The sequence below is a fragment of the Eleutherodactylus coqui genome, chromosome 7 (genome assembly GCF_035609145.1).
Source record: "Eleutherodactylus coqui strain aEleCoq1 chromosome 7, aEleCoq1.hap1, whole genome shotgun sequence".
Taxonomy (NCBI): Eukaryota; Metazoa; Chordata; class Amphibia; order Anura; family Eleutherodactylidae; genus Eleutherodactylus; species Eleutherodactylus coqui.
This window is the reverse complement of record NC_089843.1, coordinates 226,126,587-226,197,653: the sequence shown is the minus strand read 5'-3', so window position 1 is coordinate 226,197,653 and position 71,067 is coordinate 226,126,587. Positions and strand designations below refer to the sequence as shown.

Genomic DNA, 71,067 nt, shown 5'->3' with positions numbered 1-71,067 from the left:
CTATACCCTTGGTTTTGTACAGTAGAACATGGCACTGAAGATGCAAAGACTTAGTGGAAAATCAAAGATGTGCTCAATAAAGACATTTACACGCCTGAACAGGGACTTGAACCCTGGACCCTCAGATTAAAAGTCTGATGCTCTACCGACTGAGCTATCCAGACTCAGAAAAATGCTATTTTTAGCTCCTCTAAGCATCTCAACATAAAATATGGAGGTAAAGAAACAAAGCTTTGGTGGTAAATCAAAAATGTGCTCAGAATCTGCTAAACAGACATAGAAGGGTTGTTTCTGCAAAAAACAAAGATTTTCTTAAGTTGCTTCTGTACCCTCAGTTTTGCACAGTAGAACACGACAATAAAGAAGCAAAGACTCAGTGGAAAATCAAAGATGTGCTCAATAAAGACATTTGACAGCTTGCTATAGCTAGTACGCCTGAACAGTGACTTGAACCCTGGACCCTCAGATTAAAAATCTGATGCTCTGCCAACTGAGCTATCCAGGTTCGGAAACCTGTAGTTTTAGCTCTTCTAAGCGTCTCTACAAACAATATGGAGGTAAAGAAATAAAAGCTTTGGTGGAAAATCAAAAATGTGCTCAAAATGTGCTAAACAGACATAGAAGGGTTGTTTCCACGAAAACCAAACATGTTCTCAAGCTGCTTCTAAAGCCTCAGTTTTGCACAGTTGAAAACGGCACTGAAGAAGCAATGACTCAGTGGAAAATCAAAGATGTGCTCAATAAAGATATTTGACAGCTTGCTTTTGCAAGTACGCCTGAACCCTGGACCCTCAGATTAAAAGTCTGATGCTCTACGGACTGAGCTATCCAGGCTCTGAAAAATGCTCTTTTTAGCTCCTCTAAGCATCTCAACATAAAATATGGAGGTAAAGAAACAAAGCTTTGGTGGAAAATCAAAAATGGGCCCAAAATCTGTTAAACAGACATAGAAGGGTTGTTTCCACAAAAACCAAAGATGTTCTCAAGCTGCTTCTAAACCCTCAGTTTTGCACAGTAGAATACTACAATAAAGAAGCAAAGACTCAGTGGAAAATCAAAGATGTGCTCAATAAAAACATTTGACAGCTTGCTTTAGCAAGTACGCCTGAAGAGGGATTTGAACCCTGGACCCTCAGATTAAAAGTCTGATGCTCTACTGACTGAGCTATCCAGGCTCTGAAAAAAAAAAGCTCTATTTAGCTCCTCTAAGTGTCTTAACATAAAATATGGAGGTAAAGAAACAAAGCTTTGGTGGAAAATCAAAAATGTGCCCAAAATCTGTTAAACAGACATAGAAGGGTTGTTTCTGCAATAACCAAAGATGTTCTCAAGCTGCTTCTCTACCCTCAGTTTTGCACAGTAGAACACGACAATAAAGAAGCAGAGACTCAGTGGAAAATCAAAGATGTGCTCAATAAAGACATTTGACAGCTTGCTTTAGCAAGTATGCCTGAACAGTGACTTGAACCCTGGACCCTCAGATTAAAAGTCTGATGTTCTACCGACTGAGCTAACCATGCTCGGAAACCTGTAGTTTTAGCTCTTCTAAGGGTCTCTACAAACAATATGGAGGTAAAGAAATAAAAGCTTTGGTAGAAAATCAAAAATGTGCTCAAAATGTGCTAAACAGACATAGAAGGGTTGTTTCCACAAAAACCAAAGACGTTCTCAAGCTGCTTCTAAAGCTTCAGATTTGCACAGTAGAAAACGGCACTGAAGAAGCAATGACTCAGTGGAAAATCAAAGATGTGCTCAATAAACATATTTGACAGCTTGCTTTAGCAACTACGCCTGAACCCTGGACCCTCAGATTAAAAGTCTGATGCTCTACCGACTGAGCTATCCAGGCTCTGAAAAATGCTCTTTTTAGCTCCTCTAAGCATCTCAACATAAAATATGGAGGTAAAGAAACAAAGCTTTGGTGGAAAATAAAAAAATGGGCCCAAAATCTGTTAAACAGACATAGAAGGGTTGTTTCCACAAAAACCAAAGATGTTCTCAAGCTGCTTCTATACCCTTGGTTTTGTACAGTAGAACATGGCACTGAAGATGCAAAGACTCAGTGGAAAATCAAAGATGTGCTCAATAAAGACATTTGACAGCTTGCTTTAGCAAGTACGCCTGAACAGTGACTTGAACCCTGGACCCTCAGATTAAAAGTCTGATGCTCTACCAACTGAGCTATCCAGGCTCGGAAACCTGTAGCTTTAGCTCTTCTAAGCGCCTCTACAAACAATATGGAGGTAAAGAAATAAAAGCTTTGGTGGAAAATCAAAAATGTGCCCAAAATCTGTTAAACAAACATAGAAGGGTTGTTTCCACAAAAACCAAAGATGTTCTCAAGCTGCTTCTATACCCTCAGTTTTGCACAGTAGAATACGACAATAAAGAAGCAAAGACTCAGTGGAAAATCAAAGATGTGCTCAATAAAGACATTTGACAGCTTGCTTTAGCAAGTACGCCTGAACAGTGACTTGAACTCTGGACCCTCAGATTAAAAGTCTGATGTTCTACCGACTGAGCTATCCAGGCTCGGAAACCTGTAGTTTTAGCTCTTCTAATGGTCTCTACAAACAATATGGAGGTAAAGAAATAAAAGCTTTTTGTGGAAAATCAATAATGTGCTCAAACTGTGCTAAACAGACATAGAAGGGTTGTTTCCACAAAAACCAAAGATGTTCTCAAGCTGCTTCTAAAGCCTCAGTTTTGCACAGTAGAAAACGGCACTGAAGAAGCAATGACTCAGTGGAAAATCAAAGATGTGCTCAATAAAGATATTTGACAGCTTGCTTTAGCAAGTACGCCTGAACCCTGGACCCTCAGATTAAAAGTCTGATGCTCTACGGACTGAGCTATCCAGGCTCGGAAAAATGCTCTTTTTAGCTCCTCTAAGGATCTCAACATAAAATATGGAGGTAAAGAAACAAAGCTTTGGTGGAAAATCAAAAATGGGCCCAAAATCTGTTAAACAGACATAGAAGGGTTGTTTACACAAAAACCAAAGATGTTCTCAAGCTGCTTCTATACCCTCAGTTTTGCACAGTAGAATACGACAATAAAGAAGCAAAGACCCAGTGGAAAATCAAAGATGTGCTCAGAATCTGCTAAACAGACATAGAAGGGTTGTTTCCACAAAAACCAAAGATTTTCTCAAGCTGCTTCTAAACCCTCAGTTTTGCACAGTAGAAAACGGCACTGAAGAAGCAAAGACTCAGTGGAAAATCAAAGATGTGCTCAATAAAGACATTTGACAGCTTGCTTTAGCAAGTACACCTGAACAGTGACTTGAACCCTGGACCCTCAGATTAAAAGTCTGATGCTCTACCGACTGAGGTATCCAGGCTCTGAAAAATGCTCTTTTTAGCTCCTCTAAGCGTCTTTACATAAAATATGGAGGTAAAGAAACAAAGCTTTGGTGGAAAATCAAAAATGTGCCCAAAATCTGTTAAACAAACATAGAAGGGTTGTTTCCACAAAAACCAAAGATGTTCTCAAGCTGCCTCTATACCCTCAGTTTTGCACAGTAGAAAACGGCACTGAAGAAGCAATGACTCATTGGAAAATCAAAGATGTGCTCAATAAAGATATTTGACAGCTTCCTTTAGCAAGTACGCCTGAACCCTGGACCCTCAGATTAAAAGTCTGATGCTCTACCGACTGAGCTATCCAGGCTCTGAAAAACGCTCTTTTTAGCTCCTCTAAGCATCTCAACATAAAATATGGAGGTAAAGAAACAAAACTTTGGTGGAAAATCAAAAATGTGCTCAAAATCGGCTAAACAGACATAGAAGGGTTGTTTCTGCAATAACCAAAGATGTTCTTAAGCTGCTTCTATACCCTTGGTTTTGTACAGTAGAACATGGCACTGAAGATGCAGAGACTCAGTGGAAAATCAAAGATGTGCTCAATAAAGACATTTGACAGCTTGCTTTAGCAAGTACGCCTGAACAGTGACTTGAACCCTGGACCCTCAGATTAAAAGTCTGATGCTCTACCAACTGAGCTATCCAGGCTCGGAAACCTGTAGTTTTAGCTCTTCTAAGCGTCTCTACAAAGACTATGGAGGTAAAGAAATAAAAGCTTTGGTGGAAAATCAAAAATGTGCCCAAAATCTGTTAAACAAACATAGAAGGGTTGTTTCCACAAAAACCAAAGATGTTCTCAAGCTGCTTCTAAACCCTCAGTTTTGCACAGTAGAATACTACAATAAAGAAGCAAAGACTCAGTGGAAAATCAAAGATGTGCTCAATAAAGACATTTGACAGCTTGCTTTAGCAAGCACGCCTGAACAGGGACTTGAACCCTGATGCTCTACCGACTGAACTATCCAGGCTCTGAACAATGCTCTTCTTAGCTCCTCTAAGCGTCTTAACATAAAATATGGAGGTAAAGAAACAAAGCTTTGGTGGAAAATCAAAAATGTGCTCAAAATCTGCTAAACAGACATAGAAGGGTTGTTTCTGCAATAAGCAAAGATGTTCTCAAGCTGCTTCTCTACCCTCAGTTTTGCACAGTAGAACACGACAATAAAGAAGCAGAGACTCAGTGGAAAATCAAAGATGTGCTCAATAAAGACATTTGACAGCTTGCTTTAGCAAGTATGCCTGAACAGTGACTTGAACCCTGGACCCTCAGATTAAAAGTCTGATGTTCTACCGACTGAGCTAACCATGCTCGGAAACCTGTAGTTTTAGCTCTTCTAAGGGTCTCTACAAACAATATGGAGGTAAAGAAATAAAAGCTTTGGTAGAAAATCAAAAATGTGCTCAAAATGTGCTAAACAGACATAGAAGGGTTGTTTCCACAAAAACCAAAGACGTTCTCAAGCTGCTTCTAAAGCTTCAGATTTGCACAGTAGAAAACGGCACTGAAGAAGCAATGACTCAGTGGAAAATCAAAGATGTGCTCAATAAACATATTTGACAGCTTGCTTTAGCAACTACGCCTGAACCCTGGACCCTCAGATTAAAAGTCTGATGCTCTACCGACTGAGCTATCCAGGCTCTGAAAAATGCTCTTTTTAGCTCCTCTAAGCATCTCAACATAAAATATGGAGGTAAAGAAACAAAGCTTTGGTGGAAAATAAAAAAATGGGCCCAAAATCTGTTAAACAGACATAGAAGGGTTGTTTCCACAAAAACCAAAGATGTTCTCAAGCTGCTTCTATACCCTTGGTTTTGTACAGTAGAACATGGCACTGAAGATGCAAAGACTCAGTGGAAAATCAAAGATGTGCTCAATAAAGACATTTGACAGCTTGCTTTAGCAAGTACGCCTGAACAGTGACTTGAACCCTGGACCCTCAGATAAAAAGTCTGATGCTCTACCAACTGAGCTATCCAGGCTCGGAAACCTGTAGCTTTAGCTCTTCTAAGCGCCTCTACAAACAATATGGAGGTAAAGAAATAAAAGCTTTGGTGGAAAATCAAAAATGTGCCCAAAATCTGTTAAACAAACATAGAAGGGTTGTTTCCACAAAAACCAAAGATGTTCTCAAGCTGCTTCTATACCCTCAGTTTTGCACAGTAGAATACGACAATAAAGAAGCAAAGACTCAGTGGAAAATCAAAGATGTGCTCAATAAAGACATTTGACAGCTTGCTTTAGCAAGTACACCTGAACAGTGACTTGAACTCTGGACCCTCAGATTAAAAGTCTGTTGTTCTACCGACTGAGCTATCCAGGCTCGGAAACCTGTAGTTTTAGCTCTTCTAATGGTCTCTACAAACAATATGGAGGTAAAGAAATAAAAGCTTTGGTGGAAAATCAAAAATGTGCTCAAACTGTGCTAAACAGACATGGAAGGGTTGTTTCCACGAAAACCAAAGATGTTCTCAAGCTGCTTCTAAAGCCTCAGTTTTGCACAGTAGAAAACGGCACTGAAGAAGCAATGACTCAGTGGAAAATCAAAGATGTGCTCAATAAAGATATTTGACAGCTTGCTTTTGCAAGTACGCCTGAACCCTGGACCCTCAGATTAAAAGTCTGATGCTCTACGGACTGAGCTATCCAGGCTCTGAAAAATGCTCTTTTTAGCTCCTCTAAGCATCTCAACATAAAATATGGAGGTAAAGAAACAAAGCTTTGGTGGAAAATCAAAAATGGGCCCAAAATCTGTTAAACAGACATAGAAGGGTTGTTTCCACAAAAACCAAAGATGTTCTCAAGCTGCTTCTATACCCTCAGTTTTGCACAGTAGAACACGACGATAAAGAAGAAAAGACTCAGTGGAAAATCAAAGATGTGCTCAATAAAGACATTTGACAGCTTGCTTTAGCAAGTATGCCTGAACAGTGACTTGAACCCTGGACCCTCAGATTAAAAGTCTGATGTTCTACCGACTGAGCTAACCATGCTCGGAAACCTGTAGTTTTAGCTCTTCTAAGGGTCTCTACAAACAATATGGAGGTAAAGAAATAAAAGCTTTGGTAGAAAATCAAAAATGTGCTCAAAATGTGCTAAACAGACATAGAAGGGTTGTTTCCACAAAAACCAAAGACGTTCTCAAGCTGCTTCTAAAGCTTCAGATTTGCACAGTAGAAAACGGCACTGAAGAAGCAATGACTCAGTGGAAAATCAAAGATGTGCTCAATAAACATATTTGACAGCTTGCTTTAGCAACTACGCCTGAACCCTGGACCCTCAGATTAAAAGTCTGATGCTCTACCGACTGAGCTATCCAGGCTCTGAAAAATGCTCTTTTTAGCTCCTCTAAGCATCTCAACATAAAATATGGAGGTAAAGAAACAAAGCTTGGTGGAAAATAAAAAATGGGCCCAAAATCTGTTAAACAGACATAGAAGGGTTGTTTCCACAAAAACCAAAGATGTTCTCAAGCTGCTTCTATACCCTTGGTTTTGTACAGTAGAACATGGCACTGAAGATGCAAAGACTCAGTGGAAAATCAAAGATGTGCTCAATAAAGACATTTGACAGCTTGCTTTAGCAAGTACGCCTGAACAGTGACTTGAACCCTGGACCCTCAGATTAAAAGTCTGATGCTCTACCAACTGAGCTATCCAGGCTCGGAAACCTGTAGCTTTAGCTCCTCTAAGCGCCTCTACAAACAATATGGAGGTAAAGAAATAAAAGCTTTGGTGGAAAATCAAAAATGTGCCCAAAATCTGTTAAACAAACATAGAAGGGTTGTTTCCACAAAAACCAAAGATGTTCTCAAGCTGCTTCTATACCCTCAGTTTTGCACAGTAGAATACGACAATAAAGAAGCAAAGACTCAGTGGAAAATCAAAGATGTGCTCAATAAAGACATTTGACAGCTTGCTTTAGCAAGTACGCCTGAACAGTGACTTGAACTCTGGACCCTCAGATTAAAAGTCTGATGTTCTACCGACTGAGCTATCCAGGCTCGGAAACCTGTAGTTTTAGCTCTTCTAATGGTCTCTACAAACAATATGGAGGTAAAGAAATAAAAGCTTTGGTGGAAAATCAAAAATGTGCTCAAACTGTGCTAAACAGACATAGAAGGGTTGTTTCCACAAAAACCAAAGATGTTCTCAAGCTGCTTCTAAAGCCTCAGTTTTGCACAGTAGAAAACGGCACTGAAGAAGCAATGACTCAGTGGAAAATCAAAGATGTGTTCAGTAAAGATATTTGACAGCTTGCTTTAGCAAGTACGCCTGAACCCTGGACCCTCAGATTAAAAGTCTGATGCTCTACGGACTGAGCTATCCAGGCTCGGAAAAATGCTCTTTTTAGCTCCTCTAAGGATCTCAACATAAAATATGGAGGTAAAGAAACAAAGCTTTGGTGGAAAATCAAAAATGGGCCCAAAATCTGTTAAACAGACATAGAAGGGTTGTTTACACAAAAACCAAAGATGTTCTCAAGCTGCTTCTATACCCTCAGTTTTGCACAGTAGAATACGACAATAAAGAAGCAAAGACCCAGTGGAAAATCAAAGATGTGCTCAGAATCTGCTAAACAGACATAGAAGGGTTGTTTCCACAAAAACCAAAGATTTTCTCAAGCTGCTTCTAAACCCTCAGTTTTGCACAGTAGAAAACGGCACTGAAGAAGCAAAGACTCAGTGGAAAATCAAAGATGTGCTCAATAAAGACATTTGACAGCTTGCTTTAGCAAGTACGCCTGAACAGTGACTTGAACCCTGGACCCTCAGATTAAAAGTCTGATGCTCTACCGACTGAGTTATCCAGGCTCTGAAAAATGCTCTTTTTAGCTCCTCTAAGCATCTCAACATAAAATATGGAGGTAAAGAAACAAAGCTTTGGTGGAAAATAAAAAATGGGCCCAAAATCTGTTAAACAGACATAGAAGGGTTGTTTCCACAAAAACCAAAGATGTTCTCAAGCTGCTTCTATACCCTTGGTTTTGTACAGTAGAACATGGCACTGAAGATGCAAAGACTCAGTGGAAAATCAAAGATGTGCTCAATAAAGACATTTGACAGCTTGCTTTAGCAAGTACGCCTGAACAGTGACTTGAACCCTGGACCCTCAGATTAAAAGTCTGATGCTCTACCAACTGAGCTATCCAGGCTCGGAAACCTGTAGCTTTAGCTCCTCTAAGCGCCTCTACAAACAATATGGAGGTAAAGAAATAAAAGCTTTGGTGGAAAATCAAAAATGTGCCCAAAATCTGTTAAACAAACATAGAAGGGTTGTTTCCACAAAAACCAAAGATGTTCTCAAGCTGCTTCTATACCCTCAGTTTTGCACAGTAGAATACGACAATAAAGAAGCAAAGACTCAGTGGAAAATCAAAGATGTGCTCAATAAAGACATTTGACAGCTTGCTTTAGCAAGTACGCCTGAACAGTGACTTGAACTCTGGACCCTCAGATTAAAAGTCTGATGTTCTACCGACTGAGCTATCCAGGCTCGGAAACCTGCAGTTTTAGCTCTTCTAATGGTCTCTACAAACAATATGGAGGTAAAGAAATAAAAGCTTTGGTGGAAAATCAAAAATGTGCTCAAACTGTGCTAAACAGACATAGAAGGGTTGTTTCCACAAAAACCAAAGATGTTCTCAAGCTGCTTCTAAAGCCTCAGTTTTGCACAGTAGAAAACGGCACTGAAGAAGCAATGACTCAGTGGAAAATCAAAGATGTGCTCAGTAAAGATATTTGACAGCTTGCTTTAGCAAGTACGCCTGAACCCTGGACCCTCAGATTAAAAGTCTGATGCTCTACGGACTGAGCTATCCAGGCTCGGAAAAATGCTCTTTTTAGCTCCTCTAAGGATCTCAACATAAAATATGGAGGTAAAGAAACAAAGCTTTGGTGGAAAATCAAAAATGGGCCCAAAATCTGTTAAACAGACATAGAAGGGTTGTTTACACAAAAACCAAAGATGTTCTCAAGCTGCTTCTATACCCTCAGTTTTGCACAGTAGAATACGACAATAAAGAAGCAAAGACCCAGTGGAAAATCAAAGATGTGCTCGGAATCTGCTAAACAGACATAGAAGGGTTGTTTCCACAAAAACCAAAGATTTTCTCAAGCTGCTTCTAAACCCTCAGTTTTGCACAGTAGAAAACGGCACTGAAGAAGCAAAGACTCAGTGGAAAATCAAAGATGTGCTCAATAAAGACATTTGACAGCTTGCTTTAGCAAGTACGCCTGAACAGTGACTTGAACCCTGGACCCTCAGATTAAAAGTCTGATGCTCTACTGACTGAGCTGTCCAGGCTGTGAAAAATGCTCTTTTTAGCTCCTCTAAGCATCTCAACATAAAATATGGAGGTAAAGAAACAAAGCTTTGGTGGAAAATCAAAAATGTGCTCAAAATCGGCTAAACAGACATAGAAGGGTTGTTTCTGCAATAACCAAAGATGTTCTTAAGCTGCTTCTATACCCTTGGTTTTGTACAGTAGAACATGGCACTGAAGATGCAAAGACTCAGTGGAAAATCAAAGATGTGCTCAATAAAGACATTTGACAGCTTGCTTTAGCAAGCACACCTGAACGGGGACTTGAACCCTGGACCCTCAGATTAAAAGACTGATGCTCTACCAACTGAGGTATCCAAGCTCGGAAAAATGCTATTTTTAGCTCCTCTAAGCATCTCAACCTAAAAAATGGCGGTAAAGAAACAAAGCTTTGGTGGAAAATCAAAAATGTGCCCAAAATCTGTTAAACAGACATAGAAGTGTTGTTTCCACAACAACCAAAGATGTTCTCAAGCTGCTTCTAAACCCTCAGTTTTGCACAGTAGAAAACGGCACTGAAGAAGCAAAGACTCAGTGGAAAATCAAAGATGTGCTCAATAAAGACATTTGACAGCTTGCTTTAGCAAGTACGCCTGAACAGTGACTTGAACTCTGGACCCTCAGATTAAAAGTCTGATGCTCTACCAACTGAGCTATCCAGGCTCGGAAACCTGTAGTTTTAGCTCTTCTAAGCGTCTCTACAAAGAATATGGAGGTAAAGAAATAAAAGCTTTGGTGGAAAATCAAAAATGTGCCCAAAATCTGTTAAACAAACATAGAAGGGTTGTTTCCACAAAAACCAAAGATGTTCTCAAGCTGCTTCTAAACCCTCAGTTTTGCACAGTAGAATACTACAATAAAGAAGCAAAGACTCAGTGGAAAATCAAAGATGTGCTCAATAAAGACATTTGACAGCTTGCTTTAGCAAGTATGCCTGAACAGGGATTTGAACCCTGGACCCTCAGCTTAAAAGTCTGATGCTCTACTGACTGAGCTATCCAGGCTCTGAAAAAAAAAGCTCTATTTAGCTCCTCTAAGTGTCTTAACATAAAATATGGAGGTAAAGAAACAAAGCTTTGGTGGAAAATCAAAAATGTGCCCAAAATCTGTTAAACAGACATAGAAGGGTTGTTTCTGCAATAACCAAAGATGTTCTCAAGCTGCTTCTCTACCCTCAGTTTTGCACAGTAGAACACGACAATAAAGAAGCAGAGACTCAGTGGAAAATCAAAGATGTGCTCAATAAAGACATTTGACAGCTTGCTTTAGCAAGTATGCCTGAACAGTGACTTGAACCCTGGACCCTCAGATTAAAAGTCTGATGTTCTACCGACTGAGCTAACCATGCTCGGAAACCTGTAGTTTTAGCTCTTCTAAGGGTCTCTACAAACAATATGGAGGTAAAGAAATAAAAGCTTTGGTAGAAAATCAAAAATGTGCTCAAAATGTGCTAAACAGACATAGAAGGGTTGTTTCCACAAAAACCAAAGACGTTCTCAAGCTGCTTCTAAAGCTTCAGATTTGCACAGTAGAAAACGGCACTGAAGAAGCAATGACTCAGTGGAAAATCAAAGATGTGCTCAATAAACATATTTGACAGCTTGCTTTAGCAACTACGCCTGAACCCTGGACCCTCAGATTAAAAGTCTGATGCTCTACCGACTGAGCTATCCAGGCTCTGAAAAATGCTCTTTTTAGCTCCTCTAAGCATCTCAACATAAAATATGGAGGTAAAGAAACAAAGCTTTGGTGGAAAATCAAAAATGGGCCCAAAATCTGTTAAACAGACATAGAAGGGTTGTTTACACAAAAACCAAAGATGTTCTCAAGCTGCTTCTATACCCTCAGTTTTGCACAGTAGAATACGACAATAAAGAAGCAAAGACCCAGTGGAAAATCAAAGATGTGCTCAGAATCTGCTAAACAGACATAGAAGGGTTGTTTCCACAAAAACCAAAGATTTTCTCAAGCTGCTTCTAAACCCTCAGTTTTGCACAGTAGAAAACGGCACTGAAGAAGCAAAGACTCAGTGGAAAATCAAAGATGTGCTCAATAAAGACATTTGACAGCTTGCTTTAGCAAGTACGCCTGAACAGTGACTTGAACCCTGGACCCTCAGATTAAAAGTCTGATGCTCTACCGACTGAGTTATCCAGGCTCTGAAAAATGCTCTTTTTAGCTCCTCTAAGCATCTCAACATAAAATATGGAGGTAAAGAAACAAAGCTTTGGTGGAAAATAAAAAATGGGCCCAAAATCTGTTAAACAGACATAGAAGGGTTGTTTCCACAAAAACCAAAGATGTTCTCAAGCTGCTTCTATACCCTTGGTTTTGTACAGTAGAACATGGCACTGAAGATGCAAAGACTCAGTGGAAAATCAAAGATGTGCTCAATAAAGACATTTGACAGCTTGCTTTAGCAAGTACGCCTGAACAGTGACTTGAACCCTGGACCCTCAGATTAAAAGTCTGATGCTCTACCAACTGAGCTATCCAGGCTCGGAAACCTGTAGCTTTAGCTCCTCTAAGCGCCTCTACAAACAATATGGAGGTAAAGAAATAAAAGCTTTGGTGGAAAATCAAAAATGTGCCCAAAATCTGTTAAACAAACATAGAAGGGTTGTTTCCACAAAAACCAAAGATGTTCTCAAGCTGCTTCTATACCCTCAGTTTTGCACAGTAGAATACGACAATAAAGAAGCAAAGACTCAGTGGAAAATCAAAGATGTGCTCAATAAAGACATTTGACAGCTTGCTTTAGCAAGTACGCCTGAACAGTGACTTGAACTCTGGACCCTCAGATTAAAAGTCTGATGTTCTACCGACTGAGCTATCCAGGCTCGGAAACCTGCAGTTTTAGCTCTTCTAATGGTCTCTACAAACAATATGGAGGTAAAGAAATAAAAGCTTTGGTGGAAAATCAAAAATGTGCTCAAACTGTGCTAAACAGACATAGAAGGGTTGTTTCCACAAAAACCAAAGATGTTCTCAAGCTGCTTCTAAAGCCTCAGTTTTGCACAGTAGAAAACGGCACTGAAGAAGCAATGACTCAGTGGAAAATCAAAGATGTGCTCAGTAAAGATATTTGACAGCTTGCTTTAGCAAGTACGCCTGAACCCTGGACCCTCAGATTAAAAGTCTGATGCTCTACGGACTGAGCTATCCAGGCTCGGAAAAATGCTCTTTTTAGCTCCTCTAAGGATCTCAACATAAAATATGGAGGTAAAGAAACAAAGCTTTGGTGGAAAATCAAAAATGGGCCCAAAATCTGTTAAACAGACATAGAAGGGTTGTTTACACAAAAACCAAAGATGTTCTCAAGCTGCTTCTATACCCTCAGTTTTGCACAGTAGAATACGACAATAAAGAAGCAAAGACCCAGTGGAAAATCAAAGATGTGCTCGGAATCTGCTAAACAGACATAGAAGGGTTGTTTCCACAAAAACCAAAGATTTTCTCAAGCTGCTTCTAAACCCTCAGTTTTGCACAGTAGAAAACGGCACTGAAGAAGCAAAGACTCAGTGGAAAATCAAAGATGTGCTCAATAAAGACATTTGACAGCTTGCTTTAGCAAGTACGCCTGAACAGTGACTTGAACCCTGGACCCTCAGATTAAAAGTCTGATGCTCTACTGACTGAGCTGTCCAGGCTGTGAAAAATGCTCTTTTTAGCTCCTCTAAGCATCTCAACATAAAATATGGAGGTAAAGAAACAAAGCTTTGGTGGAAAATCAAAAATGTGCTCAAAATCGGCTAAACAGACATAGAAGGGTTGTTTCTGCAATAACCAAAGATGTTCTTAAGCTGCTTCTATACCCTTGGTTTTGTACAGTAGAACATGGCACTGAAGATGCAAAGACTCAGTGGAAAATCAAAGATGTGCTCAATAAAGACATTTGACAGCTTGCTTTAGCAAGCACACCTGAACGGGGACTTGAACCCTGGACCCTCAGATTAAAAGACTGATGCTCTACCAACTGAGGTATCCAAGCTCGGAAAAATGCTATTTTTAGCTCCTCTAAGCATCTCAACCTAAAAAATGGCGGTAAAGAAACAAAGCTTTGGTGGAAAATCAAAAATGTGCCCAAAATCTGTTAAACAGACATAGAAGTGTTGTTTCCACAACAACCAAAGATGTTCTCAAGCTGCTTCTAAACCCTCAGTTTTGCACAGTAGAAAACGGCACTGAAGAAGCAAAGACTCAGTGGAAAATCAAAGATGTGCTCAATAAAGACATTTGACAGCTTGCTTTAGCAAGTACGCCTGAACAGTGACTTGAACTCTGGACCCTCAGATTAAAAGTCTGATGCTCTACCAACTGAGCTATCCAGGCTCGGAAACCTGTAGTTTTAGCTCTTCTAAGCGTCTCTACAAAGAATATGGAGGTAAAGAAATAAAAGCTTTGGTGGAAAATCAAAAATGTGCCCAAAATCTGTTAAACAAACATAGAAGGGTTGTTTCCACAAAAACCAAAGATGTTCTCAAGCTGCTTCTAAACCCTCAGTTTTGCACAGTAGAATACTACAATAAAGAAGCAAAGACTCAGTGGAAAATCAAAGATGTGCTCAATAAAGACATTTGACAGCTTGCTTTAGCAAGTATGCCTGAACAGGGATTTGAACCCTGGACCCTCAGCTTAAAAGTCTGATGCTCTACTGACTGAGCTATCCAGGCTCTGAAAAAAAAAGCTCTATTTAGCTCCTCTAAGTGTCTTAACATAAAATATGGAGGTAAAGAAACAAAGCTTTGGTGGAAAATCAAAAATGTGCCCAAAATCTGTTAAACAGACATAGAAGGGTTGTTTCTGCAATAACCAAAGATGTTCTCAAGCTGCTTCTCTACCCTCAGTTTTGCACAGTAGAACACGACAATAAAGAAGCAGAGACTCAGTGGAAAATCAAAGATGTGCTCAATAAAGACATTTGACAGCTTGCTTTAGCAAGTATGCCTGAACAGTGACTTGAACCCTGGACCCTCAGATTAAAAGTCTGATGTTCTACCGACTGAGCTAACCATGCTCGGAAACCTGTAGTTTTAGCTCTTCTAAGGGTCTCTACAAACAATATGGAGGTAAAGAAATAAAAGCTTTGGTAGAAAATCAAAAATGTGCTCAAAATGTGCTAAACAGACATAGAAGGGTTGTTTCCACAAAAACCAAAGACGTTCTCAAGCTGCTTCTAAAGCTTCAGATTTGCACAGTAGAAAACGGCACTGAAGAAGCAATGACTCAGTGGAAAATCAAAGATGTGCTCAATAAACATATTTGACAGCTTGCTTTAGCAACTACGCCTGAACCCTGGACCCTCAGATTAAAAGTCTGATGCTCTACCGACTGAGCTATCCAGGCTCTGAAAAATGCTCTTTTTAGCTCCTCTAAGCATCTCAACATAAAATATGGAGGTAAAGAAACAAAGCTTTGGTGGAAAATAAAAAATGGGCCCAAAATCTGTTAAACAGACATAGAAGGGTTGTTTCCACAAAAACCAAAGATGTTCTCAAGCTGCTTCTATACCCTTGGTTTTGTACAGTAGAACATGGCACTGAAGATGCAAAGACTCAGTGGAAAATCAAAGATGTGCTCAATAAAGAGATTTGACAGCTTGCTTTAGCAAGTACGCCTGAACAGTGACTTGAACCCTGGACCCTCAGATTAAAAGTCTGATGCTCTAACAACTGAGCTATCCAGGCTTGGAAACCCGTAGCTTTAGCTCTTCTAAGCGCCTCTACAAACAATATGGAGGTAAAGAAATAAAAGCTTTGGTGGAAAATCAAAAATGTGCCCAAAATCTGTTAAACAAACATAGAAGGGTTGTTTCCACAAAAACCAAAGATGTTCTCAAGCTGCTTCTATACCCTCAGTTTTGCACAGTAGAATACGACAATAAAGAAGCAAAGACTCAGTGGAAAATCAAAGATGTGCTCAATAAAGACATTTGACAGCTTGCTTTAGCAAGTACGCCTGAACAGTGACTTGAACTCTGGACCCTCAGATTAAAAGTCTGATGTTCTACCGACTGAGCTATCCAGGCTCGGAAACCTGTAGTTTTAGCTCTTCTAATGGTCTCTACAAACAATATGGAGGTAAAGAAATAAAAGCTTTGGTGGAAAATCAAAAATGTGCTCAAACTGTGCTAAACAGACATAGAAGGGTTGTTTCCACAAAAACCAAAGATGTTCTCAAGCTGCTTCTAAAGCCTCAGTTTTGCACAGTAGAAAACGGCACTGAAGAAGCAATGACTCAGTGGAAAATCAAAGATGTGCTCAATAAAGATATTTGACAGCTTGCTTTAGCAAGTACGCCTGAACCCTGGACCCTCAGATTAAAAGTCTGATGCTCTACGGACTGAGCTATCCAGGCTCGGAAAAATGCTCTTTTTAGCTCCTCTAAGGATCTCAACATAAAATATGGAGGTAAAGAAACAAAGCTTTGGTGGAAAATCAAAAATGGGCCCAAAATCTGTTAAACAGACATAGAAGGGTTGTTTACACAAAAACCAAAGATGTTCTCAAGCTGCTTCTATACCCTCAGTTTTGCACAGTAGAATACGACAATAAAGAAGCAAAGACCCAGTGGAAAATCAAAGATGTGCTCAGAATCTGCTAAACAGACATAGAAGGGTTGTTTCCACAAAAACCAAAGATTTTCTCAAGCTGCTTCTAAACCCTCAGTTTTGCACAGTAGAAAACGGCACTGAAGAAGCAAAGACTCAGTGGAAAATCAAAGATGTGCTCAATAAAGACATTTGACAGCTTGCTTTAGCAAGTACGCCTGAACAGTGACTTGAACCCTGGACCCTCAGATTAAAAGTCTGATGCTCTACCGACTGAGGTATCCAGGCTCTGAAAAATGCTCTTTTTAGCTCCTCTAAGCGTCTTTACATAAAATATGGAGGTAAAGAAACAAAGCTTTGGTGGAAAATCAAAAATGTGCCCAAAATCTGTTAAACAAACATAGAAGGGTTGTTTCCACAAAAACCAAAGATGTTCTCAAGCTGCCTCTCTACCCTCAGTTTTGCACAGTAGAAAACGGCACTGAAGAAGCAATGACTCATTGGAAAATCAAAGATGTGCTCAATAAAGATATTTGACAGCTTCCTTTAGCAAGTACGCCTGAACCCTGGACCCTCAGATTAAAAGTCTGATGCTCTACCGACTGAGCTATCCAGGCTCTGAAAAATGCTCTTTTTAGCTCCTCTAAGCATCTCAACATAAAATATGGAGGTAAAGAAACAAAGCTTTGGTGGAAAATCAAAAATGTGCTCAAAATCGGCTAAACAGACATAGAAGGGTTGTTTCTGCAATAACCAAAGATGTTCTTAAGCTGCTTCTATACCCTTGGTTTTGTACAGTAGAACATGGCACTGAAGATGCAAAGACTCAGTGGAAAATCAAAGATGTGCTCAATAAAGACATTTGACAGCTTGCTTTAGCAAGCACACCTGAACGGGGACTTGAACCCTGGACCCTCAGATTAAAAGACTGATGCTCTACCAACTGAGCTATCCAGGCTCGGAAAAATGCTATTTTTAGCTCCTCTAAGCATCTCAACATAAAAAATGGAGGTAAAGAAACAAAGCTTTGGTGGAAAATCAAAAATGTGCCCAAAATCTGTTAAACAGACATAGAAGGGTTGTTTCCACAAAAACCAAAGATGTTCTCAAGCTGCTTCTAAACCCTCAGTTTTGCACAGTAGAAAACGGCACTGAAGAAGCAAAGACTCAGTGGAAAATCAAAGATGTGCTCAATAAAGACATTTGACAGCTTGCTTTAGCAAGTACGCCTGAACAGTGACTTGAACTCTGGACCCTCAGATTAAAAGTCTGATGCTCTACCAACTGAGCTATCCAGGCTCAGAAACCTGTAGTTTTAGCTCTTCTAAGCGTCTCTACAAAGAATATGGAGGTAAAGAAATAAAAGCTTTGGTGGAAAATCAAAAATGTGCCCAAAATCTGTTAAACAAACATAGAAGGGTTGTTTCCACAAAAACCAAAGATGTTCTCAAGCTGCTTCTAAACCCTCAGTTTTGCACAGTAGAATACTACAATAAAGAAGCAAAGACTCAGTGGAAAATCAAAGATGTGCTCAATAAAGACATTTGACAGCTTGCTTTAGCAAGTACGCCTGAACAGGGATTTGAACCCTGGACCCTCAGATTAAAAGTCTGATGCTCTACCGACTGAGCTATCCAGGCTCTGAAAAAAAAAAAGCTCTATTTAGCTCCTCTAAGTGTCTTAACATAAAATATGGAGGTAAAGAAACAAAGCTTTGGTGGAAAATCAAAAATGTGCCCAAAATCTGTTAAACAGACATAGAAGGGTTGTTTCTGCAATAAGCAAAGATGTTCTCAAGCTGCTTCTCTACCCTCAGTTTTGCACAGTAGAACACGACAATAAAGAAGCAGAGACTCAGTGGAAAATCAAAGATGTGCTCAATAAAGACATTTGACAGCTTGCTTTAGCAAGTATGCCTGAACAGTGACTTGAACCCTGGACCCTCAGATTAAAAGTCTGATGTTCTACCGACTGAGCTAACCATGCTCGGAAACCTGTAGTTTTAGCTCTTCTAAGGGTCTCTACAAACAATATGGAGGTAAAGAAATAAAAGCTTTGGTAGAAAATCAAAAATGTGCTCAAAATGTGCTAAACAGACATAGAAGGGTTGTTTCCACAAAAACCAAAGACGTTCTCAAGCTGCTTCTAAAGCTTCAGATTTGCACAGTAGAAAACGGCACTGAAGAAGCAATGACTCAGTGGAAAATCAAAGATGTGCTCAATAAACATATTTGACAGCTTGCTTTAGCAACTACGCCTGAACCCTGGACCCTCAGATTAAAAGTCTGATGCTCTACCGACTGAGCTATCCAGGCTCTGAAAAATGCTCTTTTTAGCTCCTCTAAGCATCTCAACATAAAATATGGAGGTAAAGAAACAAAGCTTTGGTGGAAAATAAAAAATGGGCCCAAAATCTGTTAAACAGACATAGAAGGGTTGTTTCCACAAAAACCAAAGATGTTCTCAAGCTGCTTCTATACCCTTGGTTTTGTACAGTAGAACATGGCACTGAAGATGCAAAGACTCAGTGGAAAATCAAAGATGTGCTCAATAAAGACATTTGACAGCTTGCTTTAGCAAGTACGCCTGAACAGTGACTTGAACCCTGGACCCTCAGATTAAAAGTCTGATACTCTACCAACTGAGCTATCCAGGCTCGGAAACCTGTAGCTTTAGCTCTTCTAAGCGCCTCTACAAACAATATGGAGGTAAAGAAATAAAAGCTTTGGTGGAAAATCAAAAATGTGCCCAAAATCTGTTAAACAAACATAGAAGGGTTGTTTCCACAAAAACCAAATATGTTCTCAAGCTGCTTCTATACCCTCAGTTTTGCACAGTAGAATACGACAATAAAGAAGCAAAGACTCAGTGGAAAATCAAAGATGTGCTCAATAAAGACATTTGACAGCTTGCTTTAGCAAGTACGCCTGAACAGTGACTTGAACTCTGGACCCTCAGATTAAAAGTCTGTTGTTCTACCGACTGAGCTATCCAGGCTCGGAAACCTGTAGTTTTAGCTCTTCTAATGGTCTCTACAAACAATATGGAGGTAAAGAAATAAAAGCTTTGGTGGAAAATCAAAAATGTGCTCAAACTGTGCTAAACAGACATAGAAGGGTTGTTTCCACGAAAACCAAAGATGTTCTCAAGCTGCTTCTAAAGCCTCAGTTTTGCACAGTAGAAAACGGCACTGAAGAAGCAATGACTCAGTGGAAAATCAAAGATGTGCTCAATAAAGATATTTGACAGCTTGCTTTTGCAAGTACGCCTGAACCCTGGACCCTCAGATTAAAAGTCTGATGCTCTACGGACTGAGCTATCCAGGCTCTGAAAAATGCTCTTTTTAGCTCCTCTAAGCATCTCAACATAAAATATGGAGGTAAAGAAACAAAGCTTTGGTGGAAAATCAAAAATGGGCCCAAAATCTGTTAAACAGACATAGAAGGGTTGTTTCCACAAAAACCAAAGATGTTCTCAAGCTGCTTCTATACCCTCAGTTTTGCACAGTAGAACACGACAATAAAGAAGCAAAGACTCAGTGGAAAATCAAAGATGTGCTCAATAAAGACATTTGACAGCTTGCTTTAGCAAGTATGCCTGAACAGTGACTTGAACCCTGGACCCTCAGATTAAAAGTCTGATGTTCTACCGACTGAGCTAACCATGCTCAGAAACCTGTAGTTTTAGCTCTTCTAAGGGTCTCTACAAACAATATAGAGGTAAAGAAATAAAAGCTTTGGTAGAAAATCAAAAATGTGCTCAAAATGTGCTAAACAGACATAGAAGGGTTGTTTCCACAAAAACCAAAGACGTTCTCAAGCTGCTTCTAAACCCTCAGTTTTGCACAGTAGAAAACGGCACTGAAGAAGCAAAGACTCAGTGGAAAATCAAAGATGTGCTCAATAAAGACATTTGACAGCTTGCTTTAGCAAGTACGCCTGAACAGTGACTTGAACTCTGGACCCTCAGATTAAAAGTCTGATGCTCTACCAACTGAGCTATCCAGGCTCGGAAACCTGTAGTTTTAGCTCTTCTAAGCGTCTCTACAAAGAATATGGAGGTAAAGAAATAAAAGCTTTGGTGGAAAATCAAAAATGTGCCCAAAATCTGTTAAACAAACATAGAAGGGTTGTTTCCACAAAAACCAAAGATGTTCTCAAGCTGCTTCTAAACCCTCAGTTTTGCACAGTAGAATACTACAATAAAGAAGCAAAGACTCAGTGGAAAATCAAAGATGTGCTCAATAAAGACATTTGACAGCTTGCTTTAGCAAGTACGCCTGAACAGGGATTTGAACCCTGGACCCTCAGATTAAAAGTCTGATGCTCTACCGACTGAGCTATCCAGGCTCTGAAAAAAAAAAGCTCTATTTAGCTCCTCTAAGTGTCTTAACATAAAATATGGAGGTAAAGAAACAAAAGCTTTGGTGGAAAATCAAAAATGTGCCCAAAATCTGTTAAACAGACATAGAAGGGTTGTTTCTGCAATAACCAAAGATGTTCTCAAGCTGCTTCTCTACCCTCAGTTTTGCACAGTAGAACACGACAATAAAGAAGCAGAGACTCAGTGGAAAATCAAAGATGTGCTCAATAAAGACATTTGACAGCTTGCTTTAGCAAGTATGCCTGAACAGTGACTTGAACCCTGGACCCTCAGATTAAAAGTCTGATGTTCTACCGACTGAGCTAACCATGCTCGGAAACCTGTAGTTTTAGCTCTTCTAAGGGTCTCTACAAACAATATGGAGGTAAAGAAATAAAAGCTTTGGTAGAAAATCAAAAATGTGCTCAAAATGTGCTAAACAGACATAGAAGGGTTGTTTCCACAAAAACCAAAGACGTTCTCAAGCTGCTTCTAAAGCTTCAGATTTGCACAGTAGAAAACGGCACTGAAGAAGCAATGACTCAGTGGAAAATCAAAGATGTGCTCAATAAAGATATTTGACAGCTTGCTTTTGCAAGTACGCCTGAACCCTGGACCCTCAGATTAAAAGTCTGATGCTCTACGGACTGAGCTATCCAGGCTCTGAAAAATGCTCTTTTTAGCTCCTCTAAGCATCTCAACATAAAATATGGAGGTAAAGAAACAAAGCTTTGGTGGAAAATCAAAAATGGGCCCAAAATCTGTTAAACAGACATAGAAGGGTTGTTTCCACAAAAACCAAAGATGTTCTCAAGCTGCTTCTATACCCTCAGTTTTGCACAGTAGAACACGACAATAAAGAAGCAAAGACTCAGTGGAAAATCAAAGATGTGCTCAATAAAGACATTTGACAGCTTGCTTTAGCAAGTATGCCTGAACAGTGACTTGAACCCTGGACCCTCAGATTAAAAGTCTGATGTTCTACCGACTGAGCTAACCATGCTCAGAAACCTGTAGTTTTAGCTCTTCTAAGGGTCTCTACAAACAATATAGAGGTAAAGAAATAAAAGCTTTGGTAGAAAATCAAAAATGTGCTCAAAATGTGCTAAACAGACATAGAAGGGTTGTTTCCACAAAAACCAAAGACGTTCTCAAGCTGCTTCTAAACCCTCAGTTTTGCACAGTAGAAAACGGCACTGAAGAAGCAAAGACTCAGTGGAAAATCAAAGATGTGCTCAATAAAGACATTTGACAGCTTGCTTTAGCAAGTACGCCTGAACAGTGACTTGAACTCTGGACCCTCAGATTAAAAGTCTGATGCTCTACCAACTGAGCTATCCAGGCTCGGAAACCTGTAGTTTTAGCTCTTCTAAGCGTCTCTACAAAGAATATGGAGGTAAAGAAATAAAAGCTTTGGTGGAAAATCAAAAATGTGCCCAAAATCTGTTAAACAAACATAGAAGGGTTGTTTCCACAAAAACCAAAGATGTTCTCAAGCTGCTTCTAAACCCTCAGTTTTGCACAGTAGAATACTACAATAAAGAAGCAAAGACTCAGTGGAAAATCAAAGATGTGCTCAATAAAGACATTTGACAGCTTGCTTTAGCAAGTACGCCTGAACAGGGATTTGAACCCTGGACCCTCAGATTAAAAGTCTGATGCTCTACCGACTGAGCTATCCAGGCTCTGAAAAAAAAAAGCTCTATTTAGCTCCTCTAAGTGTCTTAACATAAAATATGGAGGTAAAGAAACAAAAGCTTTGGTGGAAAATCAAAAATGTGCCCAAAATCTGTTAAACAGACATAGAAGGGTTGTTTCTGCAATAACCAAAGATGTTCTCAAGCTGCTTCTCTACCCTCAGTTTTGCACAGTAGAACACGACAATAAAGAAGCAGAGACTCAGTGGAAAATCAAAGATGTGCTCAATAAAGACATTTGACAGCTTGCTTTAGCAAGTATGCCTGAACAGTGACTTGAACCCTGGACCCTCAGATTAAAAGTCTGATGTTCTACCGACTGAGCTAACCATGCTCGGAAACCTGTAGTTTTAGCTCTTCTAAGGGTCTCTACAAACAATATGGAGGTAAAGAAATAAAAGCTTTGGTAGAAAATCAAAAATGTGCTCAAAATGTGCTAAACAGACATAGAAGGGTTGTTTCCACAAAAACCAAAGACGTTCTCAAGCTGCTTCTAAAGCTTCAGATTTGCACAGTAGAAAACGGCACTGAAGAAGCAATGACTCAGTGGAAAATCAAAGATGTGCTCAATAAACATATTTGACAGCTTGCTTTAGCAACTACGCCTGAACCCTGGACCCTCAGATTAAAAGTCTGATGCTCTACCGACTGAGCTATCCAGGCTCTGAAAAATGCTCTTTTTAGCTCCTCTAAGCATCTCAACATAAAATATGGAGGTAAAGAAACAAAGCTTTGGTGGAAAATAAAAAATGGGCCCAAAATCTGTTAAACAGACATAGAAGGGTTGTTTCCACAAAAACCAAAGATGTTCTCAAGCTGCTTCTATACCCTTGGTTTTGTACAGTAGAACATGGCACTGAAGATGCAAAGACTCAGTGGAAAATCAAAGATGTGCTCAATAAAGACATTTGACAGCTTGCTTTAGCAAGTACGCCTGAACAGTGACTTGAACCCTGGACCCTCAGATTAAAAGTCTGATGCTCTACCAACTGAGCTATCCAGGCTCGGAAACCTGTAGCTTTAGCTCTTCTAAGCGCCTCTACAAACAATATGGAGGTAAAGAAATAAAAGCTTTGGTGGAAAATCAAAAATGTGCCCAAAATCTGTTAAACAAACATAGAAGGGTTGTTTCCACAAAAACCAAAGATGTTCTCAAGCTGCTTCTATACCCTCAGTTTTGCACAGTAGAATACGACAATAAAGAAGCAAAGACTCAGTGGAAAATCAAAGATGTGCTCAATAAAGACATTTGACAGCTTGCTTTAGCAAGTACGCCTGAACAGTGACTTGAACTCTGGACCCTCAGATTAAAAGTCTGTTGTTCTACCGACTGAGCTATCCAGGCTCGGAAACCTGTAGTTTTAGCTCTTCTAATGGTCTCTACAAACAATATGGAGGTAAAGAAATAAAAGCTTTGGTGGAAAATCAAAAATGTGCTCAAACTGTGCTAAACAGACATAGAAGGGTTGTTTCCACAAAAACCAAAGATGTTCTCAAGCTGCTTCTAAAGCCTCAGTTTTGCACAGTAGAAAACGGCACTGAAGAAGCAATGACTCAGTGGAAAATCAAAGATGTGCTCAATAAAGATATTTGACAGCTTGCTTTAGCAAGTACGCCTGAACCCTGGACCCTCAGATTAAAAGTCTGATGCTCTACGGACTGAGCTATCCAGGCTCGGAAAAATGCTCTTTTTAGCTCCTCTAAGGATCTCAACATAAAATATGGAGGTAAAGAAACAAAGCTTTGGTGGAAAATCAAAAATGGGCCCAAAATCTGTTAAACAGACATAGAAGGGTTGTTTACACAAAAACCAAAGATGTTCTCAAGCTGCTTCTATACCCTCAGTTTTGCACAGTAGAATACGACAATAAAGAAGCAAAGACCCAGTGGAAAATCAAAGATGTGCTCAGAATCTGCTAAACAGACATAGAAGGGTTGTTTCCACAAAAACCAAAGATTTTCTCAAGCTGCTTCTAAACCCTCAGTTTTGCACAGTAGAAAACGGCACTGAAGAAGCAAAGACTCAGTGGAAAATCAAAGATGTGCTCAATAAAGACATTTGACAGCTTGCTTTAGCAAGTACGCCTGAACAGTGACTTGAACCCTGGACCCTCAGATTAAAAGTCTGATGCTCTACCGACTGAGGTATCCAGGCTCTGAAAAATGCTCTTTTTAGCTCCTCTAAGCGTCTTTACATAAAATATGGAGGTAAAGAAACAAAGCTTTGGTGGAAAATCAAAAATGTGCCCAAAATCTGTTAAACAAACATAGAAGGGTTGTTTCCACAAAAACCAAAGATGTTCTCAAGCTGCCTCTATACCCTCAGTTTTGCACAGTAGAAAACGGCACTGAAGAAGCAATGACTCATTGGAAAATCAAAGATGTGCTCAATAAAGATATTTGACAGCTTCCTTTAGCAAGTACGCCTGAACCCTGGACCCTCAGATTAAAAGTCTGATGCTCTACCGACTGAGCTATCCAGGCTCTGAAAAATGCTCTTTTTAGCTCCTCTAAGCATCTCAACATAAAATATGGAGGTAAAGAAACAAAGCTTTGGTGGAAAATCAAAAATGTGCTCAAAATCGGCTAAACAGACATAGAAGGGTTGTTTCTGCAATAACCAAAGATGTTCTTAAGCTGCTTCTATACCCTTGGTTTTGTACAGTAGAACATGGCACTGAAGATGCAAAGACTCAGTGGAAAATCAAAGATGTGCTCAATAAAGACATTTGACTGCTTGCTTTAGCAAGTACGCCTGAACAGTGACTTGAACTCTGGACCCTCAGATTAAAAGTCTGTTGTTCTACCGACTGAGCTATCCAGGCTCGGAAACCTGTAGTTTTAGCTCTTCTAATGGTCTCTACAAACAATATGGAGGTAAAGAAATAAAAGCTTTGGTGGAAAATCAAAAATGTGCTCAAACTGTGCTAAACAGACATAGAAGGGTTGTTTCCACGAAAACCAAAGATGTTCTCAAGCTGCTTCTAAAGCCTCAGTTTTGCACAGTAGAAAACGGCACTGAAGAAGCAATGACTCAGTGGAAAATCAAAGATGTGCTCAATAAAGATATTTGACAGCTTGCTTTTGCAAGTACGCCTGAACCCTGGACCCTCAGATTAAAAGTCTGATGCTCTACGGACTGAGCTATCCAGGCTCTGAAAAATGCTCTTTTTAGCTCCTCTAAGCATCTCAACATAAAATATGGAGGTAAAGAAACAAAGCTTTGGTGGAAAATCAAAAATGGGCCCAAAATCTGTTAAACAGACATAGAAGGGTTGTTTCCACAAAAACCAAAGATGTTCTCAAGCTGCTTCTATACCCTCAGTTTTGCACAGTAGAACACGACAATAAAGAAGCAAAGACTCAGTGGAAAATCAAAGATGTGCTCAATAAAGACATTTGACAGCTTGCTTTAGCAAGTATGCCTGAACAGTGACTTGAACCCTGGACCCTCAGATTAAAAGTCTGATGTTCTACCGACTGAGCTAACCATGCTCAGAAACCTGTAGTTTTAGCTCTTCTAAGGGTCTCTACAAACAATATAGAGGTAAAGAAATAAAAGCTTTGGTAGAAAATCAAAAATGTGCTCAAAATGTGCTAAACAGACATAGAAGGGTTGTTTCCACAAAAACCAAAGACGTTCTCAAGCTGCTTCTAAACCCTCAGTTTTGCACAGTAGAAAACGGCACTGAAGAAGCAAAGACTCAGTGGAAAATCAAAGATGTGCTCAATAAAGACATTTGACAGCTTGCTTTAGCAAGTACGCCTGAACAGTGACTTGAACTCTGGACCCTCAGATTAAAAGTCTGATGCTCTACCAACTGAGCTATCCAGGCTCGGAAACCTGTAGTTTTAGCTCTTCTAAGCGTCTCTACAAAGAATATGGAGGTAAAGAAATAAAAGCTTTGGTGGAAAATCAAAAATGTGCCCAAAATCTGTTAAACAAACATAGAAGGGTTGTTTCCACAAAAACCAAAGATGTTCTCAAGCTGCTTCTAAACCCTCAGTTTTGCACAGTAGAATACTACAATAAAGAAGCAAAGACTCAGTGGAAAATCAAAGATGTGCTCAATAAAGACATTTGACAGCTTGCTTTAGCAAGTACGCCTGAACAGGGATTTGAACCCTGGACCCTCAGATTAAAAGTCTGATGCTCTACCGACTGAGCTATCCAGGCTCTGAAAAAAAAAAGCTCTATTTAGCTCCTCTAAGTGTCTTAACATAAAATATGGAGGTAAAGAAACAAAAGCTTTGGTGGAAAATCAAAAATGTGCCCAAAATCTGTTAAACAGACATAGAAGGGTTGTTTCTGCAATAACCAAAGATGTTCTCAAGCTGCTTCTCTACCCTCAGTTTTGCACAGTAGAACACGACAATAAAGAAGCAGAGACTCAGTGGAAAATCAAAGATGTGCTCAATAAAGACATTTGACAGCTTGCTTTAGCAAGTATGCCTGAACAGTGACTTGAACCCTGGACCCTCAGATTAAAAGTCTGATGTTCTACCGACTGAGCTAACCATGCTCGGAAACCTGTAGTTTTAGCTCTTCTAAGGGTCTCTACAAACAATATGGAGGTAAAGAAATAAAAGCTTTGGTAGAAAATCAAAAATGTGCTCAAAATGTGCTAAACAGACATAGAAGGGTTGTTTCCACAAAAACCAAAGACGTTCTCAAGCTGCTTCTAAAGCTTCAGATTTGCACAGTAGAAAACGGCACTGAAGAAGCAATGACTCAGTGGAAAATCAAAGATGTGCTCAATAAAGATATTTGACAGCTTGCTTTTGCAAGTACGCCTGAACCCTGGACCCTCAGATTAAAAGTCTGATGCTCTACGGACTGAGCTATCCAGGCTCTGAAAAATGCTCTTTTTAGCTCCTCTAAGCATCTCAACATAAAATATGGAGGTAAAGAAACAAAGCTTTGGTGGAAAATCAAAAATGGGCCCAAAATCTGTTAAACAGACATAGAAGGGTTGTTTCCACAAAAACCAAAGATGTTCTCAAGCTGCTTCTATACCCTCAGTTTTGCACAGTAGAACACGACAATAAAGAAGCAAAGACTCAGTGGAAAATCAAAGATGTGCTCAATAAAGACATTTGACAGCTTGCTTTAGCAAGTATGCCTGAACAGTGACTTGAACCCTGGACCCTCAGATTAAAAGTCTGATGTTCTACCGACTGAGCTAACCATGCTCAGAAACCTGTAGTTTTAGCTCTTCTAAGGGTCTCTACAAACAATATAGAGGTAAAGAAATAAAAGCTTTGGTAGAAAATCAAAAATGTGCTCAAAATGTGCTAAACAGACATAGAAGGGTTGTTTCCACAAAAACCAAAGACGTTCTCAAGCTGCTTCTAAACCCTCAGTTTTGCACAGTAGAAAACGGCACTGAAGAAGCAAAGACTCAGTGGAAAATCAAAGATGTGCTCAATAAAGACATTTGACAGCTTGCTTTAGCAAGTACGCCTGAACAGTGACTTGAACTCTGGACCCTCAGATTAAAAGTCTGATGCTCTACCAACTGAGCTATCCAGGCTCGGAAACCTGTAGTTTTAGCTCTTCTAAGCGTCTCTACAAAGAATATGGAGGTAAAGAAATAAAAGCTTTGGTGGAAAATCAAAAATGTGCCCAAAATCTGTTAAACAAACATAGAAGGGTTGTTTCCACAAAAACCAAAGATGTTCTCAAGCTGCTTCTAAACCCTCAGTTTTGCACAGTAGAATACTACAATAAAGAAGCAAAGACTCAGTGGAAAATCAAAGATGTGCTCAATAAAGACATTTGACAGCTTGCTTTAGCAAGTACGCCTGAACAGGGATTTGAACCCTGGACCCTCAGATTAAAAGTCTGATGCTCTACCGACTGAGCTATCCAGGCTCTGAAAAAAAAAAGCTCTATTTAGCTCCTCTAAGTGTCTTAACATAAAATATGGAGGTAAAGAAACAAAAGCTTTGGTGGAAAATCAAAAATGTGCCCAAAATCTGTTAAACAGACATAGAAGGGTTGTTTCTGCAATAACCAAAGATGTTCTCAAGCTGCTTCTCTACCCTCAGTTTTGCACAGTAGAACACGACAATAAAGAAGCAGAGACTCAGTGGAAAATCAAAGATGTGCTCAATAAAGACATTTGACAGCTTGCTTTAGCAAGTATGCCTGAACAGTGACTTGAACCCTGGACCCTCAGATTAAAAGTCTGATGTTCTACCGACTGAGCTAACCATGCTCGGAAACCTGTAGTTTTAGCTCTTCTAAGGGTCTCTACAAACAATATGGAGGTAAAGAAATAAAAGCTTTGGTAGAAAATCAAAAATGTGCTCAAAATGTGCTAAACAGACATAGAAGGGTTGTTTCCACAAAAACCAAAGACGTTCTCAAGCTGCTTCTAAAGCTTCAGATTTGCACAGTAGAAAACGGCACTGAAGAAGCAATGACTCAGTGGAAAATCAAAGATGTGCTCAATAAACATATTTGACAGCTTGCTTTAGCAACTACGCCTGAACCCTGGACCCTCAGATTAAAAGTCTGATGCTCTACCGACTGAGCTATCCAGGCTCTGAAAAATGCTCTTTTTAGCTCCTCTAAGCATCTCAACATAAAATATGGAGGTAAAGAAACAAAGCTTTGGTGGAAAATAAAAAATGGGCCCAAAATCTGTTAAACAGACATAGAAGGGTTGTTTCCACAAAAACCAAAGATGTTCTCAAGCTGCTTCTATACCCTTGGTTTTGTACAGTAGAACATGGCACTGAAGATGCAAAGACTCAGTGGAAAATCAAAGATGTGCTCAATAAAGACATTTGACAGCTTGCTTTAGCAAGTACGCCTGAACAGTGACTTGAACCCTGGACCCTCAGATTAAAAGTCTGATGCTCTACCAACTGAGCTATCCAGGCTCGGAAACCTGTAGCTTTAGCTCTTCTAAGCGCCTCTACAAACAATATGGAGGTAAAGAAATAAAAGCTTTGGTGGAAAATCAAAAATGTGCCCAAAATCTGTTAAACAAACATAGAAGGGTTGTTTCCACAAAAACCAAAGATGTTCTCAAGCTGCTTCTATACCCTCAGTTTTGCACAGTAGAATACGACAATAAAGAAGCAAAGACTCAGTGGAAAATCAAAGATGTGCTCAATAAAGACATTTGACAGCTTGCTTTAGCAAGTACGCCTGAACAGTGACTTGAACTCTGGACCCTCAGATTAAAAGTCTGTTGTTCTACCGACTGAGCTATCCAGGCTCGGAAACCTGTAGTTTTAGCTCTTCTAATGGTCTCTACAAACAATATGGAGGTAAAGAAATAAAAGCTTTGGTGGAAAATCAAAAATGTGCTCAAACTGTGCTAAACAGACATAGAAGGGTTGTTTCCACAAAAACCAAAGATGTTCTCAAGCTGCTTCTAAAGCCTCAGTTTTGCACAGTAGAAAACGGCACTGAAGAAGCAATGACTCAGTGGAAAATCAAAGATGTGCTCAATAAAGATATTTGACAGCTTGCTTTAGCAAGTACGCCTGAACCCTGGACCCTCAGATTAAAAGTCTGATGCTCTACGGACTGAGCTATCCAGGCTCGGAAAAATGCTCTTTTTAGCTCCTCTAAGGATCTCAACATAAAATATGGAGGTAAAGAAACAAAGCTTTGGTGGAAAATCAAAAATGGGCCCAAAATCTGTTAAACAGACATAGAAGGGTTGTTTACACAAAAACCAAAGATGTTCTCAAGCTGCTTCTATACCCTCAGTTTTGCACAGTAGAATACGACAATAAAGAAGCAAAGACCCAGTGGAAAATCAAAGATGTGCTCAGAATCTGCTAAACAGACATAGAAGGGTTGTTTCCACAAAAACCAAAGATTTTCTCAAGCTGCTTCTAAACCCTCAGTTTTGCACAGTAGAAAACGGCACTGAAGAAGCAAAGACTCAGTGGAAAATCAAAGATGTGCTCAATAAAGACATTTGACAGCTTGCTTTAGCAAGTACGCCTGAACAGTGACTTGAACCCTGGACCCTCAGATTAAAAGTCTGATGCTCTACCGACTGAGGTATCCAGGCTCTGAAAAATGCTCTTTTTAGCTCCTCTAAGCGTCTTTACATAAAATATGGAGGTAAAGAAACAAAGCTTTGGTGGAAAATCAAAAATGTGCCCAAAATCTGTTAAACAAACATAGAAGGGTTGTTTCCACAAAAACCAAAGATGTTCTCAAGCTGCCTCTATACCCTCAGTTTTGCACAGTAGAAAACGGCACTGAAGAAGCAATGACTCATTGGAAAATCAAAGATGTGCTCAATAAAGATATTTGACAGCTTCCTTTAGCAAGTACGCCTGAACCCTGGACCCTCAGATTAAAAGTCTGATGCTCTACCGACTGAGCTATCCAGGCTCTGAAAAATGCTCTTTTTAGCTCCTCTAAGCATCTCAACATAAAATATGGAGGTAAAGAAACAAAGCTTTGGTGGAAAATCAAAAATGTGCTCAAAATCGGCTAAACAGACATAGAAGGGTTGTTTCTGCAATAACCAAAGATGTTCTTAAGCTGCTTCTATACCCTTGGTTTTGTACAGTAGAACATGGCACTGAAGATGCAAAGACTCAGTGGAAAATCAAAGATGTGCTCAATAAAGACATTTGACAGCTTGCTTTAGCAAGCACACCTGAACGGGGACTTGAACCCTGGACCCTCAGATTAAAAGACTGATGCTCTACCAACTGAGCTATCCAGGCTCGGAAAAATGCTATTTTTAGCTCCTCTAAGCATCTCAACATAAAAAATGGAGGTAAAGAAACAAAGCTTTGGTGGAAAATCAAAAATGTGCCCAAAATCTGTTAAACAGACATAGAAGGGTTGTTTCCACAAAAACCAAAGATGTTCTCAAGCTGCTTCTAAACCCTCAGTTTTGCACAGTAGAAAACGGCACTGAAGAAGCAAAGACTCATTGGAAAATCAAAGATGTGCTCAATAAAGATATTTGACAGCTTCCTTTAGCAAGTACGCCTGAACCCTGGACCCTCAGATTAAAAGTCTGATGCTCTACCGACTGAGCTATCCAGGCTCTGAAAAATGCTCTTTTTAGCTCCTCTAAGCATCTCAACATAAAATATGGAGGTAAAGAAACAAAGCTTTGGTGGAAAATCAAAAATGTGCTCAAAATCGGCTAAACAGACATAGAAGGGTTGTTTCTGCAATAACCAAAGATGTTCTTAAGCTGCTTCTATACCCTTGGTTTTGTACAGTAGAACATGGCACTGAAGATGCAAAGACTCAGTGGAAAATCAAAGATGTGCTCAATAAAGACATTTGACAGCTTGCTTTAGCAAGTACGCCTGAACAGTGACTTGAACTCTGGACCCTCAGATTAAAAGTCTGATGCTCTACCAACTGAGCTATCCAGGCTCGGAAACCTGTAGTTTTAGCTCTTCTAAGCGTCTCTACAAAGAATATGGAGGTAAAGAAATAAAAGCTTTGGTGGAAAATCAAAAATGTGCCCAAAATCTGTTAAACAAACATAGAAGGGTTGTTTCCACAAAAACCAAAGATGTTCTCAAGCTGCTTCTAAACCCTCAGTTTTGCACAGTAGAATACTACAATAAAGAAGCAAAGACTCAGTGGAAAATCAAAGATGTGCTCAATAAAGACATTTGACAGCTTGCTTTAGCAAGTACGCCTGAACAGGGATTTGAACCCTGGACCCTCAGATTAAAAGTCTGATGCTCTACCGACTGAGCTATCCAGGCTCTGAAAAAAAAAAGCTCTATTTAGCTCCTCTAAGTGTCTTAACATAAAATATGGAGGTAAAGAAACAAAGCTTTGGTGGAAAATCAAAAATGTGCCCAAAATCTGTTCAGGCGTAGTTGCTAAAGCAAGCTGTCAAATATGTTTATTGAGCACATCTTTGATTTTCCACTGAGTCATTGCTTCTTCAGTGCCGTTTTCTACTGTGCAAATCTGAAGCTTTAGAAGCAGCTTGAGAACGTCTTTGGTTTTTGTGGAAACAACCCTTCTATGTCTGTTTAGCACATTTTGAGCACATTTTTGATTTTCTACCAAAGCTTTTATTTCTTTACCTCCATATTGTTTGTAGAGACCCTTAGAAGAGCTAAAACTACAGGTTTCCGAGCATGGTTAGCTCAGTCGGTAGAACATCAGACTTTTAATCTGAGGGTCCAGGGTTCAAGTCACTGTTCAGGCATACTTGCTAAAGCAAGCTGTCAAATGTCTTTATTGAGCACATCTTTGATTTTCCACTGAGTCTCTGCTTCTTTATTGTCGTGTTCTACTGTGCAAAACTGAGGGTAGAGAAGCAGCTTGAGAACATCTTTGTTTTTTGCAGAAACAACCCTTCTGTGTCTGTTTAGCAAATTTTGGGCACATTGTTGATTTTCCAGCAAAGCTTTGTTTCTTTACCTCCATATTTTATGTTAAGACGCTTAGAGGAGCTAAGACTCAGTGGAAAATCAAAGATTTGCTCAATAAAGACATTTGACAGCTTGCTTTAGCAAGTACGCCTGAACAGGGACTTGAACCCTGGACCCTCAGATTAAAAGTCTGATGCTCTACCGACTGAGCTATCCAGGCTCTGAAAAATGATTTTCTTAGCTCCTCTAAGCGTCTTAACATAAAATATGGAGGTAAAGAAACAAAGCTTTGCTGGAAAATCAACAATGTGCCCAAAATTTGCTAAACAGACACAGAAGGGTTGTTTCTGCAAAAAACAAAGATTTTCTCAAGCTGCTTCTATACCCTTGGTTTTGCACAGTAGAACACGACAATAAAGAAGCAAAGACTCAGTGGAAAATCAAAGATTTGCTCAATAAAGACATTTGACAGCTTGCTTTAGCAAGTACGCCTGAACAGGGACTTGAACCCTGGACCCTCAGATTAAAAGTCTGATGCTCTACCGACTGAGCTATCCAGGCTCTGAAAAATGCTCTTCTTAGCTCCTCTAAGCGTCTTAACATAAAATATGGAGGTAAAGAAACAAAGCTTTGCTGGAAAATCAAAAATGTGCTCAAAATCTGCTAAACAGACATAGAAGGGTTGTTTCTGCAATAAGCAAAGATGTTCTCAAGCTGCTTCTATACCCTTGGTTTTGCACAGTAGAACACGGCACTGAAGATGCAGAGACTCAGTGGAAAATCAAAGATGTGCTCAATAAAGACATTTGACAGCTTGCTTTAGCAAGTACGCCTGAACAGGGACTTGAACCCTGGACCCTCAGATTAAAAGTCTGATGCTCTACCGACTGAGCTATCCAGGCTCTGAAAAATGATTTTCTTAGCTCCTCTAAGCGTCTTAACATAAAATATGGAGGTAAAGAAACAAAGCTTTGCTGGAAAATCAACAATGTGCCCAAAATTTGCTAAACAGACACAGAAGGGTTGTTTCTGCAAAAAACAAAGATTTTCTCAAGCTGCTTCTATACCCTTGGTTTTGCACAGTAGAACACGACAATAAAGAAGCAAAGACTCAGTGGAAAATCAAAGATTTGCTCAATAAAGACATTTGACAGCTTGCTTTAGCAAGTACGCCTGAACAGGGACTTGAACCCTGGACCCTCAGATTAAAAGTCTGATGCTCTACCGACTGAGCTATCCAGGCTCTGAAAAATGCTCTTCTTAGCTCCTCTAAGCGTCTTAACATAAAATATGGAGGTAAAGAAACAAAGCTTTGGTGGAAAATCAAAAATGTGCTCAAAATCTGCTAAACAGACATAGAAGGGTTGTTTCTGCAATAAGCAAAGATGCTCTTCTTAGCTCCTCTAAGCGTCTTAACATAAAATATGGAGGTAAAGAAACAAAGCTTTGGTGGAAAATCAAAAATGTGCTCAAAATCTGCTAAACAGACATAGAAGGGTTGTTTCTGCAATAAGCAAAGATGTTCTCAAGCTGCTTCTATACCCTTGGTTTTGCACAGTAGAACACGGCACTGAAGATGCAGAGACTCAGTGGAAAATCAAAGATGTGCTCAATAAAGACATTTGACAGCTTGCTTTAGCAAGTACGCCTGAACAGGGACTTGAACCCTGGACCCTCCGATTAAAAGTCTGATGCTCTACCGACTGAGCTATCCAGGCTCTGAAAAATGATTTTCTTAGCTCCTCTAAGCGTCTTAACATAAAATATGGAGGTAAAGAAACAAAGCTTTGCTGGAAAATCAACAATGTGCCCAAAATTTGCTAAACAGACACAGAAGGGTTGTTTCTGCAAAAAACAAAGATTTTCTCAAGCTGCTTCTATACCCTTGGTTTTACACAGTAGAATACTACAATAAAGAAGCAAAGACTCAGTGGAAAATCAAAGATGTGCTCAATAAAGACATTTGACAGCTTGCTTTAGCAAGTACGCCTGAACAGGGATTTGAACCCTGGACCCTCAGATTAAAAGTCTGATGCTCTACCGACTGAGCTATCCAGGCTCTGAAAAAAAAAAGCTCTATTTAGCTCCTCTAAGTGTCTTAACATAAAATATGGAGGTAAAGAAACAAAAGCTTTGGTGGAAAATCAAAAATGTGCCCAAAATCTGTTAAACAGACATAGAAGGGTTGTTTCTGCAATAACCAAAGATGTTCTCAAGCTGCTTCTCTACCCTCAGTTTTGCACAGTAGAACACGACAATAAAGAAGCAGAGACTCAGTGGAAAATCAAAGATGTGCTCAATAAAGACATTTGACAGCTTGCTTTAGCAAGTATGCCTGAACAGTGACTTGAACCCTGGACCCTCAGATTAAAAGTCTGATGTTCTACCGACTGAGCTAACCATGCTCGGAAACCTGTAGTTTTAGCTCTTCTAAGGGTCTCTACAAACAATATGGAGGTAAAGAAATAAAAGCTTTGGTAGAAAATCAAAAATGTGCTCAAAATGTGCTAAACAGACATAGAAGGGTTGTTTCCACAAAAACCAAAGACGTTCTCAAGCTGCTTCTAAAGCTTCAGATTTGCACAGTAGAAAACGGCACTGAAGAAGCAATGACTCAGTGGAAAATCAAAGATGTGCTCAATAAACATATTTGACAGCTTGCTTTAGCAACTACGCCTGAACCCTGGACCCTCAGATTAAAAGTCTGATGCTCTACCGACTGAGCTATCCAGGCTCTGAAAAATGCTCTTTTTAGCTCCTCTAAGCATCTCAACATAAAATATGGAGGTAAAGAAACAAAGCTTTGGTGGAAAATAAAAAATGGGCCCAAAATCTGTTAAACAGACATAGAAGGGTTGTTTCCACAAAAACCAAAGATGTTCTCAAGCTGCTTCTATACCCTTGGTTTTGTACAGTAGAACATGGCACTGAAGATGCAAAGACTCAGTGGAAAATCAAAGATGTGCTCAATAAAGACATTTGACAGCTTGCTTTAGCAAGTACGCCTGAACAGTGACTTGAACCCTGGACCCTCAGATTAAAAGTCTGATGCTCTACCAACTGAGCTATCCAGGCTCGGAAACCTGTAGCTTTAGCTCTTCTAAGCGCCTCTACAAACAATATGGAGGTAAAGAAATAAAAGCTTTGGTGGAAAATCAAAAATGTGCCCAAAATCTGTTAAACAAACATAGAAGGGTTGTTTCCACAAAAACCAAAGATGTTCTCAAGCTGCTTCTATACCCTCAGTTTTGCACAGTAGAATACGACAATAAAGAAGCAAAGACTCAGTGGAAAATCAAAGATGTGCTCAATAAAGACATTTGACAGCTTGCTTTAGCAAGTACGCCTGAACAGTGACTTGAACTCTGGACCCTCAGATTAAAAGTCTGTTGTTCTACCGACTGAGCTATCCAGGCTCGGAAACCTGTAGTTTTAGCTCTTCTAATGGTCTCTACAAACAATATGGAGGTAAAGAAATAAAAGCTTTGGTGGAAAATCAAAAATGTGCTCAAACTGTGCTAAACAGACATAGAAGGGTTGTTTCCACAAAAACCAAAGATGTTCTCAAGCTGCTTCTAAAGCCTCAGTTTTGCACAGTAGAAAACGGCACTGAAGAAGCAATGACTCAGTGGAAAATCAAAGATGTGCTCAATAAAGATATTTGACAGCTTGCTTTAGCAAGTACGCCTGAACCCTGGACCCTCAGATTAAAAGTCTGATGCTCTACGGACTGAGCTATCCAGGCTCGGAAAAATGCTCTTTTTAGCTCCTCTAAGGATCTCAACATAAAATATGGAGGTAAAGAAACAAAGCTTTGGTGGAAAATCAAAAATGGGCCCAAAATCTGTTAAACAGACATAGAAGGGTTGTTTACACAAAAACCAAAGATGTTCTCAAGCTGCTTCTATACCCTCAGTTTTGCACAGTAGAATACGACAATAAAGAAGCAAAGACCCAGTGGAAAATCAAAGATGTGCTCAGAATCTGCTAAACAGACATAGAAGGGTTGTTTCCACAAAAACCAAAGATTTTCTCAAGCTGCTTCTAAACCCTCAGTTTTGCACAGTAGAAAACGGCACTGAAGAAGCAAAGACTCAGTGGAAAATCAAAGATGTGCTCAATAAAGACATTTGACAGCTTGCTTTAGCAAGTACGCCTGAACAGTGACTTGAACCCTGGACCCTCAGATTAAAAGTCTGATGCTCTACCGACTGAGGTATCCAGGCTCTGAAAAATGCTCTTTTTAGCTCCTCTAAGCGTCTTTACATAAAATATGGAGGTAAAGAAACAAAGCTTTGGTGGAAAATCAAAAATGTGCCCAAAATCTGTTAAACAAACATAGAAGGGTTGTTTCCACAAAAACCAAAGATGTTCTCAAGCTGCCTCTATACCCTCAGTTTTGCACAGTAGAAAACGGCACTGAAGAAGCAATGACTCATTGGAAAATCAAAGATGTGCTCAATAAAGATATTTGACAGCTTCCTTTAGCAAGTACGCCTGAACCCTGGACCCTCAGATTAAAAGTCTGATGCTCTACCGACTGAGCTATCCAGGCTCTGAAAAATGCTCTTTTTAGCTCCTCTAAGCATCTCAACATAAAATATGGAGGTAAAGAAACAAAGCTTTGGTGGAAAATCAAAAATGTGCTCAAAATCGGCTAAACAGACATAGAAGGGTTGTTTCTGCAATAACCAAAGATGTTCTTAAGCTGCTTCTATACCCTTGGTTTTGTACAGTAGAACATGGCACTGAAGATGCAAAGACTCAGTGGAAAATCAAAGATGTGCTCAATAAAGACATTTGACAGCTTGCTTTAGCAAGCACACCTGAACGGGGACTTGAACCCTGGACCCTCAGATTAAAAGACTGATGCTCTACCAACTGAGCTATCCAGGCTCGGAAAAATGCTATTTTTAGCTCCTCTAAGCATCTCAACATAAAAAATGGAGGTAAAGAAACAAAGCTTTGGTGGAAAATCAAAAATGTGCCCAAAATCTGTTAAACAGACATAGAAGGGTTGTTTCCACAAAAACCAAAGATGTTCTCAAGCTGCTTCTAAACCCTCAGTTTTGCACAGTAGAAAACGGCACTGAAGAAGCAAAGACTCATTGGAAAATCAAAGATGTGCTCAATAAAGATATTTGACAGCTTCCTTTAGCAAGTACGCCTGAACCCTGGACCCTCAGATTAAAAGTCTGATGCTCTACCGACTGAGCTATCCAGGCTCTGAAAAATGCTCTTTTTAGCTCCTCTAAGCATCTCAACATAAAATATGGAGGTAAAGAAACAAAGCTTTGGTGGAAAATCAAAAATGTGCTCAAAATCGGCTAAACAGACATAGAAGGGTTGTTTCTGCAATAACCAAAGATGTTCTTAAGCTGCTTCTATACCCTTGGTTTTGTACAGTAGAACATGGCACTGAAGATGCAAAGACTCAGTGGAAAATCAAAGATGTGCTCAATAAAGACATTTGACAGCTTGCTTTAGCAAGTACGCCTGAACAGTGACTTGAACTCTGGACCCTCAGATTAAAAGTCTGATGCTCTACCAACTGAGCTATCCAGGCTCGGAAACCTGTAGTTTTAGCTCTTCTAAGCGTCTCTACAAAGAATATGGAGGTAAAGAAATAAAAGCTTTGGTGGAAAATCAAAAATGTGCCCAAAATCTGTTAAACAAACATAGAAGGGTTGTTTCCACAAAAACCAAAGATGTTCTCAAGCTGCTTCTAAACCCTCAGTTTTGCACAGTAGAATACTACAATAAAGAAGCAAAGACTCAGTGGAAAATCAAAGATGTGCTCAATAAAGACATTTGACAGCTTGCTTTAGCAAGTACGCCTGAACAGGGATTTGAACCCTGGACCCTCAGATTAAAAGTCTGATGCTCTACCGACTGAGCTATCCAGGCTCTGAAAAAAAAAAGCTCTATTTAGCTCCTCTAAGTGTCTTAACATAAAATATGGAGGTAAAGAAACAAAGCTTTGGTGGAAAATCAAAAATGTGCCCAAAATCTGTTAAACAGACATAGAAGGGTTGTTTCTGCAATAACCAAAGATGTTCTCAAGCTGCTTCTCTACCCTCAGTTTTGCACAGTAGAACACGACAATAAAGAAGCAGAGACTCAGTGGAAAATCAAAGATGTGCTCAATAAAGACATTTGACAGCTTGCTTTAGCAAGTATGCCTGAACAGTGACTTGAACCCTGGACCCTCAGATTAAAAGTCTGATGTTCTACCGACTGAGCTAACCATGCTCGGAAACCTGTAGTTTTAGCTCTTCTAAGGGTCTCTACAAACAATATGGAGGTAAAGAAATAAAAGCTTTGGTAGAAAATCAAAAATGTGCTCAAAATGTGCTAAACAGACATAGAAGGGTTGTTTCCACAAAAACCAAAGACGTTCTCAAGCTGCTTCTAAAGCTTCAGATTTGCACAGTAGAAAACGGCACTGAAGAAGCAATGACTCAGTGGAAAATCAAAGATGTGCTCAATAAACATATTTGACAGCTTGCTTTAGCAACTACGCCTGAACCCTGGACCCTCAGATTAAAAGTCTGATGCTCTACCGACTGAGCTATCCAGGCTCTGAAAAATGCTCTTTTTAGCTCCTCTAAGCATCTCAACATAAAATATGGAGGTAAAGAAACAAAGCTTTGGTGGAAAATAAAAAATGGGCCCAAAATCTGTTAAACAGACATAGAAGGGTTGTTTCCACAAAAACCAAAGATGTTCTCAAGCTGCTTCTATACCCTTGGTTTTGTACAGTAGAACATGGCACTGAAGATGCAAAGACTCAGTGGAAAATCAAAGATGTGCTCAATAAAGACATTTGACAGCTTGCTTTAGCAAGTACGCCTGAACAGTGACTTGAACCCTGGACCCTCAGATTAAAAGTCTGATGCTCTACCAACTGAGCTATCCAGGCTCGGAAACCTGTAGCTTTAGCTCTTCTAAGCGCCTCTACAAACAATATGGAGGTAAAGAAATAAAAGCTTTGGTGGAAAATCAAAAATGTGCCCAAAATCTGTTAAACAAACATAGAAGGGTTGTTTCCACAAAAACCAAAGATGTTCTCAAGCTGCTTCTATACCCTCAGTTTTGCACAGTAGAATATGACAATAAAGAAGCAAAGACTCAGTGGAAAATCAAAGATGTGCTCAATAAAGACATTTGACAGCTTGCTTTAGCAAGTACGCCTGAACAGTGACTTGAACTCTGGACCCTCAGATTAAAAGTCTGTTGTTCTACCGACTGAGCTATCCAGGCTCGGAAACCTGTAGTTTTAGCTCTTCTAATGGTCTCTACAAACAATATGGAGGTAAAGAAATAAAAGCTTTGGTGGAAAATCAAAAATGTGCTCAAACTGTGCTAAACAGACATAGAAGGGTTGTTTCCACGAAAACCAAAGATGTTCTCAAGCTGCTTCTAAAGCCTCAGTTTTGCACAGTAGAAAACGGCACTGAAGAAGCAATGACTCAGTGGAAAATCAAAGATGTGCTCAATAAAGATATTTGACAGCTTGCTTTTGCAAGTACGCCTGAACCCTGGACCCTCAGATTAAAAGTCTGATGCTCTACGGACTGAGCTATCCAGGCTCTGAAAAATGCTCTTTTTAGCTCCTCTAAGCATCTCAACATAAAATATGGAGGTAAAGAAACAAAGCTTTGGTGGAAAATCAAAAATGGGCCCAAAATCTGTTAAACAGACATAGAAGGGTTGTTTACACAAAAACCAAAGATGTTCTCAAGCTGCTTCTATACCCTCAGTTTTGCACAGTAGAATACGACAATAAAGAAGCAAAGACCCAGTGGAAAATCAAAGATGTGCTCAGAATCTGCTAAACAGACATAGAAGGGTTGTTTCCACAAAAACCAAAGATTTTCTCAAGCTGCTTCTAAACCCTCAGTTTTGCACAGTAGAAAACGGCACTGAAGAAGCAAAGACTCAGTGGAAAATCAAAGATGTGCTCAATAAAGACATTTGACAGCTTGCTTTAGCAAGTACGCCTGAACAGTGACTTGAACCCTGGACCCTCAGATTAAAAGTCTGATGCTCTACCGACTGAGGTATCCAGGCTCTGAAAAATGCTCTTTTTAGCTCCTCTAAGCGTCTTTACATAAAATATGGAGGTAAAGAAACAAAGCTTTGGTGGAAAATCAAAAATGTGCCCAAAATCTGTTAAACAAACATAGAAGGGTTGTTTCCACAAAAACCAAAGATGTTCTCAAGCTGCCTCTATACCCTCAGTTTTGCACAGTAGAAAACGGCACTGAAGAAGCAATGACTCATTGGAAAATCAAAGATGTGCTCAATAAAGATATTTGACAGCTTCCTTTAGCAAGTACGCCTGAACCCTGGACCCTCAGATTAAAAGTCTGATGCTCTACCGACTGAGCTATCCAGGCTCTGAAAAATGCTCTTTTTAGCTCCTCTAAGCATCTCAACATAAAATATGGAGGTAAAGAAACAAAGCTTTGGTGGAAAATCAAAAATGTGCTCAAAATCGGCTAAACAGACATAGAAGGGTTGTTTCTGCAATAACCAAAGATGTTCTTAAGCTGCTTCTATACCCTTGGTTTTGTACAGTAGAACATGGCACTGAAGATGCAAAGACTCAGTGGAAAATCAAAGATGTGCTCAATAAAGACATTTGACAGCTTGCTTTAGCAAGCACACCTGAACGGGGACTTGAACCCTGGACCCTCAGATTAAAAGACTGATGCTCTACCAACTGAGCTATCCAGGCTCGGAAAAATGCTATTTTTAGCTCCTCTAAGCATCTCAACATAAAAAATGGAGGTAAAGAAACAAAGCTTTGGTGGAAAATCAAAAATGTGCCCAAAATCTGTTAAACAGACATAGAAGGGTTGTTTCCACAAAAACCAAAGATGTTCTCAAGCTGCTTCTAAACCCTCAGTTTTGCACAGTAGAAAACGGCACTGAAGAAGCAAAGACTCAGTGGAAAATCAAAGATGTGCTCAATAAAGACATTTGACAGCTTGCTTTAGCAAGTACGCCTGAACAGTGACTTGAACTCTGGACCCTCAGATTAAAAGTCTGATGCTCTACCAACTGAGCTATCCAGGCTCGGAAACCTGTAGTTTTAGCTCTTCTAAGCGTCTCTACAAAGAATATGGAGGTAAAGAAATAAAAGCTTTGGTGGAAAATCAAAAATGTGCCCAAAATCTGTTAAACAAACATAGAAGGGTTGTTTCCACAAAAACCAAAGATGTTCTCAAGCTGCTTCTAAACCCCCAGTTTTGCACAGTAGAATACTACAATAAAGAAGCAAAGACTCAGTGGAAAATCAAAGATGTGCTCAATAAAGACATTTGACAGCTTGCTTTAGCAAGTACGCCTGAACAGGGATTTGAACCCTGGACCCTCAGATTAAAAGTCTGATGCTCTACCGACTGAGCTATCCAGGCTCTGAAAAAAAAAAGCTCTATTTAGCTCCTCTAAGTGTCTTAACATAAAATATGGAGGTAAAGAAACAAAGCTTTGGTGGAAAATCAAAAATGTGCCCAAAATCTGTTAAACAGACATAGAAGGGTTGTTTCTGCAATAACCAAAGATGTTCTCAAGCTGCTTCTCTACCCTCAGTTTTGCACAGTAGAACACGACAATAAAGAAGCAGAGACTCAGTGGAAAATCAAAGATGTGCTCAATAAAGACATTTGACAGCTTGCTTTAGCAAGTATGCCTGAACAGTGACTTGAACCCTGGACCCTCAGATTAAAAGTCTGATGTTCTACCGACTGAGCTAACCATGCTCGGAAACCTGTAGTTTTAGCTCTTCTAAGGGTCTCTACAAACAATATGGAGGTAAAGAAATAAAAGCTTTGGTAGAAAATCAAAAATGTGCTCAAAATGTGCTAAACAGACATAGAAGGGTTGTTTCCACAAAAACCAAAGACGTTCTCAAGCTGCTTCTAAAGCTTCAGATTTGCACAGTAGAAAACGGCACTGAAGAAGCAATGACTCAGTGGAAAATCAAAGATGTGCTCAATAAACATATTTGACAGCTTGCTTTAGCAACTACGCCTGAACCCTGGACCCTCAGATTAAAAGTCTGATGCTCTACCGACTGAGCTATCCAGGCTCTGAAAAATGCTCTTTTTAGCTCCTCTAAGCATCTCAACATAAAATATGGAGGTAAAGAAACAAAGCTTTGGTGGAAAATAAAAAATGGGCCCAAAATCTGTTAAACAGACATAGAAGGGTTGTTTCCACAAAAACCAAAGATGTTCTCAAGCTGCTTCTATACCCTTGGTTTTGTACAGTAGAACATGGCACTGAAGATGCAAAGACTCAGTGGAAAATCAAAGATGTGCTCAATAAAGACATTTGACAGCTTGCTTTAGCAAGTACGCCTGAACAGTGACTTGAACCCTGGACCCTCAGATTAAAAGTCTGATGCTCTACCAACTGAGCTATCCAGGCTTGGAAACCTGTAGCTTTAGCTCTTCTAAGCGCCTCTACAAACAATATGGAGGTAAAGAAATAAAAGCTTTGGTGGAAAATCAAAAATGTGCCCAAAATCTGTTAAACAAACATAGAAGGGTTGTTTCCACAAAAACCAAAGATGTTCTCAAGCTGCTTCTATACCCTCAGTTTTGCACAGTAGAATACGACAATAAAGAAGCAAAGACTCAGTGGAAAATCAAAGATGTGCTCAATAAAGACATTTGACAGCTTGCTTTAGCAAGTACGCCTGAACAGTGACTTGAACTCTGGACCCTCAGATTAAAAGTCTGTTGTTCTACTGACTGAGCTATCCAGGCTCGGAAACCTGTAGTTTTAGCTCTTCTAATGGTCTCTACAAACAATATGGAGGTAAAGAAATAAAAGCTTTGGTGGAAAATCAAAAATGTGCTCAAACTGTGCTAAACAGACATAGAAGGGTTGTTTCCACGAAAACCAAAGATGTTCTCAAGCTGCTTCTAAAGCCTCAGTTTTGCACAGTAGAAAACGGCACTGAAGAAGCAATGACTCAGTGGAAAATCAAAGATGTGCTCAATAAAGATATTTGACAGCTTGCTTTTGCAAGTACGCCTGAACCCTGGACCCTCAGATTAAAAGTCTGATGCTCTACGGACTGAGCTATCCAGGCTCTGAAAAATGCTCTTTTTAGCTCCTCTAAGCATCTCAACATAAAATATGGAGGTAAAGAAACAAAGCTTTGGTGGAAAATCAAAAATGGGCCCAAAATCTGTTAAACAGACATAGAAGGGTTGTTTCCACAAAAACCAAAGATGTTCTCAAGCTGCTTCTATACCCTCAGTTTTGCACAGTAGAACACGACAATAAAGAAGCAAAGACTCAGTGGAAAATCAAAGATGTGCTCAATAAAGACATTTGACAGCTTGCTTTAGCAAGTACGCCTGAACAGTGACTTGAACCCTGGACCGTCAGATTAAAAGTCTGATGCTCTACCGACTGAGGTATCCAGGCTCTGAAAAATGCTCTTTTTAGCTCCTCTAAGCGTCTTTACATAAAATATGGAGGTAAAGAAACAAAGCTTTGGTGGAAAATCAAAAATGTGCCCAAAATCTGTTAAACAAACATAGAAGGGTTGTTTCCACAAAAACCAAAGATGTTCTCAAGCTGCCTCTATACCCTCAGTTTTGCACAGTAGAAAACGGCACTGAAGAAGCAATGACTCATTGGAAAATCAAAGATGTGCTCAATAAAGATATTTGACAGCTTGCTTTAGCAAGTACGCCTGAACCCTGGACCCTCAGATTAAAAGTCTGATGCTCTACCGACTGAGCTATCCAGGCTCTGAAAAATGCTCTTTTTAGCTCCTCTAAGCATCTCAACATAAAATATGGAGGTAAAGAAACAAAGCTTTGGTGGAAAATCAAAAATGTGCTCAAAATAGGCTAAACAGACATAGAAGGGTTGTTTCTGCAATATCCAAAGATGTTCTCAAGCTGCTTCTAAACCCTCAGTTTTGCACAGTAGAAAACGTCACTGAAGAGGCAAAGACTCAGTGGAAAATCAAAGATGTGCTCAATAAAGACATTTGACAGCTTGTTTTAGCAAGTACGCCTGAACCCTGGACCCTCAGATTAAAAGTCTGATGCTCTACCGACTGAGCTATCCAGGCTCTAAAAAATGCTCTTTTTAGCTCCTCTAAGCATCTCAACATAAAATATGGAGGTAAAGAAACAAAGCTTTGGTGGAAAATCAAAAATGTGCTCAAAATCGGCTAAACAGACATAGAAGGGTTGTTTCTGCAATAACCAAAGATGTTCTTAAGCTGCTTCTATACCCTTGGTTTTGTACAGTAGAACATGGCACTGAAGATGCAAAGACTCAGTGGAAAATCAAAGATGTGCTCAATAAAGACATTTGACAGCTTGCTTTAGCAAGCACACCTGAATGGGGACTTGAACCCTGGACCCTCAGATTAAAAGACTGATGCTCTACCAACTGAGCTATCCAGGCTCAGAAAAATGCTATTTTTAGCTCCTCTAAGCATCTCAACATAAAAAATGGAGGTAAAGAAACAAAGCTTTGGTGGAAAATCAAAAATGTGCCCAAAATCTGTTAAACAGACATAGAAGGGTTGTTTCCACAAAAACCAAAGATGTTCTCAAGCTGCTTCTAAACCCTCAGTTTTGCACAGTAGAAAACGGCACTGAAGAAGCAAAGACTCAGTGGAAAATCAAAGATGTGCTCAATAAAGACATTTGACAGCTTGCTTTAGCAAGTACGCCTGAACAGTGACTTGAACTCTGGACCCTCAGATTAAAAGTCTGATGCTCTACCAACTGAGCTATCCAGGCTTGGAAACCTGTAGTTTTAGCTCTTCTAAGCGTCTCTACAAAGAATATGGAGGTAAAGAAATAAAAGCTTTGGTGGAAAATCAAAAATGTGCCCAAAATCTGTTAAACAAACATAGAAGGGTTGTTTCCACAAAAACCAAAGATGTTCTCAAGCTGCTTCTAAACCCTCAGTTTTGCACAGTAGAATACTACAATAAAGAAGCAAAGACTCAGTGGAAAATCAAAGATGTGCTCAATAAAGACATTTGACAGCTTGCTTTAGCAAGTACGCCTGAACAGGGATTTGAACCCTGGACCCTCAGATTAAAAGTCTGATGCTCTACTGACTGAGCTATCCAGGCTCTGAAAAAAAAAAGCTCTATTTAGCTCCTCTAAGTGTCTTAACATAAAATATGGAGGTAAAGAAACAAAGCTTTGGTGGAAAATCAAAAATGTGCCCAAAATCTGTTAAACAGACATAGAAGGGTTGTTTCTGCAATAACCAAAGATGTTCTCAAGCTGCTTCTCTACCCTCAGTTTTGCACAGTAGAACACGACAATAAAGAAGCAGAGACTCAGTGGAAAATCAAAGATGTGCTCAATAAAGACATTTGACAGCTTGCTTTAGCAAGTATGCCTGAACAGTGACTTGAACCCTGGACCCTCAGATTAAAAGTCTGATGTTCTACCGACTGAGCTAACCATGCTCGGAAACCTGTAGTTTTAGCTCTTCTAAGGGTCTCTACAAACAATATGGAGGTAAAGAAATAAAAGCTTTGGTAGAAAATCAAAAATGTGCTCAAAATGTGCTAAACAGACATAGAAGGGTTGTTTCCACAAAAACCAAAGACGTTCTCAAGCTGCTTCTAAAGCTTCAGATTTGCATAGTAGAAAATGGCACTGAAGAAGCAATGACTCAGTGGAAAATCAAAGATGTGCTCAATAAACATATTTGACAGTTTGCTTTAGCAACTACGCCTGAACCCTGGACCCTCAGATTAAAAGTCTGATGCTCTACCGACTGAGCTATCCAGGCTCTGAAAAATGCTCTTTTTAGCTCCTCTAAGCATCTCAACATAAAATATGGAGGTAAAGAAACAAAGCTTTGGTGGAAAATAAAAAATGGGCCCAAAATCTGTTAAACAGACATAGAAGGGTTGTTTCCACAAAAACCAAAGATGTTCTCAAGCTGCTTCTATACCCTTGGTTTTGTACAGTAGAACATGGCACTGAAGATGCAAAGACTCAGTGGAAAATCAAAGATGTGCTCAATAAAGACATTTGACAGCTTGCTTTAGCAAGTACGCCTGAACAGTGACTTGAACCCTGGACCCTCAGATTAAAAGTCTGATGCTCTACCAACTGAGCTATCCAGGCTCGGAAACCTGTAGCTTTAGCTCTTCTAAGCGCCTCTACAAACAATATGGAGGTAAAGAAATAAAAGCTTTGGTGGAAAATCAAAAATGTGCCCAAAATCTGTTAAACAAACATAGAAGGGTTGTTTCCACAAAAACCAAAGATGTTCTCAAGCTGCTTCTATACCCTCAGTTTTGCACAGTAGAATACGACAATAAAGAAGCAAAGACTCAGTGGAAAATCAAAGATGTGCTCAATAAAGACATTTGACAGCTTGCTTTAGCAAGTACGCCTGAACAGTGACTTGAACTCTGGACCCTCAGATTAAAAGTCTGATGTGCTACCGACTGAGCTATCCAGGCTCGGAAACCTGTAGTTTTAGCTCTTCTAATGGTCTCTACAAACAATATGGAGGTAAAGAAATAAAAGCTTTGGTGGAAAATCAAAAATGTGCTCAAACTGTGCTAAACAGACATAGAAGGGTTGTTTCCACAAAAACCAAAGATGTTCTCAAGCTGCTTCTAAAGCCTCAGTTTTGCACAGTAGAAAACGGCACTGAAGAAGCAATGACTCAGTGGAAAATCAAAGATGTGCTCAATAAAGATATTTGACAGCTTGCTTTAGCAAGTACGCCTGAACCCTGGACCCTCAGATTAAGAGTCTGATGCTCTACGGACTGAGCTATCCAGGCTCGGAAAAATGCTCTTTTTAGCTCCTCTAAGGATCTCAACATAAAATATGGAGGTAAAGAAACAAAGCTTTGGTGGAAAATCAAAAATGGGCCCAAAATCTGTTAAACAGACATAGAAGGGTTGTTTACACAAAAACCAAAGATGTTCTCAAGCTGCTTCTATACCCTCAGTTTTGCACAGTAGAATACGACAATAAAGAAGCAAAGACCCAGTGGAAAATCAAAGATGTGCTCAGAATCTGCTAAACAGACATAGAAGGGTTGTTTCCACAAAAACCAAAGATTTTCTCAAGCTGCTTCTAAACCCTCAGTTTTGCACAGTAGAAAACGGCACTGAAGAAGCAAAGACTCAGTGGAAAATCAAAGATGTGCTCAATAAAGACATTTGACAGCTTGCTTTAGCAAGTACGCCTGAACAGTGACTTGAACCCTGGACCCTCAGATTAAAAGTCTGATGCTCTACCGACTGAGGTATCCAGGCTCTGAAAAATGCTCTTTTTAGCTCCTCTAAGCGTCTTTACATAAAATATGGAGGTAAAGAAACAAAGCTTTGGTGGAAAATCAAAAATGTGCCCAAAATCTGTTAAACAAACATAGAAGGGTTGTTTCCACAAAAACCAAAGATGTTCTCAAGCTGCCTCTATACCCTCAGTTTTGCACAGTAGAAAACGGCACTGAAGAAGCAATGACTCATTGGAAAATCAAAGATGTGCTCAATAAAGATATTTGACAGCTTCCTTTAGCAAGTACGCCTGAACCCTGGACCCTCAGATTAAAAGTCTGATGCTCTACCGACTGAGCTATCCAGGCTCTGAAAAATGCTCTTTTTAGCTCCTCTAAGCATCTCAACATAAAATATGGAGGTAAAGAAACAAAGCTTTGGTGGAAAATCAAAAATGTGCTCAAAATCGGCTAAACAGACATAGAAGGGTTGTTTCTGCAATAACCAAAGATGTTCTTAAGCTGCTTCTATACCCTTGGTTTTGTACAGTAGAACATGGCACTGAAGATGCAAAGACTCAGTGGAAAATCAAAGATGTGCTCAATAAAGACATTTGACAGCTTGCTTTAGCAAGCACACCTGAACGGGGACTTGAACCCTGGACCCTCAGATTAAAAGACTGATGCTCTACCAACTGAGCTATCCAGGCTTGGAAAAATGCTATTTTTAGCTCCTCTAAGCATCTCAACATAAAAAATGGAGGTAAAGAAACAAAGCTTTGGTGGAAAATCAAAAATGTGCCCAAAATCTGTTAAACAGACATAGAAGGGTTGTTTCCACAAAAACCAAAGATGTTCTCAAGCTGCTTCTAAACCCTCAGTTTTGCACAGTAGAAAACGGCACTGAAGAAGCAAAGACTCAGTGGAAAATCAAAGATGTGCTCAATAAAGACATTTGACAGCTTCCTTTAGCAAGTACGCCTGAACAGTGACTTGAACTCTGGACCCTCAGATTAAAAGTCTGATGCTCTACCAACTGAGCTATCCAGGCTCGGAAACCTGTAGTTTTAGCTCTTCTAAGCGTCTCTACAAAGAATATGGAGGTAAAGAAATAAAAGCTTTGGTGGAAAATCAAAAATGTGCCCAAAATCTGTTAAACAAACATAGAAGGGTTGTTTCCACAAAAACCAAAGATGTTCTCAAGCTGCTTCTAAACCCTCAGTTTTGCACAGTAGAATACTACAATAAAGAAGCAAAGACTCAGTGGAAAATCAAAGATGTGCTCAATAAAGACATTTGACAGCTTGCTTTAGCAAGTACGCCTGAACAGGGATTTGAACCCTGGACCCTCAGATTAAAAGTCTGATGCTCTACCGACTGAGCTATCCAGGCTCTGAAAAAAAAAAGCTCTATTTAGCTCCTCTAAGTGTCTTAACATAAAATATGGAGGTAAAGAAACAAAGCTTTGGTGGAAAATAAAAAATGGGCCCAAAATCTGTTAAACAGACATAGAAGGGTTGTTTCCACAAAAACCAAAGATGTTCTCAAGCTGCTTCTATACCCTTGGTTTTGTACAGTAGAACATGGCACTGAAGATGCAAAGACTCAGTGGAAAATCAAAGATGTGCTCAATAAAGAGATTTGACAGCTTGCTTTAGCAAGTACGCCTGAACAGTGACTTGAACCCTGGACCCTCAGATTAAAAGTCTGATGCTCTACCAACTGAGCTATCCAGGCTCGGAAACCTGTAGCTTTAGCTCTTCTAAGCGCCTCTACAAACAATATGGAGGTAAAGAAATAAAAGCTTTGGTGGAAAATCAAAAATGTGCCCAAAATCTGTTAAACAAACATAGAAGGGTTGTTTCCACAAAAACCAAAGATGTTCTCAAGCTGCTTCTATACCCTCAGTTTTGCACAGTAGAATACGACAATAAAGAAGCAAAGACTCAGTGGAAAATCAAAGATGTGCTCAATAAAGACATTTGACATCTTGCTTTAGCAAGTACGCCTGAACAGTGACTTGAACTCTGGACCCTCAGATTAAAAGTCTGATGTTCTACCGACTGAGCTATCCAGGCTCGGAAACCTGTAGTTTTAGCTCTTCTAATGGTCTCTACAAACAATATGGAGGTAAAGAAATAAAAGCTTTGGTGGAAAATCAAAAATGTGCTCAAACTGTGCTAAACAGACATAGAAGGGTTGTTTCCACAAAAACCAAAGATGTTCTCAAGCTGCTTCTAAAGCCTCAGTTTTGCACAGTAGAAAACGGCACTGAAGAAGCAATGACTCAGTGGAAAATCAAAGATGTGCTCAATAAAGATATTTGACAGCTTGCTTTAGCAAGTACGCCTGAACCCTGGACCCTCAGATTAAAAGTCTGATGCTCTACGGACTGAGCTATCCAGGCTCGGAAAAATGCTCTTTTTAGCTCCTCTAAGGATCTCAACATAAAATATGGAGGTAAAGAAACAAAGCTTTGGTGGAAAATCAAAAATGGGCCCAAAATCTGTTAAACAGACATAGAAGGGTTGTTTACACAAAAACCAAAGATGTTCTCAAGCTGCTTCTATACCCTCAGTTTTGCACAGTAGAATACGACAATACAGAAGCAAAGACCCAGTGGAAAATCAAAGATGTGCTCAGAATCTGCTAAACAGACATAGAAGGGTTGTTTCCACAAAAACCAAAGATTTTCTCAAGCTGCTTCTAAACCCTCAGTTTTGCACAGTAGAATACGACAATAAAGAAGCAAAGACTCAGTGGAAAATCAAAGATGTGCTCAATAAAGACATTTGACAGCTTGCTTTAGCAAGTACGCCTGAACAGTGACTTGAACTCTGGACCCTCAGATTAAAAGTCTGATGTTCTACCGACTGAGCTATCCAGGCTCGGAAACCTGTAGTTTTAGCTCTTCTAATGGTCTCTACAAACAATATGGAGGTAAAGAAATAAAAGCTTTGGTGGAAAATCAAAAATGTGCTCAAACTGTGCTAAACAGACATAGAAGGGTTGTTTCCACAAAAACCAAAGATGTTCTCAAGCTGCTTCTAAAGCCTCAGTTTTGCACAGTAGAAAACGGCACTGAAGAAGCAATGACTCAGTGGAAAATCAAAGATGTGCTCAATAAAGATATTTGACAGCTTGCTTTAGCAAGTACGCCTGAACCCTGGACCCTCAGATTAAAAGTCTGATGCTCTACGGACTGAGCTATCCAGGCTCGGAAAAATGCTCTTTTTAGCTCCTCTAAGGATCTCGACATAAAATATGGAGGTAAAGAAACAAAGCTTTGGTGGAAAATCAAAAATGGGCCCAAAATCTGTTAAACAGACATAGAAGGGTTGTTTACACAAAAACCAAAGATGTTCTCAAGCTGCTTCTATACCCTCAGTTTTGCACAGTAGAATACGACAATAAAGAAGCAAAGACCCAGTGGAAAATCAAAGATGTGCTCAGAATCTGCTAAACAGACATAGAAGGGTTGTTTCCACAAAAACCAAAGATTTTCTCAAGCTGCTTCTAAACCCTCAGTTTTGCACAGTAGAAAACGGCACTGAAGAAGCAAAGACTCAGTGGAAAATCAAAGATGTGCTCAATAAAGACATTTGACAGCTTGCTTTAGCAAGTACGCCTGAACAGTGACTTGAACCCTGGACCCTCAGATTAAAAGTCTGATGCTCTACCGACTGAGGTATCCAGGCTCTGAAAAATGCTCTTTTTAGCTCCTCTAAGCGTCTTTACATAAAATATGGAGGTAAAGAAACAAAGCTTTGGTGGAAAATCAAAAATGTGCCCAAAATCTGTTAAACAAACATAGAAGGGTTGTTTCCACAAAAACCAAAGATGTTCTCAAGCTGCCTCTCTACCCTCAGTTTTGCACAGTAGAAAACGGCACTGAAGAAGCAATGACTCATTGGAAAATCAAAGATGTGCTCAATAAAGATATTTGACAGCTTCCTTTAGCAAGTACGCCTGAACCCTGGACCCTCAGATTAAAAGTCTGATGCTCTACCGACTGAGCTATCCAGGCTCTGAAAAATGCTCTTTTTAGCTCCTCTAAGCATCTCAACATAAAATATGGAGTTAAAGAAACAAAGCTTTGGTGGAAAATCAAAAATGTGCTCAAAATCGGCTAAACAGACATAGAAGGGTTGTTTCTGCAATAACCAAAGATGTTCTTAAGCTGCTTCTATACCCTTGGTTTTGTACAGTAGAACATGGCACTGAAGATGCAGAGACTCAGTGGAAAATCAAAGATGTGCTCAATAAAGACATTTGACAGCTTGCTTTAGCAAGCACACCTGAACGGGGACTTGAACCCTGGACCCTCAGATTAAAAGACTGATGCTCTACCAACTGAGCTATCCAGGCTCGGAAAAATGCTATTTTTAGCTCCTCTAAGCATCTCAACATAAAAAATGGAGGTAAAGAAACAAAGCTTTGGTGGAAAATCAAAAATGTGCCCAAAATCTGTTAAACAGACATAGAAGGGTTGTTTCCACAAAAACCAAAGATGTTCTCAAGCTGCTTCTAAACCCTCAGTTTTGCACAGTTGAAAACGGCACTGAAGAAGCAAAGACTCAGTGGAAAATCAAAGATGTGCTCAATAAAGACATTTGACAGCTTGCTTTAGCAAGTACGCCTGAACAGTGACTTGAACTCTAGACCCTCAGATTAAAAGTCTGATGCTCTACCAACTGAGCTATCCAGGCTCGGAAACCTGTAGTTTTAGCTCTTCTAAGCGTCTCTACAAAGAATATGGAGGTAAAGAAATAAAAGCTTTGGTGGAAAATCAAAAATGTGCCCAAAATCTGTTAAACAAACATAGAAGGGTTGTTTCCACAAAAACCAAAGATGTTCTCAAGCTGCTTCTAAACCCTCAGTTTTGCACAGTAGAATACTACAATAAAAAAGCAAAGACTCAGTGGAAAATCAAAGATGTGCTCAATAAAGACATTTGACAGCTTGCTTTAGCAAGTACGCCTGAACAGGGATTTGAACCCTGGACCCTCAGATTAAAAGTCTGATGCTCTACCGACTGAGCTATCCAGGCTCTGAAAAATGCTCTTTTTAGCTCCTCTAAGCGTCTTTACATAAAATATGGAGGTAAAGAAACAAAGCTTTGGTGGAAAATCAAAAATGTGCCCAAAATCTGTTAAACAGACATAGAAGGGTTGTTTCCACAAAAACCAAAGATGTTCTCAAGCTGCTTCTAAACCCTCAGTTTTGCACAGTAGAACACGACAATAAAGAAGCAAAGACTCAGTGGAAAATCAAAGATGTGCTCAAGAAAGACATTTTGTAGTGGAAACCCAATATTTCTATATTTTGGACTTTGAGCCTTTGGTAGTGGACATTAGTGAATTTAACATTCTGTATAACCAAATGTCATGTTTGCCTTCTGTTCTTACATTTACGCAATATGCAATACATCCTCTTATGAAACTTCTGTTCTCAAAACGCTGACAAGATAATATATAGTATAAACACGTTACATTTTCCATCTGTTTTGCAACTTTGGAAGACAGTATAACTCAGACATGGACAACCGCAGTCTGAAACAGCTACCGCAATAATTACTCAAGCAATTTTACTGGAAACGTATGCAAATAACATGGGAGGTCTATGCTATTACTAACTCATGATGTAACCCAATTATATCGAAGGAACCACACGTGGGCCTAAGACAACCCAGTCATTTCATCCACCACCTGATGGCCAATCACAGATGACCGGAGGATGGAAGAATTGCAAGATGCTTATCCAATAATTAAACAATACGTTGTATCTATGTAATCTTTTGACCTGCCCAGATGTTAAACTCTTAAAAGAGGCTACATGCCCAACATTAAAGTTAGAATTGAGGAAGCTATACATGCTGAACCTCGTGTCAGTGTGAAAACTTCTTATGCGCATTATCAATTCAGAATTAATATGGAGGGGTGTAAACATTCCAAATTGAGTAAGCCGTGGTTCCACAAAGGAAAGCCACGACAGCTGGTGGCCCGTACGGGGAGTGATCGATAGGTTCCAAACATCTCGGACAGAAAACACGGACATAGGCAACCTTGGACTTAGTGGGCCCAACAGACTCATCAGAACACGGTAAGATAAATTAATTATCTATACCTGTGTGGCTAACTCCGGGCTTGCCTATGTGCCGTGCCAGGCCGATAGATTTGGAACCGCACGACGACAGGTATTTATAAGTCTCGATCACGTGATAAGAACCTGTCATAAGATATAAAGGAATGTTTACATGCCTGTTGTTTTGAGAGTTCTGGTCGAGTGGCGAGGTCAATAAGCTGCCTTAAGGGGGGGGAGACCCTGCACAGGCGTCCCTACTTGGTCACAGGTTTGGTTACAAAACCTAAGAGTAAGGGACCTGTGAGGGTAGTTTGGCTGAGGTGTTCCTGCTCTGGTCCGGTTTGATTACAAAGCCTAAGGGTCAGGAAGCCGTCAAACGTCTGGGCAGGTATCGCTACTTCGGTAAAGTCTGGTAAAAGGCTTCCGAAGAAAGGGAACTGACAGACCGGATCCCGAGGGGCAGTGAGACTAAAACCAGTCGTACCGGTACTCTGTCTATTTGTTTGTTTAGTTGTGTGGGTATACCACCCATGTCTTGCCCAAATTGCCAAAAAGGATTGTTATTGACGATAAGTACCCTCGGATGGGAGATCTGTAGTCAGAATAATCCCTACCCCCCCCCCCCCCCCCCCGCTGTGGTTACGGTCCACTGTTTGAGGATCATGGTCCGCAAATATTTGTTTATCGTTTAAACGTGCACGAGTAGATCCCTCCGTCTGAGGGTAGATCAATGAACTGTGTAGTGACAGAAATGCTAGAGACTCTAGGGCGGGGCATATTGTGTCCGGCGTCTGAGGAGACTTTTATAATCATGAATCTGGCAGCCATGATTGAAATTGAAAGGCAACAAACATTGTACCGAGGTCAATTCTTACACCCTCCAGGAAAGTGTGGAAGGAGTGGGGAGTCAAGTTATCATTGATTAATCAAGCAATCTTCCTGTGTGTCCTACCTGTCTTTTATATGAAGTTAGTGTGCTTGTCTGTTGTGTAGAGTTAATCCTGCTGAGTTGTTATATAGGAATAGTTTGTTTGTCTGTCATATAGAAGTAGTATCAGTCCTGCTCAACTGTAAGAAGAGATTGTTGGCAATGAGAACGCATTGGCTGGGTTATAGCCAAGATTAATGCACCGTACACAGCGGCTCGCTGTGGGTTTGGACTTTGTAGGTTGCATGTTCATTATTGGATCCCTTCTAGTAAGACAGACTACTAGACTCTGTTGCTGTTGAATTGTTAAAAGTTGAAAGTATAGGCTTGTGCCCGTAAGTGAATGTATAAAAAGGGTTAACTGAATGTGTTTAGCGGAAAAAAAAAAAAAAGGCTGCTAACTTCATTTAAAAAGAGGAAGTGCCATAACTCTTAATAGAAGTGAAGCAATTCCTGTGCTGTAATAAATAACTACTGTTGGATGTTAAAACTACTGCGGATGGCTTGTTATGTAATCTAATCCTTGATATACATCCGTCACACAAATGTAAAAAGTTATATGCCACTCACATCCTGAGGGGGCTCTTAAGAATACAAACTGTAACAGACTGCGTAGCCCATCATACCCACAAGAAAATACATCTATGTTTGCCAAGTCCCCAATTCAATTGTAACCACATACAATGTTAGGTGGTCACCGCTGTGACAGTAAAGTTACAACATAATATATGTAATTTATGCATTAGACATTAGAATTTCCCTGAGTGTCAGAAAGAGGAAGAGAAGGTGGGCTGAAATGGCGTCTGTATCAGCACACGCCAAAGACACCAGCGTTCAATATAACAGTTTAGTAAATAGAGAGAATTGCAGTACATTACCAATCAGATGGAGATGCCCGGCATCTAAGACTGCATCTGCCCGGTCGCCGGAAGTCTGGGACAAAAACTGTTGTAAAAGTAAAAATTAGCCACGTTCTCCCTTGTAATCCTGTCGCTGGGCTGTCACAGGAGCGAGAGGTTTTAAAAAGAGGAAGTTACTGATGTTGCAGTAATAGGGAAGTTAAATTTAGATAGTTTAAACTGGTTTGAATAGTTAACTTTAATAAACGTTAAAATAAATTACAGGGAGTAAGGTGTGAAGGAAGTAAGTTGCTGCAGATAAGCCGAAGAATGGGAAACAAGCAGGTAACGATAAGGCCAGGTATCCACAGGAGGAACGGGGCAGATTGACCCGTAATTTGTAAAATGTAAATTGTGTGGTGCATAAGACTTTATCTTTATTGGGTTGTGATGTGTATCCAAGGACTGCCAACCTTGAATGAGAGAATAAGGAAGTAAGGGATTAGCCTGATTCAGGGGGGTGGAGCTAGATGATGCAAGAACACGTCTCTTATCCAAGGAGGGGGTAAGAATCATAGATAGCCAGAAGAAAAAGTTTTGTTTTTTCCTCCTGTCTCAAACTCAGCTTTCCACGGTTCCTGACACCCACAAGACAGGCATAGGGAAATTGAATATACCCACCATGATAATATATACGAGACCCAGATACACACCCCTGGGTCAAACAGTATCCCCCTAGTTTAAAAAAAAAAAAAAAAAAAAAAGGGGTGAAGGGTCAGCCACGCATGTTACGTGCTGTGTGCTGATGCTTTGGAAAAACTGCCAACCGGCCACAATTTCACCGTTAATTTCCCTTGTAGAAGGCCTGGAGGCATCCAAAGACTAACCAAGTTCTGCAAGAAAGGTTGTTCTCCGGGCCAGGCCATACCTGTACATACACCCGTTGCCAAATTCCGCACCTTTCTGGGCCTTGTTTCATACTGCCGCCCATACGACAGTATTGACACAAAAGCACAGAGGACAACCACAGCCATGAGGTTAGATCCAGTGACTCGAGGAGCTCCCTCATCTGCTTGTGCGGTGGCAGCAGTACAGGCAATGGTTGACAAATCTTCTAAGTTGGTATTGGACTACCCCCTAGTGGTCTACACCCCAAATGACACCCAGAACATACTCATGCAAGTGTAACCCAAGCACTTATCTCTGGCCTATTAGATCCGGCTACAATGTGCTCTTTCCATGCCTCCCCCAATATTTCTTCCCAATGTTGTAATACCTTGAATCCGGCTACTCTTCTTTTAATCAGGTATTCCGGTTCAAATGGGGGAGGGGAGGCATAGGTGATCTGAGTATGACAGATCAGCTATTTTTTTAAGTTTTTTGAGATTCTGTGCAACAAAATTCTGACAAAAACTGTTATTAGAATACACTGTTAATGATGCATATTTTGAGTTTTCTTTTGTAGATGGTACCAGGGTGAGGATTGATGACTCCGAACCAGATATGCAGAGCTCACACAACAAGATGTCCTAAACGCAGAAGCTCTGCCTCTGCATGTCTCAGGGCAAGAAGCGAAACTGGAGGCCCTCACTGAGGCGTGTGGAGTGGTAGAAGGTAAGACGGCAACTCTTTACACTGACTCCTGGAATGCATTTGGCATGGCTCATGATTACGGCCCAATATGGAAGGCCAGACAGTTTGTTACCTCAGCAGGACAGCCAATTAAGAATGGTGCAGCGGTGCAGAATCCCATGGAAACCCTACTACTACTACCTGGCAATGGAGAATTCACACCGATTTCTACAATGGAGAAGCGAGAGGTGACACCCTCGCCGACAACACAGCAAAGGCAGCAGCCCTCAAGCCGTGGAAGAAAGAAGAATAGATACTGACAGCATGAGTCAGTGATAAAAACTTTGGACTTTGATAAAAACTTTGGACTTTGATAAAACCTTGGACTTTGATATGTCAAGGACTTTACAGTTACAAGTCAACGAGGAAAGAAAGCAGATGGGCTAAAAGACGGGAGCGACAGAACAGGACGGCGTATGGCGAACAATCAACAGAACTTGCCTACAGAGGTCTCTGTCCCCCATGATGGCCCAACTGGTACACAGAATCAAAAGCAGCGATGACGTTGACACTGAACAAGAATGGGTGACACCTAGGTTCTCTGTAGCTGCTGCATCATTTGTCCAGTTAGCATGATCTTTGCCATATGCGAGTCCGGACAGAAGTAAGGTGGCCATATAACACTTGCCTTGACCACTCTACCCATTTCAGAGATTGCCAATTTGACCACACTCAGCTCACACCTGTTGGGGAGTATGAATATGTGCTTTTTGTTGCTCGAGTCTTTTTCAGGTTTGAGGCCCACCCTGATACTAAGGTAAATGAGCAGATAACCACACAGAAGCTCATGAATGAGGTAATCTGCAGACACAGGGTACCAGAAGTGAATGAGGTAAACGAAGGTACACACTTCACAGGTAAAATAATGTGACATCATGTCTGGAAAGTAATTGGACAGGGGAGTGTGCCTTAGTAAAGCCCTTATGCTCCTCCACATCCTGTCAGACAGCATTGAGGATAATGAGGTTACCCCCCATAGTTACTCTATCTTGATCCAACTCTGCTGTGTTCTGTAGTTATCCTGTCATGTTGGTCTACCCTTGTTTTCTGCATAGGTACGATGGCTCTTTCCAGTCTTGTCACTAGGTAGTGTAGGGTCAGGGTAGGCGGCCTGGACGTGTTCACCATCAGGACTATCTCCAGGAGGGACATTGGTGTGGGTGAAGATCAGGGAGTCCCAATCCGTGCGTATCTGTGCACACTACTAGTATGTACTTCTAGTACAGCACATTAGAGTGAGAAGAGAGGCTCCTGGTGATAGTTTGGACCTACACGTGTACATTGACGTCATAAGACAGCCAAGGGGGGTACCTGACGAGTTTTTAAAAATCTTCCTGCTTATTATGGTAAATAAAATGTGGACTGGATTAATTATGATTATTATAATTAGCAGTAGTTTGTAAATTATACTAGAGATGCCTTATAGCGACTAGTCGACCAATAGGACCTACCTCGACTATGACTTTTCAAAATAGAATGGCACTAGGTACGATTTTAGCCAAAAAAGGGAGTGTCTGTTAGATGATAGGGTTGACTTGTATCTACATTCCAGACAAAACGTGACCCGCAGGTAAAGACGCAGTTGCCATTAAGAAGCTGACCGCACTAACTAAAAAGAGCTAACCTTAATCTGTTTTCCTCAGTAAGGTACCTAACGGGAGAAGGAAAAAATATATATAAATAAGTTTTGAAACATTGTGTATTTAAAACACAGTGATAGGTTTTCGCTAAGATTTTGCTTTATTTTATCTGCAGTGCACTCTGCTCATGCCATGCAACATGCCGGTGTTACAACGCCCCTGGTCCTGTTACCTTGCTGCCTCTGGAAAAGGGAAGTGGGAATAATCACCTGGTAGCTCTTCCCTTCCAGACTAATATATATGATAATGCACTTACTAATGAGACAAAGATTCAGTCATGTTGATCAGTCATTATATGGTCCTGACTTTGCACTCTTGTTGATGAATCGAGGTAACGTCAAGAAGGCGGGGTTCTATACAAGTTATGCAGTGTTTACCTGAAATAGTAAAAGTCGCACCTCTCCTAACCTAATGCCTCGAGATCCCAGGTGGTAGCCTAGACCTCCACATGTACCAAAAGACCCGATTGCCATGAACCCACACCTAGGTATCAGAGGGGCATTTGCAGCCTAGGCGACAGTTGTGAAAGACCGCCACTCTACTGAGTTTTCAGAACGTTCTACACAAGAGGTTATTCTGATAAGGAAGTTATTAATTATATTTGTCACCTTTATAGTCATCCTAATTTCTGTTTGTCGTTGCATACAGTGTATTCCGACCCTGATGACTACCTGGTCCACCTGTCTCACTACGATGTCCAACAAAAAGCCCACTGTCAGCGCAAACATCAACATCATGGATCCAGAATACGATGATGTCGAACCATCCTATACCCCCATGACAGCAATAGCTCCAGTGTACAACACAATGCGAGTCTAGGGTCAGCGGTGGGGGTGGGACGGAGCAGGGCGAGTTTAGTGAAACAGATAGTTTCAAGGGGGGTCTGTAGTGGAAACCCAATATTTCTATATTTTGGACTTTGAGCCTTTGGTAGTGGACATTAGTGAATTTAACATTCTGTATAACCAAATGTCATGTTTGCCTTCTGTTCTTACATTTACGCAATATGCAATACATCCTCTTATGAAACTTCTGTTCTCAAAACACTGACAAGATAATATATAGTATAAACACGTTACATTTTCCATCTGTTTTGCAACTTTGGAAGACAGTATAACTCAGACATGGACAACAGCAGTCTGAAACAGCTACCGCAATAATTACTCAAGCAATTTTACTGGAAACGTATGCAAATAACATGGGAGGTCTATGTTATTACTAACTCATGATGTAACCCAATTATATCGAAGGAACCACACGTGGGCCTAAGACAACCCAGTCATTTCATCCACCACCTGATGGCCAATCACAGATGACCGGAGGATGGAAGAATTGCAAGATGCTTATCCAATAATTAAACAATACGTTGTATCTATGTAATCTTTTGACCTGCCCAGATGTTAAACTCTTAAAAGAGGCTACACGCCCAACATTAAAGTTAGAATTGAGGAAGCTATACATGCTGAACCTCGTGTCAGTGTGAAAACTTCTTATGCGCATTATCAATTCAGAATTAATATGGAGGGGTGTAAACATTCCAAATTGAGTAAGCCATGGTTCCACAAAGGAAAGCCACGACAATTTGACAGCTTGCTTTAGCAAGTACGCCTGAACAGTGACTTGAACCCTGGACCCTCAGATTAAAAGTTTGATGTTCTACCGACTGAGCTTTCCAGGCTCGGAAACCTGTAGTTTTAGCTCTTCTAAGCGTCTCTACAGACAATATGGAGGTAAAGCAATAAAAGCTTTGGTGGAAAATCAAAAATGTGCCCAAAATCTGTTAAACAAACATAGAAGGGTTGTTTCCACAAAAACCAAAGATGTTCTCAAGCTGCCTCTATACCCTCAGTTTTGCACAGTAGAAAACGGTACTGAAGAAGCAATGACTCAGTGGAAAATCAAAGATGTGCTCAATAAAGATATTTGACAGCTTGCTTTAGCAAGTACGCCTGAACCCTGGACCCTCAGATTAAAAGTCTGATGCTCCACCGACTGAGCTATCCAGGCTCTGAAAAATGCTCTATTTAGCTCCTCTAAGCATCTCAACATAAAATATGGAGGTAAAGAAACAAAGCTTTGGTGGAAAATCAAAAATGTGCCCAAAATCTGTTAAACAGACATAGAAGGGTTGTTTCCACAAAAAACAAAGATGTTCTCAAGCTGCTTCTATACCCTCAGATTTGCACAGTAGAATACGACAATAAAGAAGCAAAGACTCAGTGGAAAATCAAAGATGTGCTCAATAAAGATATTTGACGGCTTGCTTTAGCAAGTACGCCTGAACAGGGACTTGAACCCTGGACCCTCAGATTAAAAGTCTGATGCTCTACCGACTGAGCTATCCAGGCTTGAAAAAATGTTCTTTTTAGCTCCTCTAAGCGTCTTAACATAAAATATGGAGGTAAAGAAACAAAGCTTTGGTGGAAAATCAAAATGTGCCCAAAATCTGTTAAACAGACATAGAAGGGTTGTTTTCACAAAAACCAAAGATTTTCTCAAGCTGCTTCTAAACCCTCAGTTTTGCACAGTAGAAAACGGCACTGAAGAAGCAAAGACTCAGTGGAAAATCAAAGATGTGCTCAATAAAGACATTTGACAGCTTGCTTTAGCAAGTACGCCTGAACAGTGACTTGAACCCTGGACCCTCAGATTAAAAGTCTGATGTTCTACCGACTGAGCTATCCAGGCTCGGAAACCTGTAGTTTTAGCTCTTCTAAGCGTCTCTACAGACAATATGGAGGTAAAGCAATAAAAGCTTTGGTGGAAAATCAAAAATGTGCCCAAAATCTGTTAAACAAACATAGAAGGGTTGTTTCCACAAAAACCAAAGATGTTCTCAAGCTGCCTCTATACCCTCAGTTTTGCACAGTAGAAAACGGCACTGAAGAAGCAATGACTCAGTGGAAAATCAAAGATGTGCTCAATAAAGATATTTGACAGCTTGCTTTAGCAAGTACGCCTGAACCCTGGACCCTCAGATTAAAAGTCTGATGCTCTACCGACTGAGCTATCCAGGCTCTGAAAAATGCTCTTTTTAGCTCCTCTAAGCATCTCAACATAAAATATGGAGGTAAAGAAACAAATCTTTGGTGGAAAATCAAAAATCGGCCCAAAATCTTTTAAACAGACATAGAAGGGTTGTTTCCACAAAAACCAAAGATGTTCTCAAGCTGCCTCTATACCCTCAGTTTTGCACAGTAGAAAACGGCACTGAAGAAGCAATGACTCAGTGGAAAATCAAAGATGTGCTCAATAAAGACGTTTGACAGCTTGCTTTAGCAAGTATGCCTGAACCCTGGACCCTCAGATTAAAAGTCTGATGCTCTACCGACTGAGCTATCCAGGCTCTGAAAAATGCTCTTTTTAGCTCCTCTAAGCATCTCAACATAAAATATGGAGGTAAAGAAACAAATCTTTGGTGGAAAATCAAAAATCGGCCCAAAATCTTTTAAACAGACATAGAAGGGTTGTTTCCACAAAAACCAAAGATGTTCTCAAGCTGCTTCTACACCCTTGGTTTTGCACAGTAGAACACGACAATAAAGAAGCAAAGACTCAGTGGAAAATCAAAGATGTGCTCAATAAAGACATTTGACAGCTTGCTTTAGCAAGCACGCCTGAACTGGCACTTGAACCGCCGGACCCTCAGATTAAAAGTCTGATGCTCTACCGACTGAGCTATCCAGGCTCTGAAAATGCTCTTTTTAGCTCCTCTAAGCGTCTTAACATAAAATATGGAGGTAAAGAAACAAAGCTTTGGTGGAAAAATAAAAATGTGCCCAAAATCTGTTAAACAGACATAGAAGGGTTGTTTCCACAAAAACCAAAGATGTTCTCAAGCTGCCTCTATACCCTCAGTTTTGCACAGTAGAAAACGGCACTGAAGAAGCAATGACTCAGTGGAAAATCAAAGATGTGCTCAATAAAGATATTTGACAGCTTGCTTTAGCAAGTACGCCTGAACCCTGGACCCTCAGATTAAAAGTCTGATGCTCTACCGACTGAGCTACCCAGGCTCTGAAAAATGCTCTTTTTAGCTCCTCTAAGCATCTCAACATAAAATATGGAGGTAAAGAAACAAATCTTTGGTGGAAAATCAAAAATCGGCCCAAAATCTTTTAAACAGACATAGAAGGGTTGTTTCCACAAAAACCAAAGATGTTCTCAAGCTGCCTCTATACCCTCAGTTTTGCACAGTAGAAAACGGCACTGAAGAAGCAATGACTCAGTGGAAAATCAAAGATGTGCTCAATAAAGACGTTTGACAGCTTGCTTTAGCAATTATGCCTGAACCCTGGACCCTCAGATTAAAAGTCTGATGCTCTACCGACTGAGCTATCCAGGCTCTGAAAAATGCTCTTTTTAGCTCCTCTAAGCATCTCAACATAAAATATGGAGGTAAAGAAACAAATCTTTGGTGGAAAATCAAAAATCGGCCCAAAATCTTTTAAACAGACATAGAAGGGTTGTTTCCACAAAAACCAAAGATGTTCTCAAGCTGCTTCTATACCCTTGGTTTTGCACAGTAGAACACGACAATAAAGAAGCAAAGACTCAGTGGAAAATCAAAGATGTGCTCAATAAAGACATTTGACAGCTTGCTTTAGCAAGCACGCCTGAACTGGCACTTGAACCGCCGGACCCTCAGATTAAAAGTCTGATGCTCTACCGACTGAGCTATCCAGGCTCTGAAAATGCTCTTTTTAGCTCCTCTAAGCGTCTTAACATAAAATATGGAGGTAAAGAAACAAAGCTTTGGTGGAAAATCAAAAATGTGCCCAAAATCTGTTAAACAGACATAGATGGGTTGTTTCCACAAAAACCAAAAATGTTCTCAAGCTGCTTCTAAACCCTCAGTTTTGCACAGTAGAAAACGGCACTGAAGAAGCAAAAACTCAGTGGAAAATCAAAGATGTGCTCAATAAAGACATTTGACAGCTTGCTTTAGCAAGCACGCCTGAACTGGCACTTGAACCGCCGGACCCTCAGATTAAAAGTCTGATGCTCTACCGACTGAGCTATCCAGGCTCTGAAAATGCTCTTTTTAGCTCCTCTAAGCGTCTTAACATAAAATATGGAGGTAAAGAAACAAAGCTTTGGTGGAAAAATAAAAATGTGCCCAAAATCTGTTAAACAGACATAGAAGGGTTGTTTCCACAAAAACCAAAGATGTTCTCAAGCTGCCTCTATACCCTCAGTTTTGCACAGTAGAAAACGGCACTGAAGAAGCAATGACTCAGTGGAAAATCAAAGATGTGCTCAATAAAGATATTTGACAGCTTGCTTTAGCAAGTACGCCTGAACCCTGGACCCTCAGATTAAACGTCTGATGCTCTACCGACTGAGCTATCCAGGGTCGGAAACCTGTAGTTTTAACTCTTCTAAGCGTCTCTACAAACAATATGGAGGTAAAGAAAAAAAAAGGTTTCGTGGAAAATCAAAAATTGTGCTCAAAATCTGCTAAACAGACATAGAAGGGTTGTTTCTGCAAAACCAAAGATGTTCTCAAGCTGCTTCTATACCCTCAGTTTTGCACAGTAGAACACGGCACTGAAGATGCAAAGACTCAGTGGAAAATCAAAGATGCGCTCAATAAAGACATTTGACAGCTTGCTTTAGCAAGTACGCCTGAACAGGGACTTGAACCCTGGACCCTCAGATTAAAAGTCTGATGATCTACCGACTGAGCTATCCATGCTCGGAAAAATGTTCTTTTTAGCTCCTCTAAGTGTCTTAACATAAAATATGGAGGTAAAGAAACAAAGCTTTGGTGGAAAATCAAAAATGTGCCCAAAATCTGTTAAACAGACAAAGAAGGGTTGTTTCCACAAAAACCAAAGATGTTCTCAAGCTGCTTCTATACCCTTGGTTTTGCACAGTAGAACACGACAATAAAGAAGCAAAGACTCAGTGCAAAATCAAAGATGTGCTCAATAAAGACATTTGACAGCTTGCTTTAGCAAGCACGCCTGAACTGGCACTTGAACCCTGGACCCTCAGATTAAAAGTCTGATGCTCTACCGACTGAGCTATCCAGGCTCGGAAAAGTGCTATTTTTAGCTCCTCTAAGCATCTCAACATAAAATATGGAGGTAAAGAAACAAAGCTTTGGTGGTAAATCAACAATGTGCTCAGAATCTGCTAAACAGACATAGAAGGGTTGTTTCTGCAAAAAACAAAGATTTTCTCAAGCTGCTTCTATAGCCTCAGTTTTGCACAGTAGATTCCGACAATAAAGAAGCAAAGACTCAGTGGAAAATCAAAGATGTGCTCAATAAAGATATTTGACAGCTTGCTTTAGCTAGTACGCCTGAACAGGGACTTGAACCGTGGACCCTCAGATTAAAAGTCTGATGCTCTACCGACTGAGCTATCCAGGCTCGGAAACCTGTAGTTTTAGCTCTTCTAAGCATCTCTACAAACAATATGGAGGTAAAGAACTAAAAGCTTTGGTGGAAAATCAAAAATGTGCCCAAAATCTGTTAAACAAACATAGAAGGGTTGTTTCCACAAAAACCAAAGATGTTCTCAAGCTGCTTCTATACCCTCAGTTTTGCACAGTAGAATACGACAATAAAGAAGCAAAGACTCAGTGGAAAATCAAAGATGTGCTCAATAAAGATATTTGACAGCTTCCTTTAGCAAGTACGCCTGAACCCTGGACCCTCAGATTAAAAGTCTGATGCTCTACCGACTGAGCTATCCAGGCTCTGAAAAATGCTCTTTTTAGCTCCTCTAAGCATCTCAACATAAAATATGGAGGTAAAGAAACAAAGCTTTGGTGGAAAATCAAAAATGTGCTCAAAATCGGCTAAACAGACATAGAAGGGTTGTTTCTGCAATAACCAAAGATGTTCTTAAGCTGCTTCTATACCCTTGGTTTTGTACAGTAGAACATGGCACTGAAGATGCAGAGACTCAGTGGAAAATCAAAGATGTGCTCAATAAAGACATTTGACAGCTTGCTTTAGCAAGCACACCTGAACGGGGACTTGAACCCTGGACCCTCAGATTAAAAGACTGATGCTCTACCAACTGAGCTATCCAGGCTCGGAAAAATGCTATTTTTAGCTCCTCTAAGCATCTCAACATAAAAAATGGAGGTAAAGAAACAAAGCTTTGGTGGAAAATCAAAAATGTGCCCAAAATCTGTTAAACAGACATAGAAGGGTTGTTTCCACAAAAACCAAAGATGTTCTCAAGCTGCTTCTAAACCCTCAGTTTTGCACAGTTGAAAACGGCACTGAAGAAGCAAAGACTCAGTGGAAAATCAAAGATGTGCTCAATAAAGACATTTGACAGCTTGCTTTAGCAAGTACGCCTGAACAGTGACTTGAACTCTAGACCCTCAGATTAAAAGTCTGATGCTCTACCAACTGAGCTATCCAGGCTCGGAAACCTGTAGTTTTAGCTCTTCTAAGCGTCTCTACAAAGAATATGGAGGTAAAGAAATAAAAGCTTTGGTGGAAAATCAAAAATGTGCCCAAAATCTGTTAAACAAACATAGAAGGGTTGTTTCCACAAAAACCAAAGATGTTCTCAAGCTGCTTCTAAACCCTCAGTTTTGCACAGTAGAATACTACAATAAAAAAGCAAAGACTCAGTGGAAAATCAAAGATGTGCTCAATAAAGACATTTGACAGCTTGCTTTAGCAAGTACGCCTGAACAGGGATTTGAACCCTGGACCCTCAGATTAAAAGTCTGATGCTCTACCGACTGAGCTATCCAGGCTCTGAAAAATGCTCTTTTTAGCTCCTCTAAGCGTCTTAACATAAAATATGGAGGTAAAGAAACAAAGCTTTGGTGGAAAATCAAAAATGTGCCCAAAATCTGTTAAACAGACATAGAAGGGTTGTTTCCACAAAAACCAAAGATGTTCTCAAGCTGCTTCTAAACCCTCAGTTTTGCACAGTAGAACACGACAATAAAGAAGCAAAGACTCAGTGGAAAATCAAAGATGTGCTCAAGAAAGACATTTTGTAGTGGAAACCCAATATTTCTATATTTTGGACTTTGAGCCTTTGGTAGTGGACATTAGTGAATTTAACATTCTGTATAACCAAATGTCATGTTTGCCTTCTGTTCTTACATTTACGCAATATGCAATACATCCTCTTATGAAACTTCTGTTCTCAAAACGCTGACAAGATAATATATAGTATAAACACGTTACATTTTCCATCTGTTTTGCAACTTTGGAAGACAGTATAACTCAGACATGGACAACCGCAGTCTGAAACAGCTACCGCAATAATTACTCAAGCAATTTTACTGGAAACGTATGCAAATAACATGGGAGGTCTATGCTATTACTAACTCATGATGTAACCCAATTATATCGAAGGAACCACACGTGGGCCTAAGACAACCCAGTCATTTCATCCACCACCTGATGGCCAATCACAGATGACCGGAGGATGGAAGAATTGCAAGATGCTTATCCAATAATTAAACAATACGTTGTATCTATGTAATCTTTTGACCTGCCCAGATGTTAAACTCTTAAAAGAGGCTACATGCCCAACATTAAAGTTAGAATTGAGGAAGCTATACATGCTGAACCTCGTGTCAGTGTGAAAACTTCTTATGCGCATTATCAATTCAGAATTAATATGGAGGGGTGTAAACATTCCAAATTGAGTAAGCCGTGGTTCCACAAAGGAAAGCCACGACAGCTGGTGGCCCGTACGGGGAGTGATCGATAGGTTCCAAACATCTCGGACAGAAAACACGGACATAGGCAACCTTGGACTTAGTGGGCCCAACAGACTCATCAGAACACGGTAAGATAAATTAATTATCTATACCTGTGTGGCTAACTCCGGGCTTGCCTATGTGCCGTGCCAGGCCGATAGATTTGGAACCGCACGACGACAGGTATTTATAAGTCTCGATCACGTGATAAGAACCTGTCATAAGATATAAAGGAATGTTTACATGCCTGTTGTTTTGAGAGTTCTGGTCGAGTGGCGAGGTCAATAAGCTGCCTTAAGGGGGGGGAGACCCTGCACAGGCGTCCCTACTTGGTCACAGGTTTGGTTACAAAACCTAAGAGTAAGGGACCTGTGAGGGTAGTTTGGCTGAGGTGTTCCTGCTCTGGTCCGGTTTGATTACAAAGCCTAAGGGTCAGGAAGCCGTCAAACGTCTGGGCAGGTATCGCTACTTCGGTAAAGTCTGGTAAAAGGCTTCCGAAGAAAGGGAACTGACAGACCGGATCCCGAGGGGCAGTGAGACTAAAACCAGTCGTACCGGTACTCTGTCTATTTGTTTGTTTAGTTGTGTGGGTATACCACCCATGTCTTGCCCAAATTGCCAAAAAGGATTGTTATTGACGATAAGTACCCTCGGATGGGAGATCTGTAGTCAGAATAATCCCTACCCCCCCCCCCCCCCCGCTGTGGTTACGGTCCACTGTTTGAGGATCATGGTCCGCAAATATTTGTTTATCGTTTAAACGTGCACGAGTAGATCCCTCCGTCTGAGGGTAGATCAATGAACTGTGTAGTGACAGAAATGCTAGAGACTCTAGGGCGGGGCATATTGTGTCCGGCGTCTGAGGAGACTTTTATAATCATGAATCTGGCAGCCATGATTGAAATTGAAAGGCAACAAACATTGTACCGAGGTCAATTCTTACACCCTCCAGGAAAGTGTGGAAGGAGTGGGGAGTCAAGTTATCATTGATTAATCAAGCAATCTTCCTGTGTGTCCTACCTGTCTTTTATATGAAGTTAGTGTGCTTGTCTGTTGTGTAGAGTTAATCCTGCTGAGTTGTTATATAGGAATAGTTTGTTTGTCTGTCATATAGAAGTAGTATCAGTCCTGCTCAACTGTAAGAAGAGATTGTTGGCAATGAGAACGCATTGGCTGGGTTATAGCCAAGATTAATGCACCGTACACAGCGGCTCGCTGTGGGTTTGGACTTTGTAGGTTGCATGTTCATTATTGGATCCCTTCTAGTAAGACAGACTACTAGACTCTGTTGCTGTTGAATTGTTAAAAGTTGAAAGTATAGGCTTGTGCCCGTAAGTGAATGTATAAAAAGGGTTAACTGAATGTGTTTAGCGGAAAAAAAAAAAAAAAGGCTGCTAACTTCATTTAAAAAGAGGAAGTGCCATAACTCTTAATAGAAGTGAAGCAATTCCTGTGCTGTAATAAATAACTACTGTTGGATGTTAAAACTACTGCGGATGGCTTGTTATGTAATCTAATCCTTGATATACATCCGTCACACAAATGTAAAAAGTTATATGCCACTCACATCCTGAGGGGGCTCTTAAGAATACAAACTGTAACAGACTGCGTAGCCCATCATACCCACAAGAAAATACATCTATGTTTGCCAAGTCCCCAATTCAATTGTAACCACATACAATGTTAGGTGGTCACCGCTGTGACAGTAAAGTTACAACATAATATATGTAATTTATGCATTAGACATTAGAATTTCCCTGAGTGTCAGAAAGAGGAAGAGAAGGTGGGCTGAAATGGCGTCTGTATCAGCACACGCCAAAGACACCAGCGTTCAATATAACAGTTTAGTAAATAGAGAGAATTGCAGTACATTACCAATCAGATGGAGATGCCCGGCATCTAAGACTGCATCTGCCCGGTCGCCGGAAGTCTGGGACAAAAACTGTTGTAAAAGTAAAAATTAGCCACGTTCTCCCTTGTAATCCTGTCGCTGGGCTGTCACAGGAGCGAGAGGTTTTAAAAAGAGGAAGTTACTGATGTTGCAGTAATAGGGAAGTTAAATTTAGATAGTTTAAACTGGTTTGAATAGTTAACTTTAATAAACGTTAAAATAAATTACAGGGAGTAAGGTGTGAAGGAAGTAAGTTGCTGCAGATAAGCCGAAGAATGGGAAACAAGCAGGTAACGATAAGGCCAGGTATCCACAGGAGGAACGGGGCAGATTGACCCGTAATTTGTAAAATGTAAATTGTGTGGTGCATAAGACTTTATCTTTATTGGGTTGTGATGTGTATCCAAGGACTGCCAACCTTGAATGAGAGAATAAGGAAGTAAGGGATTAGCCTGATTCAGGGGGGTGGAGCTAGATGATGCAAGAACACGTCTCTTATCCAAGGAGGGGGTAAGAATCATAGATAGCCAGAAGAAAAAGTTTTGTTTTTTCCTCCTGTCTCAAACTCAGCTTTCCACGGTTCCTGACACCCACAAGACAGGCATAGGGAAATTGAATATACCCACCATGATAATATATACGAGACCCAGATACACACCCCTGGGTCAAACAGTATCCCCCTAGTTTAAAAAAAAAAAAAAAAAAAAAAGGGGTGAAGGGTCAGCCACGCATGTTACGTGCTGTGTGCTGATGCTTTGGAAAAACTGCCAACCGGCCACAATTTCACCGTTAATTTCCCTTGTAGAAGGCCTGGAGGCATCCAAAGACTAACCAAGTTCTGCAAGAAAGGTTGTTCTCCGGGCCAGGCCATACCTGTACATACACCCGTTGCCAAATTCCGCACCTTTCTGGGCCTTGTTTCATACTGCCGCCCATACGACAGTATTGACACAAAAGCACAGAGGACAACCACAGCCATGAGGTTAGATCCAGTGACTCGAGGAGCTCCCTCATCTGCTTGTGCGGTGGCAGCAGTACAGGCAATGGTTGACAAATCTTCTAAGTTGGTATTGGACTACCCCCTAGTGGTCTACACCCCAAATGACACCCAGAACATACTCATGCAAGTGTAACCCAAGCACTTATCTCTGGCCTATTAGATCCGGCTACAATGTGCTCTTTCCATGCCTCCCCCAATATTTCTTCCCAATGTTGTAATACCTTGAATCCGGCTACTCTTCTTTTAATCAGGTATTCCGGTTCAAATGGGGGAGGGGAGGCATAGGTGATCTGAGTATGACAGATCAGCTATTTTTTTAAGTTTTTTGAGATTCTGTGCAACAAAATTCTGACAAAAACTGTTATTAGAATACACTGTTAATGATGCATATTTTGAGTTTTCTTTTGTAGATGGTACCAGGGTGAGGATTGATGACTCCGAACCAGATATGCAGAGCTCA

The 71,067-nt window shown here is 40.2% G+C and overlaps 12 non-coding genes across 12 annotated transcripts; all 12 read right to left on the bottom strand.

Moving 5' to 3' along the window:
• Positions 1-17,804: 17,804 nt before the first annotated feature.
• TRNAK-UUU (transfer RNA lysine (anticodon UUU)) lies at positions 17,805-17,877 on the bottom strand. The gene has a single exon. It is a non-coding gene; the product is annotated as a tRNA-Lys (tRNA).
• Positions 17,878-20,513: 2,636 nt separating this feature from the next.
• Positions 20,514-20,586, bottom strand: TRNAK-UUU (transfer RNA lysine (anticodon UUU)). Its single transcript has one exon. It is a non-coding gene; the product is annotated as a tRNA-Lys (tRNA).
• A 1,625-nt stretch (positions 20,587-22,211) lies between these two features.
• Positions 22,212-22,284, bottom strand: TRNAK-UUU (transfer RNA lysine (anticodon UUU)). Its single transcript has one exon. It is a non-coding gene; the product is annotated as a tRNA-Lys (tRNA).
• Positions 22,285-26,400: 4,116 nt separating this feature from the next.
• TRNAK-UUU (transfer RNA lysine (anticodon UUU)) lies at positions 26,401-26,473 on the bottom strand. The gene has a single exon. It is a non-coding gene; the product is annotated as a tRNA-Lys (tRNA).
• Positions 26,474-28,098: 1,625 nt separating this feature from the next.
• On the bottom strand, positions 28,099-28,171 carry TRNAK-UUU (transfer RNA lysine (anticodon UUU)). Its single transcript has one exon. It is a non-coding gene; the product is annotated as a tRNA-Lys (tRNA).
• Positions 28,172-31,946: 3,775 nt separating this feature from the next.
• On the bottom strand, positions 31,947-32,019 carry TRNAK-UUU (transfer RNA lysine (anticodon UUU)). Its single transcript has one exon. It is a non-coding gene; the product is annotated as a tRNA-Lys (tRNA).
• A 2,607-nt stretch (positions 32,020-34,626) lies between these two features.
• TRNAK-UUU (transfer RNA lysine (anticodon UUU)) lies at positions 34,627-34,699 on the bottom strand. Its single transcript has one exon. It is a non-coding gene; the product is annotated as a tRNA-Lys (tRNA).
• A 3,775-nt stretch (positions 34,700-38,474) lies between these two features.
• TRNAK-UUU (transfer RNA lysine (anticodon UUU)) lies at positions 38,475-38,547 on the bottom strand. The gene has a single exon. It is a non-coding gene; the product is annotated as a tRNA-Lys (tRNA).
• Positions 38,548-41,992: 3,445 nt separating this feature from the next.
• TRNAK-UUU (transfer RNA lysine (anticodon UUU)) lies at positions 41,993-42,065 on the bottom strand. The gene has a single exon. It is a non-coding gene; the product is annotated as a tRNA-Lys (tRNA).
• A 7,152-nt stretch (positions 42,066-49,217) lies between these two features.
• TRNAK-UUU (transfer RNA lysine (anticodon UUU)) lies at positions 49,218-49,290 on the bottom strand. Its single transcript has one exon. It is a non-coding gene; the product is annotated as a tRNA-Lys (tRNA).
• Positions 49,291-52,875: 3,585 nt separating this feature from the next.
• Positions 52,876-52,948, bottom strand: TRNAK-UUU (transfer RNA lysine (anticodon UUU)). Its single transcript has one exon. It is a non-coding gene; the product is annotated as a tRNA-Lys (tRNA).
• Positions 52,949-66,680: 13,732 nt separating this feature from the next.
• Positions 66,681-66,753, bottom strand: TRNAK-UUU (transfer RNA lysine (anticodon UUU)). Its single transcript has one exon. It is a non-coding gene; the product is annotated as a tRNA-Lys (tRNA).
• Between the last annotated feature and the right edge of the window lie 4,314 nt (positions 66,754-71,067).